Consider the following 72,089-nt stretch of genomic DNA (forward strand, 5'->3'; position numbering starts at 1 on the left):
GGTTTTGTTAGAGATTGGAGCATGTGCCAAAAAAACTTAAGGGAAACAAGGGAAACATGGTTAGGGTTTACCTATAAACCCTATTACAAAGGGTAGCCGTAACCATTGATACCCTGCATAACATAAAGAATTCAGAACTCGTTGAAGAATATATGTATAACACTAGAAAAGGTTACCCAACATTAGGGCATTTGAAAACATAGAAACTACATGTTAAATCTAGTTTGATGAAACCTGTAAATAATTTGGGGTCATTGTAGTGCATGGGGGATTCAATAAATTAGCCTCTGACATATCACATGCATCTGTGGCATACTAAAAAATATCCTTAGTTTGACTATTTATTGGAAAATACCTCTAAAAATCACTTTATTTAATCCCCTACCAATACGAACCCAATACACCTTCCCAATTTAAAAAACACTTGCTTTCACTAGATATTCTAGGTATCTATTTTTTCACTAACATTGTTTATACCCCTTTATATCTATATCCCTAGTATAGTAACTTGATGCCTCTCTTATGACCCCACATGCATTCTACAATGTACCTTTCTTATTTGATATACATTATAGATGCATATTAGTTCTCCCATAATGCAAAATTACTCAACCCACACTCAAGCACATCTCACTATGATTTGTGGAATTTAATGGTCTAAGGTACATAAAGATTAATCATGTTTTAGGAAGATTGATTATGTGCATGTATATAAAATGACATATAAATTGATCTATATGATGATTAAAATTCAATTGATGAATCTTTATGAATGTGTTTGCACCAAATAAGGTGTTCAAGCACACGTCTAGATGTTCCCTATGGATTCTGAAGGAAATTTGTCTAAGGCTCGTGTTCCTACTAGCATTTTAGGTTGAGAACAAAACCCATGAACTAGAATTATGAGATGGATGTAACAACCTTGGTAAAAACTCATGTAAAAAAAATATATAAGGCCATTGATGATGGGAAATTTATTTCAAGATGAAAGGTGGGTAAAACATCCTAGTGGGTGTTCATTTGGTTGTTTATGGCTAAGGAAATTGGCAAAGGCAATGACTAAGGCTTTGGAAAGGTAAAGTGACACTTTTGGCACAATTATTTATGAAAATAATGGAAATTAGGAGAAAAAGGAGGTGAAAGGTCACAAGTTGCATGTGAGGAGGAAAATGAAGAAAATAGAGGCCTCATTCATAAAAAGGCTTCTCAGGATCAATGGGCAAGACTTGATCAGTTCAGTATTGGATCTCTCTCATTATTCTCTCTCTCTCTTTCATACTCCTAGATACTTAGATTTTTCTTGGAGCACTCTGGGAGGGTGTGGCATACTTGGAGTTTTGGACCAAGAAGGCAAAGGAAGAGAAGGCAATTGCAAGAGGGAATTGGTATCAACATCTACAATGGGTTTTTCTAGCAGGTATCGAGTTGCATGTATGTTTTACTCACTAGTTTTGGCATGCATGGCACATGCATGTGGTTTCTTGGTCATGATCTATCATTGGCATGGAGGATTGCCTGTATTGAGAGTGGATTGCCTAGCCTTGCCATTTTTTGGATAGCCATGGTGTTGTGGGTTTATTTTCTAGTTGGTTATCATGTTTCCTTAACTTGGGTTGAGTTATTTTTTCCTGAAAGCGTTGGTTGGACAAATGATCTAGAGCCCTGTAACAGCTTGGGTTGAGTTACTAGTCTCGTAGGCTTAGTTGGAAAACCGCTCTAGAGCCCTGGAACATCTTGGGTTGAGTTACTAGTCTCGTAGTCTGGGTTGGACAAATGATTTGGAGCCCTTGGTGGGTTGAGTTACTTGTCCCGTAGCCTTGGTTGGAAAAATGCTCTGGAGTGCGATAAAAGTTGTGGGTTGAGTTACTAGTCCTGTAGCCTTGGTTGGACAAACGTTATTGAGCCTGATAAAAGTTATGGGTTGAGTCATTAGTCCTGGGAGTTGGGCTGGAACAAACACTCTAGAGCCCTGGAAGGCTGGTATAGAGACTGATCTGATGTTGGTTTTGTGATGTTCGACCATGAGGTGGATTCAATGTTTGATGGGTTGGGGTGGATGGCTTCTAGAAGCCCTGGATGTGTTTTGATTGATGTGTTCTATGATAATGACACATTCATGCTTGGAATATGGCCCGGGGGTGAATGGCTGAAGAGAGATTTGGCTAAGCTATTCTACGGCCGGGTGGAACATGGAAGTCCCATCTCGGGTTTGGATTTTGCATCATTAATGAATGGTTATTTCTCCTTGTATATCTATGAGCATTATGGTGGATTATATGTGGTTTATATGGATGTGATTTCCTTAGTACTTTTGTCCCTATTATGTTGGTTATGTATGTATTTTGTGATAACAGTTATGTATGGATCTCATCATGTTCTTAGTTGTTATTGAATGATTAATGGATCTATGACCTAATGGATGAAATGGCAGATAATGTGCTAAAGAGACAATGCTTCATAGAGAATCTCATATAAGTATGAGACCCCTGTGCTCAGACCTGTTGTTTACACATGTAGGTTGCATATTTAGTAATTGTTTGACAAAATGTTTGTCACAGTTAGGCTTGGTTAGGTCAAGCCCTTGATCAAGTTTTGTGTTAGAGGCTTTTCCTTGGTTTCATTTAATGTCTTGGAGAGTCTAATCAAGTTCTAGGCATTGGTTTGGAGGCTAGGCCTGAAAAAGTGGCGTAAATATCACAATCTCTAGCACAGAACTGGCTGAGAGAGACTACAGTCTTTTCCTTGTAGGCAATGTGGGAATGACTATAGGTTTACAGTCACATGCATTCCTTATTATGGGAGCGACTCTGGGTCTAATTCATTGAAATGATAGGTTAACTTAAGGGTTGGGAACCTGGAGTGGTGGATTAGCTCCTAGGGGTCCTAAAGCACCTAAGAGAGGTCTGTAAGGTCTTATTTAGTCGATTCCACTTCCTTAGGGTCACATAGAAGGTTGAATCCAATCATAGTAGCCTCTCATTGCATGTTTACCTCGACTGGCCGATTGCTTGGGTAGATGTGGAAGGAGGGTGTTACAGAGTGGTATCAGAGCGTGGTTGCGCTCTCCTTGGGTTGTGTGTTGGTCATGCATTCATGTTGGTTGCATATGTGTTCCTTATGCATGTAGTCCATGTGCTTGTTGCATTTGCATGGTGTTGATCATGGTTGTAGTGATGTCGCCATGTGAAGGTTGAAGGTGTTGTCATGGAGTATGTCTTCATGTGGGTATTGTTGATTATGTAGTTTTCATGCATGTATGGTCTTGGTTATAGTTATGCATGAATAGTAGGTCAAAATGCCTCGTGAAATCATGGTATGCAATTTAGGTCATCATTCTGCTATTAGTTGTTATAATGCTAATGTGTTGGCTGAGATAGAGTAGGAGATGAAGATCATCATAATGAGGTTGCAACATTAGCCTTTAGGGTAAGAGATGTTGAGATTGCAACAAGATGATGGAGCTTAGTGAAAAGAGTCGCCTTCACTAAGTGGGCCCGCAGGCAAATTATGGCGCAAGTTCTATTTTTTATCACAGTTTGGATGATCACAGTGTGGGTGATCACAGTGTGAGTGATCACAGTGTGGGTGACCACAGTGTGAGTGATCACAGTGTGGGTGATCAAAGTCTATTTTTAGACTGGCTGTCAAAAATAGAAAAGTCAAATATTATTGTCTCATAATAATATTTGGACTATAAACTTGATCTTATTCTATTGGAGCACTTCAGTTTGAGCTACAGATGTGGCCCATGCAGCTGTCAGAAGGAAGTACGCTTTTCTTATGAGTCAGTTGAGTTTTTGCATGCATGACTTCAGTTAGAACTCAATCAGTTGAGTTTGGTGGAGTTGATTGTGGAGTTGATGGAGTTGTGTTCAGTTTGACTTGGTTAAACTAGTTGTAGTTAGCCTAACTGCAAATAGACTAATGATGAGTTGTTAAACTAATTATTAACTCATAATACAACTATAGAATACATCAGTTAACTCAGTTGCATGTCAGTGCATGTTCAGTTCAGCAGGGACAAGAGTTAGAGAATCAGATTGTTATTAGTTGTGACTATAGTTGTGCACCAGATCTTGCACAATCAAGGGATTGAGTATGCCAATGAGTTTGCTCATGTATTTGCCCAGTTTGTAGCTTATGCTCATGTCTTACACACTGTGAGTGATTCTTTGGAGGTGAAATATGAGTTTGGTAGACCATTCTCATCAATTCTTGAGCAGGTATTGAGCAGTGGAGGCAGACAAGTAGTGGAATAGATTTGGAGATCAGATCTTAGCTGTATTGTGTGTAACAGGTGGCGCTGGTACTGGATTGCTTGTGATAAGCATTGTACTTTGTAATGTTACATGGTCTCAATCATTAATATACAGATAGTGTGGGGTTTTTAGCGAGATGTTTTCCCCGGGTTGCATACTGTGTTAATGTGTGAATGCTCTTGATGTTTTATTGTTATTGATGCTGCTATATTGATGATCAACGTAGAGGAGCTTATGTATTATGTATGTATTCCGCAATAGTACATGATCAGGATAATCTCTGTTGAATATGTGTTAAATTATTCAAAATTTCTACAAGAGAAGATCGTTATACATGTATTCTATGTTTGGCGTGCAGGTATGTAAGTTAAGGATTGTCATATGCAATAGGTTTATATACATTAGGTTTACGTGGATGTCTTTCGATGTTATGGTTACATTCATGACAGATGTTAGTTGATTAGTATAGTTATATGCACATGTGTTAGATAGTCAAGAATGATAGTAACCTGTAGTTGTATGCATTGCTTGTTTTATATTAGATAACTTGATGATTATGTTATATGTTGTTGATGAGTATGTTATAGGTTAACTTGTTGTTCTTATATGCCAGTTAGCTTAACAATTAGGTTATATGTTATCAATGAGCATGATATAAGGTTGTTATATGCTAGTAACTTGATGACTAGGGTTATTTCATTAAGATCTTGATGTCATATGTATCATTCTAAATTGGATTGTCCTATGTAGATGGTTAGGTTACGACATTAAGGTATGAGTCGACTTATTGTGTTGCATTGTGTGTTACTAATCTAGACCGATCGTACATATGTGATTGCTATGCATAAATGATAAATTCTTATGAGTTTATGATGTGAACATGTTAGTTAGTTAGTGTTATGGATATCATGATCTTATTTATGTTTGAGTTGACATGTTGTAAAGTTATATCTTGATGTTAGATTGGCAAGATTTGTAGATGCAGATTGGGCAGGAAATGTAGATGATTGCAGATCTATAACAGGTTATGCATTCAGTATTGGATCCGGGGTGATCACTTGGAGCAGCAAGAAGCAGAGCACAGTCTCCTTGTCCTCAGCAGAAGTAGAGTATCAAGCCATGTGTGCAACAACGTACGAGGCGATTTGGTTGCTGAGACTTCTCCAGGATGTTGGGGAAGAACAGACAGTCGCAACTACAATCAGATGCGACAATCAAAGTTCAATCAAGCTAGCCAACAATTCGGTGTTTCACAAAAACACTAAACATATTGATACTCAATTCCATTTTGTCAGGGAGAAAGTATAATCTAGAGAAATTCATCTGGAATATTGTAATACATGTGATAATGTTGCGGAAATTTTCACTAAGCCCCTGGGAAAAGTAAAATTTCAAATGTTTAGGGAGATGTTAGGCATATATGTGAACCCATTCTCCATTAAGGGGGAGTGTTGAAGATAATGGAGAATATCCTAGAATAGGTGGAGTTGGTTCACGTAACCTCAGGATAGGAATTAGTTTCTATTTGTTAGGATGTTGTTCTAACTTCCCTAAAACCATGTATTCTATTTAATGTGTAATGTTGATGAACAATGTAGAGTGTTCTGCAGAGCCAGACTCTCCTGGTTCAGACTCTCTTTCGTAGAGCTGACCAGTGGGTTTTATTTTAATACAAACATTGCCATTTTTATCACAAACATCCTGAGTCATTTCATGGTAAGGTTAAAATTTTAAGTAAAAGGATGAAAATGAAAGATAAAGGAGAATGTCACTTTTACTTTAAGAATTTAACATTACCATGAATTGCATAGCATTAGTAGGGAAATATGGTCAAATACTAGGTTTTCCCTGTCATAAATCATTGTTTAGAAGAAAATTTAAGGGGGGCCGCATAGCCCATTTTGATGGGGGACGCCAAGCGTCCCCACACTGGGGAAATGTCCCCCCCTGCGTCTCCCCGTGTCTCCCCAAAAGGGGGACGTGGGGAAACGTTTCCCCAGACGTCCCCCCGTCCTAGGTGAGTGGGGTGCGAGGGGTGCGCACACCCGACTCTGGGGGACGCGTCCCCGTGGAACACTGATGTTTTGTGATGTGTTTTTAGACGCAATTTAAGGCGGACGAGGATTTGTTGAATATTTTTTATTTTGGATGTTTTATGATGTGTTTTTAGACGCAATTTAAGGTGGATGAGGATTTGTTGATTTTTATTTTTATTTTTTAATTGATCGTTTAGATTGATTCTCAAGGGAATATGCTCAACAAATGCTTAGCCTTTATGTTTATCAATGGTTGTAGTGTGTTACAGAGTTTGTTACTTGCATTGACTTTTAATAAATTAAAAAAATTATATTTGTGCCATGTGGCTCTCTACCTACCAATTTCTTAGGGATTTGAGATTATTCCAATTCTAATATGTTCATATTTTAATTAGATGGAAAATTAATATATAAGCAAATTTTATTTAGCAAAATGATCCATTTTACAATAATATGTTTAATTTTTTTTCTCCAGTTAAATTAGGTTGGTGTCCTGTGGCTCCCTGCCCATCAATTTCCTAGGGATTTGAGATTATTTCAATTCTAATAAGTTCATATTCTATTTAGATGGGGAAATTAATATATAAACAAATTTTATTTAGCAAAATGGTCTATTTTACAATAAAATGTGTAATTCCTTTTTTTCCTTAAGTTAAAGTTGACCCATAATCTTTTTATACATATTTATTCAAGTAAATGTGTGTTTTTTATTATATTAATGAAGTCTTATGCTATACCTTGTCTCGAGGGTAGACTACATTAGTTGGTTCGAAAAGTCGACCAAATCTTAATAATGTGATTAATACTAAAGACTTGTATCTACATTATGGATCACAAAAATCTTAGATCTAACATTATAAAATTTTATATTATATCAACCATAATAATATTTTTAATGTAGTTGTATTAATCTATTATATTATATTATATTATATGTGAGGATAAGTTTGTGATAATAAATTTAAGGCAAAGAGAAGGTGGCGGTGGCCCCTCTAAAAAATTATAGCAAGCTTGCTATACTCTTGTAAATAGCTGAGTGGCTTGCGCGCCTTGCTGAGTGGCTTGCGCGCCTTGGGCGGTGGCTCCAGCTAAGTCAATATGATTGAAAATTTCAACCCAATATGTGGGAAAAGTCTAAGGAGAGCTGTCCATACCATTCAATACCCCACGGAAAGCAGGCTTTCATGGCGGAAAAGAGGCGATGGGGTTTGTGGTAGGCTTTGAAGGTATATCCAACGTTGAAAACAACGGCTGGACGTGTTGGCAATTATAGCACGGATCACGAGGAGGTTTAAGAAAAAAGATAGGAGGCCTCAGCCATTTTCGTTATAAGTGTTCTGTAAGGAAATCCATGCTGTGCGCATTTAATAAGGGATCTATCACTGGTCTCAGTACTGTTAAAGAAGGAACACAGCAAAAGAATTAACTGATACAGCCAAGGTTATGATTTAAGGTATTGAAACATTATTTTTTTTAAAGTAAATACCGCTCTTCCTGCTATTCATTTTTTTAAAAGTAAATATCGCTCTTCCTGCTATAGATGTACAGAGCACCTTTTTTTTAGAGGCTAGTTTATTGGCCAATCGCACTGCAATTATGGTGCTGGTAGTTACTATGGCCGAAGTCGAATTGTTATATATTAGGATTCTCTAGTGCATTTTTGTTGATTTTTTATAATTTATTATGAATTTGTTGGAATACTAACTGCAGTTTTAAAAAAATTTGAGATCAAAGTTTTCACCGAAAATTATTTTGCCAAGAAGAGCCTCCAAAATGAATAATAGTAGTTGGACAATGCCTTTTTTCCTGTAGCGCCCACCTATCTGTTACCTTTTGAAAGTTCAAGGGAATTACCCATTGGATTCGTTATCGATCGAAATCTTTCTGCCGAGTTGATTGCTGTTTCTTCTTACACAGTCTTGCAGATTATACCCTCTACAAATTTATTGTTATGTATGACCAAACAGTAATAATTTTCCAATAGTTTTAGGTAAATGGCCATACTTGATGTGGGCTATGTAGTCCATTCCTATTTCAAATGTTTTAGTACATGTGGTTTTCTAGTATTTTATCTCTAATTTGTTGATTCCTCCTCAATCCAATGTTTTCTGTTCATCTAAATACAGGTTTGTTTCCCAGGTGCTTGCGGATTGTTTGGCTTTCCAGCCGTTCAAATACTTGCCAAAGCAGCATATTGGTTGACTCTAATACCCATCCAATGAAGAAGGCTACTTGCAGCTTTTCCTGGGAAAGTCATATTCGTCCTAGCGATTCCAATTTTCTTCAGGAGAATTTTCAAGGTACACATTCTGATCTTATCTCAGGCAGTGCTGCTATTTGTGTATTCCTAATTGGCAGATTAGTATCTATGAAGTATTCTGGATAAAGATAAAATAAATTCAGGCATGGCTCTGTTTGGTCTAAATATAACATGAACTTAATTTCTAGATGTGGGGCTGTGCCTTTATGTGCTAAAAGTACTTGGCCTAAGCGTACAGTGCTCGTTTCTTATCAAGGTATGGATGGTCAACAGGCCAAAAAGAAAGGCCGAGCAGCTGAGTCTGACGATGGGCTTGAATCAAGCTCCATGGATATTTGTCACAATAGTTCAGATGATATTTATGGCACTGCAAATTCGGATACCCTGATAGAGAACCTACTGAAATTGCAGCCTGATCTCCAGAACTTAAAAAAGAGGGAAGAAAGGCGAATGATTGGATCTGCGAATAAGAAAGATGAGTATGGGGTTTTGGAGCAAAAATTCAGACAGTTGCATATGGAAACTCCCAGGCTGAAAGAAGATGATGACACCCCTCAAAGCGTGACAATTAGCGAATTGGGTAGGAGAATGAATTCACAGGAGCCTAGTGCCAGTTTCCAGACCATGGGAGACCCTGACTTAGAAGAGGAAACTGATTCAAAACTAACACAAAATGAATCTTCAGAAAGTACTGATGCTTTCCAGAAAAAAATCATCAAGATTGAAGCAGACTTACAGGATGAGATCACAAAAGGGCAGAAGTTTCAGAGGGCAATTGAAGATTTGCGGAAAAAGTTAGTCAGCTTAGAAGAAGAGAGCAAGGCTCTCAAAACGGAACTGCAAAGGCCCCTTGGGAATGATGATGGGGTGAAAAGGTTAACATCTGACATGGAAAATAATGGATGGGATGGTGCTTCCACACTGGAAGCCCATAAAATGACATGTATATCATCAGAGCAGCAGGAGCTGAATTCTGTGGTAAGTAGACAGAATAAGAAAAATATTGAGAAAGAATATATCAATGTGCAAGAACTATCATTGGAGGAAGACAAGAGCAGCCTTAGAGCTGAAGTAACCTGTGAGCAGCAGGGGATGAAGAGTTTTAGAGATGGCACCTCTAATTTATTAACGGAAATTGAGGATCTTATAAATGAAAAGTCAGGGCGGTCTGATTCAATGCAAGAGAAAATTACGATTTTGCAACAGGAACTGCAAGCTAAAACTGAGCTTGTTGAGATCCAACAGAAGCACATTATGGATCTCCTACAATCACTTGCAAAATCCAACTCTGAAAACGCCAGATTAACAAGTGAACAAAACAGAAGTATGGCAGAGCAAGGTGATGTCAATACTTTGCAAGCAGAGCTTTTAGGTACACAACAAGAAAATCAGAAGCTGCAAAAGGAGCTTTCAGCAAAGCTCACTGAGCTTAAGAACCTTCACATTCTGTTCTCTACCTTGGGAAGGGAGAAAGAAATCATGGCAGCAGAATTGGTACTGAAAGCCAGAATACTGAGTGAAATGCAAGAGGAATTGAATGACCTAAAAGAGCAAAACATGATATTGTCAAACAAGTTAGAAGCTTATGCCAGGGAGAACAAGACCAAAGACCGAGATACCAAAGTAACAATTGCTTCCCTTCATAACCGCAACAAACTATTGGCAGAACAAGTGCTCAAGATATCAGAAGGATACCGTGCCCTTAAGAGGAAATCAAAAGAGTTGCAAAAACAGAACAGTGAATTCAAGACGGAGATAGGAAACCTCAAAGCTTCCATACTGAAGCAGGAAAAGTTTACGCATGTTCTGGAGGCGGAAAGGGCTTCACTTGTGAATGAAATCACCTGGGGTAAGCAGCAATTGCGTTTTCTGCTAAAAAAATGTGAGTGCGTCCAACAAGAGACGGAATCACTCACAGAACAACAGTGAATGGAGCAGGATAGGGAGATAAGTCTCAAAGAGGAAATTGTTTTTCTTGAGCAACTCAAGGAAGAGATCGCAGGTATCAAGGCAGAATATGATAGAGCGATCAAAGGAGATGGAGAACACAAGGAGGAAATGGCAATCTTGCAGAATGAGCTGTTGAATCTGCGTACTGAAATTGGTCTGCTTACACAAGAGAAAAAAGTAGATGGAAACAGAGATGGTAGTATCAAAAGACTAGAAGATACAGCAGGTGTTCTATTTTGCAAAGGAGAAAGTCTTCCGGCGGAGGTGGCAGAGACCAACATGGAGAAAATCAAGCATGAACTTGATGATGTCGGAGATCGTATGATCCATATTCAAAACCATGCAGTGCCTCCACTGAAGATGATTCCTGCTTCTGAGACCAGAGACCCCATGAATCAAAACTAGGAGGTATCATGTAGCCGATGATTTACAGAGTTCAAAATTATATTCGTCGGAAACTCTCTTCATTGGTATTGAGGATGTGCAGCAATTGAACTCGATTCCTGACAATGGTAGGAGATTCGAGTATAAGTGAGAATCGTATTTAAGAAATTGTTGGTCAAAATATGTTTTCACTCTTAAGGTGATCGTAGGAGATTCGAGTATAAGTGAGAATCGTATTTAAGAAATTGTTGGTCAAAATATGTTTTCACTCTTAAGGTGATCGTTAAATTGTTGTAAAGCAGGTCTTGGGATATAACCGGATTGTGTAAGCAGGCAAATTGAGGGTGGTTGTTATTCATCAAATGTAGGGTGTGCCTACCCACAAGTGAAACCCTCCAAATGAACTTAAATTACCAGAATGTTAGCCTTGGCCTGGTTCCATAAAGTTTTGGAAAAAGTTTCGATATTGTGCATCCAAAAATTGAGCTTGTCATCATCGAGAACCCCACCAAATTTATGCTTCAACCATTAAATGTCCTTGAAATCTTGTGGTGGTTAGGGTTGATGTTGTTGTTGAGTAACCAAAATTTTCAGCTTATAAAATTGTTAAATATTATATTTATTTTATAAAGACTTGGGTAATGCTAAAGTCTTAGAATTCTCTTGAATTCTTTGGTGTTTTTACTGGGAATGATGTTATTTAAGTGTTTGAAACCTACAAGGTTTTTATAACCAAGAAAAGTTGCAACTATTAAGCCTTGTTTTAAGTTAAACAAATGCATCATATTTTTCAATTAATGTAATAGGTTTTGGTTTAGTTATATTAACATGAAAATGTTTCGAGTCATTACAAAAATGATGATTTGAATAAGTGTAAGAATTATTTGCATCAACAATGACCATCTATAAAATGAGTTTAATCAATGTAACAATGATATGAATAAGTGTGACAATGATTTGCATCAATAAAGTATCTATAAAATGAGTTTAATTAATATAATAGTGGTTTGAATCAACTTAACCTTTATTTGATATACCATTGCAATGATTTGAATTACAAAAACATTAAAAAATCAATGGAATAGATAATTGTGACAATGATTCATGATGAAGGATATTAATTATAGAAAGAGACTATGAAACAATAAAGATAAATGGCAATGGTAATTGTCATCATAGGTTTTTGGAAGTAAATTGTGTAATGGTTTTGAAACATCCACTATGTCCAAGGGACACTCCACCCATTATCAGGGACAAAATCAGTGGTGATGATCCAAACAAGTGTCGAGAGAGGAATAAATAGGCATGGGTTGAGAAATTAATCAATAGAGAAAGATAAGAGAGGTAAAAGATGTTGGAAAAAATAAAAATATTTAAAAATAAATAAAATGACTAAAGAAAAGAGAGGAAATTAATCATTAACCTAAATAGAAAATGATAAAAGGAATACTTTTGAATAAACAACTTAAAATAGGGAGGATACCATTAATAAGAAAAGGATTTTTGAAATAAAGTGGAGAAATAATATTAAATTTGTTGAAATTGTAATAACCATATTAAAAGAAGAGAAATATATGTATTAAGAGTAGGGAAAAAGAAGGAGAAGAATTATAAAAATATGAAAAAGGAAGATAGGTTTTAGAAGAGAAATTTTTTTAACCAGGGTAATCAAAAACTATATAAGAAAAGGGGGTAAAAAAGTGGGTTTTCAGAAGAGAAAAATGGAGCAAGGGGGTGTTGCAGGTGGGAAATATTGGAGAAAAAAATATAGTATTAGATTAAGACCATAAGGCAAGAAGGGACTAGTGGTTTAGTTCATGAATAATTGGTTTACAAGATTGTCTAAGTCTACAACCATTTCTTGATTGAAATTATCATGGTGTTTCTCAATTTCTACAACTTCCTAATGATGCATGAATTATAGTGGCTAGGTGAGGCTAATATTTTGGTTTTAACGCAGAAAATATGATCTTTGGATTTAATATGAGCTTTAGTTTGCTAAGGTTAGACAAGCTTGTGCTGGATTCTTGAATGCTAACTAGGTCAAAGCTCAAACTGGGAAAAGGAGAACTTGTTGAGGCCAATCCAGAAATTAGAAGAGTCTATCCTTGGAGGAAAATGCCAGAAGAAACTCCCTTGGGATCAAAATCTCAATTTATGGAAGGTTTTAAGGCACTTCAGGCCATGGTGGAAGAGATGTATCAGGAATTTAAGAAAGGCCGAGGTGAAAGCACTTCAGCATCTCAACCAGATAAAAAAGCATAGGAACCTCTTCTAGATGCCCATCCAAAAGGCAAAGGAAAAGAACAGAGGCCTTCTCCACCATCTACTCCATCATCACCTTCATCATCCTCATTGTCTTCTCCACATAAAACTAGCCCTGAAAAGAAAAAGAAGAAAACTTTTGTGATTAAATTAGATGTGAAATTTGATTTGCTAATTTATGACGGAGAATTAAATGCAGAAAAGCTAGATAACTGGATTGGACAGATTGATGTATATTGCAGGATGCAGAACATTACTTCAGAAAGGAGAAAGATTCAGATGGATAGCCTTCGCCTTGGAGGAACTTCACTAGTGTGGTGGGAAGGCAAGACACAAGTTGATCTGAAGAGACATGGTAAAATTCTTTCTACCTGGAATGAATTTGTTTCTACCATTAAAAAACAGTTCTATCCTCTAGCTTATATGCAGCAAGCAATGATGAGTTGGCAAACTCTTCGCCAATTCAAGGGCCAAAGTGTACAAAGCTATACCCATGAATTTAGAAAAAGAGCTTTAACTCTAGGCATATCTCTAGACTCACCTGAAACTTTGTTGAAGTATATAGGTGGTCTGCATAGCTATTTGAAGCACACCATTCTCATGTTTAATCCCACTAGCCTAGATGATGTATCAGTTTAGGCTACACATCTAGAAGCTAGAGGCAAGAATGTGAACCCAGAGATTGGGGGATCATCAAAACCCTCCGCAAGTAAGAACAAGGAAAAGAAGAAGCTGAAATGGAAGGAGAGGAAGGAAACGCTATACAGAAAGACAAACTTTCATGCACTTACTGCAAGAAGGATGGACACGATGATGAACACTGCTGGTCTTTGCATCCGGAGCTGAAACCTAAGAAGTTTGGTGGTAAGAAGAAGAAGACTGTTGCTGCTATTCATAAAGACTTGGGGTCAGACTCAGGTGATGAAACAATAGTCACAGCCATGGGTATAAAAGATAAAAATTATGAAGCATCTACAAGTAATTTTGCACAATCTATTGATAATGAAGATAATGAGAGGAAAAGACATGAGATTTTTCATAATAGAGTTATTTCCAAGCACCAAAAGATTGATACTTTATTTGATAGTGAATCAAAAGTAAACTTGATTTCTGAAACAATTGTAAAGAAGTTGGGCTTACTAACAACACCTCACAAGAAGCCATATCCATTAGGTTGGTTATGTGATAAAGCAAAGCTACAAGTGACTAGACAATGTAAACTTAGGTTTGCTATTGGGTCAACTTTTGTAGATGAGGTTGAGTTAGATATAGTTCCCTTGGATATATGTGGTATTGTTTTAGGAAGTCCTTACTTGTATGATAGAAAAGCCATTTTCTATAGAACTGAAAATAAGTATCAACTCACTAAAGATGGAATAGAATATATTGTAAGAGCTCATCAACTCAAAAATAACTATTCTCTCATAAACTCAGGGTAGATGAAAAGAATTGTAAATTCATGCAAGAAATTTTTACTAATGGTTGTAAAAGAAAAGAACCCTGATAAAACCAATGTATTTGAAGGTTGTGATACTAAACAGAAAGTTGATTTAGTTAAAGTTGTTTCAGAATATGATATCCTATTTCAAGAACCTAAAGGTCTACCACCCAAAAGAGAAATAGTGCATGATATTCATTTGCAGCAAGATGCTCCATTACCTAACATCAGAATGTGCAGGTTATCCACTTTAGAGAATGCAAAGATCAAGAAGCAGGTATAGGAGATGCTCGATAAAGGGTTCATAAGACCAAGCACATCACCATGTGGATCTCCAATCGTAATGGTGAGAAATAAAGATGATTCGTGGAGGATGCGCATTGATTATAGAGCATTGAATAAAATAATGATCAAGAATCGTTATCTTCTTCCTCGCATTGATGATCTATTAGATCAGTTGAAAGAAGCAGTTTGCTTTTCCAAGTTAGACTTGCGTAGTGGCTATCATTAGGTCAGAGTTGTAAAACAAGATGCATGTAAGACTACTTTCAATATAAAGATGCATTCTACTTTCAATAGAATGGCTAGTTATGCCTTTTGGCTTAACTAATGCTCCTGCCACTTTCATGAGAGTTATGAATGATGTAATCAAACCTTTTATTGATGATTTTGTAATTGTATATTTAGATGACATTCTTGTTTTCAGTAAAACATGGGAAGAACATTTGAAGCATGTAAAGCAGACTTTAGATGTTTTAAAAAGAGAAAATCTCTATGTGAAGTTATCAAAATGTGAATTTGGGAAAACATCTTTGAATTATTTGGGTCATATTGTAGGGGGTGGTAAATTGAAGATAGATCCCTCTAAGATCGAAGTCATTGTGAACTGGCCTAAACCCAAATCTGCTATAGAAGTTAGGAGTTTCCTAGGAGCAACACAATATTGGAGAAAGTTTATTGCTAACTTTTCCTTGATTGCAGCTCTCTTACTTGCTTTAACATGATTGAACAAGGTGTTTCAGTGGGGAGGCAAATAGTAGAAAGCCTTCGACAACTTAAAAGAAAAAATTAGTACATCACCAGTACTAGCATTTCCAGGCCTTCAACGACCATTTGAGATTGAAACAGATGCCAGTGACTATGCCATGGGAGCAGTGTTGATGCAACATGGTAAACCCATATGCTATCATTCTGAGACATTTAATTCTGCAGTAGTTAATTATCCCACATATGATAAAAATTGTATGCATTAATGCAGAGTTTGAAAAAGTGGAAACATTACCTAATGGGCAAAGAAACAATTATACATACAGATCATCAACCACTTCAATATTTTCACTCACAAACTAAATTGTAGCAATCAAGACATTATAGGTGGATGGGTTTCCTACAATAATTTCATCTTGTCATCCGATATAAGAAAGGCATACACAATAAGGTTGCAGATATGTTGTCTAGACCAATCATAAATGCATCTACTATACTTAAGCATAACTCAGTAATGCATGAAAGCTACATTGAACAATATGCTCAAGATTTAGATTTTAAATATGTATATGCAACCTTAGGTCATGGCAAGCAAGTAGAAGAATTGGATTATTATGTTAAGGACCAACTCTTGTATAATTTGGGAAAGTTATTCATTCCACAAACTGAAAGAGTTAACATAATCTGAGAAGCACATACTTCTCTTATATCAGATCATTTTGGTGTAAGTAAAACAGTTGCACAGCTGCAAAGGTTCCGTTATTGGCCAATAATGCATCAAACAGTTTCTAGATATGTTAAAGGGTGTACCAAGTGTGCTAAAAGCAAGCCCAACAATAGAAAAGTAGGCTTGTACACTCCACTTCTAGTTCTTTCTCGTCCTTGGGAAAGTGTTTCCATGGAATTTGTTGGGGGATTGCCAAAATCTAGAAAAGGTCATGATTATTTACATGTTATTGTGGATAGGTTCAACAAAATGTGTATTTTAATACCTTGTAACAAGCAGATTATAGCTGAACAAACAACGAAGTTGTTCTTTTAGCATGTATGGGTTCATTTTGGGTTACCCACTTCCATTGTATCTGATCGAGATTCCCAATTTGTTGGGAAGTTTTGGTCAAGTCTGTGGGAATTGATGGACACCAGATTGAAGAAGAGCACAACGTTTCATCCACAAACAAATGGCCAAACAGAGGTGGTCAACAGGACAATGATCTAGTTGCTCAGGGGTTATTGCAGCAAGCATCCCAAGCTTTGGGATGAACATTTGTGTTATGTGCAACATGCTTACAACCGTGCTAAGCACTCTTCTACTCAAAGATATCATTTTGAGACTTGTTTTGGTTTTACACCAAAGTCTCCCTTGGATTTTGTCTTTGGTAAAGACATAGCAGTTGATGGACACAGTGATGTGGATAAAGCAACCAAGTTCATTGAAAAAATCCAAGAAATTCACTAGGCAGTGCAGGAACAGCTGGAAAGAAGCGAGGCCAAGTACAAGGCAAGGCATGACAAGCATCGAATTGAGCATAGCTTCCAAATTGGTGGTCAAGTCTGGTTGTACATCAGCAAAGACAGAATGCAAGGTGAAGGTAAGAAGCTGAAGCCAATAAGGTATGGGCCTTTCAAGATACTTGAGAAAATTGGTGAAAACGCTTTTCGCCTTGATTTTCCAGCTTATATGCACATCTATTCAGTCGTTAATGTAGAGAACTTGAGACTATTTGAACCTTCATTGATTGAAGATCCCGAAGAGCAAAGTCAGTTACCTTCTATTGATGATATGTTGCCTGAATATCTGAATGAGTTGCAAGAAGACACAGTTCTGGATAGAAAAGTGAGAACTACGCGTAGAGGGGATGTTGAGTAAGCTGTATCCTCACTTAACCGATGCTTAAAAACCAAATTTTGGTGGTCCAAAAGATTTTTCAGTGGGAAGGCGTGATCCAAAATGGATCCTAAAACCCTCTAAGTCTTCATATACTTAAAAACTATCGCAAGGGGAAAACATTAGAAAATGGCAGAAAACACTATCGCAAAGGAAAAACAAGAAGAAATGGTGAAAACAGAGTTAAACGAAGGCTTAAACAACAATGCACAGGAGCCGTCGGATCTGGCCGATCAACGGTCCAGATCCGATCAGCATATCGCAATCAGAGGTGGCAAGCGGAGACTATCAGAGGCTACCATATGAAAGTTGCGACATCGATCAATGTGAGTCAACGAGGACCAACGATTAAGCGCACAGATCGATGACCTAGGTTAACTCGTAATATCACATTGGCAAAATACAAGGGAGCGCTTACCAAAGGCTCGGGGACTATGCAATATGCGATTGCGATATATCGCATCACAATATTGCATTGGATCGATACAAAGGAGCGGGGTCGATACATATGCAACTTGTGATAAAGCTAGACTCGACTGGGTCTTATGGGTACAAATATATATATTTTGAGTTTCGTAAAAAAGAGTTTTTCTATGTAAAGTCGCATTTTCGTTAAATAAACGAAAAACAAAGGAAATGCGAATGGAGCGATAAAACGGACCCGAAAGGGTTTATACATGTAGCGACATAAATTTTGAGTTCCGTAACGAGCGGGATTTCGGGCGGGCCTCTAGTGGTAAGTGGTATTGGACGGGCTCCGCCCGAGCCCATACACTGGCCGCCACATGGCTCAACGTCGAAGAGAGAAAACCACCTTTTCGGGCAGGTAATCTCCGTGTGCATAAGACACCCGAAATCAATAAGAACCGTTGGATCAACGATCACTTGCGATAGCGCACGAAGACAGATCCTAAAGGATTATAGGGCAGGATTGATAATATTTCAAGTATGATAAAAGGTGTTTGGGCGGATTTTTACAGTGTTTCTATGTATTTCTCTGTGTAAACAGAGAACGACTGTTTTGGGATTTCAACGTGCCGATGGTCCCTTCCGTTACAAAATAGGTGGCCACCATACCTGAAGACGTTACACCATGATTGGTTAATGCTCATAGGGGATTTGAACGGACAGAGACCGGAAGCTAGAAAGCCCGAAAGGGAAAATGAATAGACAAGCGTCGATTGGCTTAAAAGCCACTGAATGACAGAGACAGAGGTAGGCAGTGCTGAGACAGGGAGAAAATAGAGAAAGAGAGCGAGAGGGAGAGTCTGTGTACTTCAGAAAGACTTGGGGGATCCTAGTAAAGCCCTATTGTTTTATTCTTGTTGTGTTGAGACTCAATTTGAGCTTACATTTATAAAAACTCTGCTCTTGAAGACATAATAGAGAGGTCACCACTGAAAGCTAGACCAGGAGACGTAGCCCAAGAGTTTTGGGTGAACTCATTGATTATTTGTTGTGTTATGTGTGTATCTGTTATGTTTCTATAACTGCTTCATTGTCTATATTATTCGCAATCTTTTCGATCCGTTGCACTAAGTAATATAGGCAAATCCTACACATGAGTCTGTAATACCTTAATATTAATCTAAGATCTCATTATCAGATCAAGTACGGTCTTTCAAATCTTGTATCAAAGAACATATCACAAACACTTCCCACAACTACACCTCTAAATCAACTATATTTGAGCAGTCATTTAAATCTAAACATATTATTTGCTTTCATAAAACCAAATCCTTACCCTCAACTAGCCACTACAATTCACACATGATTTGGAAAACTCTAGAAATTGAGAAACATCATGATAAATTCAATCAAGAAGATGGATATAGACTTAGCCAATTCTAGAAACTAGTTATTCATCAATTTAACCACTAGCCCCTTCTTGCCTTATGGTCTTAATATGATCTTAACTTTTTCTCTCTAAGATTATCTCCCCTACTCCCCACCCTTGGTTTTTCATCTCAAACCCCCCCTTTTTATCCCTTCTTCTTATCTTGTTTTTATTTACCTGTGTTAAACGTTTCTCTTCTAAATTTTATCTTCATATCTCATCTTTTTGTAATAATTCCCCTCCACTATTTCCTACTCTTAGTAATTATCTTTTTCTTGTTTTATTTAATTTTTTATTTAATATGGTCATTACAATGTCAACAATTCCCTTTTCGGTTTTTTAAGGAAATCAACCTCTCTCTCATCCCAAGGGCAAGAGTTAGGGTCAATACAATTATATCCATAGGAACAAAGCCATTACAACAATATTTGTCATCATCATGTCACTCGCATGGATTTGGACCTAGGTGGGGAAGATAACAACCATTGTGCCCAACCACCCGAGATAACTCCAATGGACACATAATGTCAACAAATTTAATATTATTTCTTCACTTTATTTCAAATATCTTTTTCTTATTGATTTTATCATCGCTATTTTAAGTTGGCTATTCATTTTTTTTGGTCACTTTCTATTTACCTTAATGGTCAATTTCCACTCTTTTCTTTGATCATTTTATCTATTTCTTAAATATGTTAAATTTTTTCAACATCTTTGACCCCCCTTATCCTTCTCTAACAATTACTTTCTCAACCCTTGCTTATTTATTGCTCTCTCAACACTCAGTTGGATGATCATAAAACAGATTTTGTCCTTGAATGATTTGGATTGGATCATCATATTATTTTTCATCCATCTTGATGTTTTTGAAGTGGAAAAATAGGAGGAATCAACTCACAAGACCATTTTTACTAGTGGGTCTCAGCTTGGCGAATTGGGGTTTTAAACTGTTCGAAGGCATTTTTAGGAATTTCCTAAAAATTTTTGGGAACCAAAAACTCTCACTTGTGAGAGACACCATGGTATTGTTCTACACTCAATATTCCTTTCCAATGGCACAATAAATACCTCAAACAAAGTCCGCATGCAAAAGTTATACCACCTGAAAGTTGACCTTTTGATTTTTACCCCCACTTTTCAAGAGGATGCCACATTAGCCCATTACTCATGGAAAATGGGCTATCCACATGGCCATGATGAAGAAGACTCTAGAAGAGTTGCATTTTAACTCATATTGAGGGTTGAATGGGTTAAATTTGACCCTTAGTTGGTTATTGGGTTATGTTATAGCCAGGCCATTAGGAGGAAAAAGGGTTTGATTTTGTTATAGTGCATTTTATTCCATACTTGAGAAAAGTAGGTAGGAGTAGATAAGGAAAGGGAAGAACAAAGAGGGTATTATCCATCAATGCATCAACCATAGCTTCATCTCCGCATGGTGAAGTGCGCAGAGTCTTTGATGGTCCTTGGTTCGCTTGATGGAGCTTTAGCATGTTGTTCCTTGCTTTCATGCTGGAAGGCTTGACAGGCTCACTTGTTCACGAAGGTGCATATTTGTCACGTTCATCCGCTTTGCATGCTTCACTCGTTTGTCTGTTGGTGAACCTGTCCATCTACATGTGCTCCTTTCATTCATCTTGTTTGTTGTCTTGACATGTTTTTTGGTGTACCTGTACCTACAGTCACCCATGCCAAGATGACATCAAATCCAAAACCTGCTAGTCTACCACGACACATGATCATTTGAATGAAAGTGACCGGGAGAGGTAGCAGGGCTATGATGGGGATGATGGCTCCAAGAAACTACTGATGAAAATTGAGTAAGAGTTACTGAGAGATGTAGACAGGTGATCTGAGTCAACAGTGACTGACTGCAAGGTTTAGCTCGGCTGGGAGGAAAATTTGCGCAAATTTTGGGAGGAATAGTGTGGGCTGTTGGAAGGCAAGGTAGGCATGCTCTGCGCATTTTCTGGAATGAACAGTCAACAGGGGCTAGACAACCAAATTTGCACAATTTTCTAGAGAAAGGGCTGAGTTGCATGAGGGGTCAACAGGCAGGGATTGCACAATTTTTCTAGGGAACTTCCTGAGAGACTGGCAGCCAGATCTGCACAATTCCCAGAGGGAACTGCCTATTGGCTGCTGGGGTCACTGACGACTAGACTTGTGAAATTCCCAAAGGGAGCTACCAGTTGGCTGCTAGGGTCACTGGCAGCTAGACTTGCGTAATTCCCAGAGGGAACTACCAGTTGGCTGCTGGGGTCACTAGTGGCCAAACTTGCGCAATTCCCAGAGGGAATTGCCAGTTGGTTGCTCAGTCATTGGCAGCAGAAACTGCGCAATTCCTGCATGGAACAGGCAGTCTGCTACTGGGAGTTGCTGGTTGGGAAAAATTCCTTAAGGCCAGGAGGCTAGCCCGCTGATCATCTTTATGAAATTTCTGAGCTGATTTAACTGATGGGAGACCTTCTCATGAGCACTGCGCAATTTATGAGATGAACAATCGGTTGACTGTCTGGGTGGCCAACATGACTATTGAGTAGAATGCTTGCGGGCAGCACAGCTTGAAAGAACTAGCTTTGTGCTCTTGCGCTATTCTGGTTGATAGTCAATCGAGTCGAAAGCAGGGAGATGGTTCGGTTGTCAGTGAAGAGTCTAGTCGTTAGAACTTCAGCAAAAATGACTAAGTGTGTGAGGAGTCAAAAGATGCATAGGTGATCATACAGACACACTCGCATGACTTGATGATGAAACGACCAAAACATCCGATACACATGTTCAACATGACTGACCGACGGTGCAAGCGACAAGAGTGACACTCGTGATTGATCATTCATGATCGAGACGGCGCTTGTACAACAGTGAATGTGACTTAGTGTGTGAGTGCGAAAGATTCTTTCATGGCAAACACATCAAACACATATGGAGCAAAGACTTTGAGCATAATCGAAAAACGGTCGCAAGTATGACTTAGACATCAACATGTAGAAACTTGAGTGCAATCAACAAGCAAGGCGAATGTAAGGACTCACATGAGCTCACGGAGTGAGCCCAGGTTGTGTGTAGTCATAAAGTGAAACTCTCCAAGGGAGGCCCTGAAATTGGTGTAGGGCAAAATTTTGGAGGGTGGTTGTAGCCGCTACAACAGTTCATCATGGTTTCTCCTAATGCCAATACTTCACCAAGTATGGTTGTCATGAGTTCTTCTAGATTCACCTGTGTGGGAGCTACTTTCTGGACCTCTTCCTGGTCCAGTTAATAAGTACGAAATGTTGAAGTACTAAAACTCTGAAGATGTGATCCATTAAACCTCAATGAGGTTGGTTGATCTTTGAAGTAGAAATGTTGTAGAGGTAAAAGGGTGGAAAACATCGTCAACTTCTCCCATAAGGCTTCAAAGAAAATAGGTGTCGGTAAAGAACGAAGGAAAAGGCTTCAAACAGAAGCAACCCCATCAACCAACAAACAAACAATAAGGCCTGTAAATATGGAAAACTCAACTCAAATGTCATACAACAACACTACTAAAGTTGTGTGAACACCTTCACCATCACACAAGAAATAAATCAACAAAGTAATGACAACATTATCTGTCACCATCTAACTGTTCCCCTCCGCCCCAAAAACACACTTGTAGAAGGAGTGAGAATCAATAGTCTCCATTGTCAAAATGCCCCCACACCCCCCCCTCCCCCCTCTTGAAACACAAGGGACCAATGCCATAAACAATCTTTAAATATGGATAAAAGGTTGCAGGAGCTTAGTGAAAAGAAGGCAACAAATGAACTTCATAAAGAGGTCCTTCAATTGTAGTCATTCATAACTCTATTGCAAGCAGAAAATGCAACTCTTAAGAATAGGTGGCAAACTTCAACAACTGAGAAAATCAAGAAGGTTGACTATCTGGATTCAACCATAGGAAACCAAGTAAGAGTATTCTATTACTCACAATGTTGTTATGTTAAAGTACAATAGAAAATGAATAGGAGAAAAGCTCTCCTAGGGCTGCCCACTTTCCGTGGGTAATAAGTAGATCAAGTGACCATTTACAATTAGAAATTATAATTGCTCACATGCATGATGCAATGCCTTGTTTCTACTTACAACTAAAATTACAAGTCAATATGGTGAATGTTTTAATCAAAGACAATTGCCTATAGAATAAAAAATAAACCAATATTATGCATGTTTCAATAAATGTTAATTGTCTAAAGAATAGAAAATTTTGATGCCTTAATAATTTGACAACAATAATGACATAAAACACTAAATAATTTTATTAACAATTTTGATTTCTTATAAATATTAAATCACAAATATTGTTTATAATTATATAAAAAAAGATTAGCAAGTGGAAAACTTATCATAGTACAGTGGGGATAGCCATCTTTGGCTGCATGCAAATTGACTCATCACTATTATTCAAGGAAAATCTAATTACATAAAATTACCCAGTGTGGTCTGTAAGAGGTAGGCTTTCGCTCTTCCTAAGTGTCTCTAAATCTTAACATGTTAACATATTTCCTTACATAAAAAAGAAATTCTTAACTAAACAAAACCAATGTTAAAATATACTCTAAACTCATTTATAATTATATTAAAAATTTATAATTACGCCGCAAGGCGTTTTCCTTTGAAATCAACTTTCCTCTGGGGTTACGTGTAGAATTCTGAGCCTTTGATTTAATTGTTAGACGATTAAAATAATCTTAGCCATCCAATTTATTTAACTACAAATTATAAAAATGAGATGCGACCCAGCAGATCGACGGTGTGTCTTCGCTTCATAGCATTTGCATTATTGTGTACTGTGTAACTCCTGGATTGTTGTAAACTGACAGAGCGCTACCTATGGAAACCTCTGCTAAGTCAGGGAAAGGTGCAGGGGGCCGAAAGGGAGAATCCAAGAAAAAGCCCGTCACGAAATCAGTCAAAGCCGGCCTTCAATTTCCTGTTGGAAGGCTCGCCAGGTATCTGAAGAATGGCAGATATGCCAAGAGGGTTGGGATTGGAGCCCCCATTTTTCTTGTAGCTGTGCTTGAATACCTAGCAGCTAAGATAAATATTGATATGAATTCTATTTTTAACACATTGACTTGGTTCTATGATGTAGCGATTTGTTTGGTGGTTCCATTGTATCAGTGGCTTTTGTCAATTAGTGTGCTTTCTGAGTTAGGGTTTTGGGGATTTACATGAAATTCTTGGTTTTACTATTAGGAACTGTTACCAAAAGTCTTAGAATTTAGGTTTTTGCCAAAAATATCTAGCTTTCCCTTTGTTAGGCGGTTAAGAATTTGTCAAGCGCAATTTCAGATCAAATTTGTTTGTTTCCTTCTGTTTTTTAACCCATAAACTTATCTTAAGCTAATTAAACATTTTCTAATTGAGTTCTTAGGTCTGATGGGTCAATCCAGCTCTTCTTTAGCTCCTCCACCAATGGGCCTTTTTCTAGAGAAGAATAGGGTCGAACAGTTTGGTGTGTATCCAGAGCAGGATCTCATTGTATATTTACCAGATGAATGCTTGGCCTCGATTTTCCAGAAGCTCACAAATGAAGATCGAAATGCTTTTTCCCTAGTCTACATTAGATGGCACCGCATTGAATCGAAAAGCAGGCAACGCCTAGTTCTCCTTGCTCGAACTGAGCTTTCCTCCTTGCTTCCAGCCCTGATCACTAGATTTGAACATGTGACTGTTCTGGCTCTGAAATGCTCCAGAAAATTTCCCAGTATTGACAACAAGGCACTTTCTTTAATTGGAAAGAGTTTCACTCATCTCAATAAGATCAAACTGAAGGGATGCATCGAGATTACTGATGAGGGTCTAGAGTCCTTCTCACTTGTATGTGGTCCTATTAAGAAATTTTCATGCGGGTCATGTGGATTTGGAGCGAAGGGTTTGAATTCAATACTTAAGAATTGCAACGAACTGGAAGATCTTACAGCTAAAAGACTTAGAAGATTAGATGTTCAAACAGAAAGAATAGGGCCAGGGCAAGGTAAGCTACAACGATTGTGCCTTAATGATCTTTATAACGGGCAGCTATTTGCCCCACTATTATCGGGATCCAAGTGTCTAAGGACGCTCATTTTATCACGGAATTCAAGTCTTGGGATCAGTTGTTGGAAATCAGCACTAGAAACTTGCAACAGCTGACGGAATTGCAAATTGAAAACATGCATTTACACTAGAAACTTGCAACAGCTGACGGAATTGCAAATTGAAAACATGCATTTAGGTGATAGAGGTTTGATGGTTGTTTCAAGGTGCTCAAAGCTGGAAGTATTTTATATTAGCAGGGTGTCTGATTGTCCTGATCGAGGTATTTATGCAGTTGCAAATGGATGTAGGAAACTGAGAGAGGTGCACCTTGATAGTGGCAAGTCCAAAAGAATTGGCGAGGAAGAGTTACTGTCCATTGCAAACAAATGTCTTCAGATGCAAGAACTTGGCAATGTCTTGAGATGCAAGAACTTGTCTTGATGGGCATTGCTATTTTGGTTGAGAGTTTGAGTGCCTTGGCTTCCAATTTCCCTGTGCTAGAAAGAATAGCACTCTGCAACAGTGATAGTGTTGGGGACAAGGAGATGTCTTGTATTTCAGGTAAGTTCATAGCATTGAAGAAGCTATGCATTAAAAATTGCCCAATATCTGATGAAGGTCTTGTGACGATTGCCAGCGACTGCCCTAGCCTTATAAAATTAAAGGTGTAAAGCAGTAACATCCAAAAGTGTCTGTCAGGTTCAGAAAAAAAGAGCCTCTCTAATCGTTGTTGTTGATGGTGGTTCACAGACAGCAAGAGAGGATGATCAGAGTAGGTCTCTTCAGCTTGCGGATGACAGAGTCATTAGAGAATCAACTCATGTGCTATGCGGAAGCAGAGGTCACTTAATCAAGACAAAATTGGGCACAACAACTTCCAATTTGCTCAGAGGGTCTTTTTCTGGTGGCCAGTCTCGTGGTTAAGTTTCTGAGATAGATATATGAAAGGATGCTTATTGTATTTTATTGATTTCCTTTGACGATTCTCTCTTTGCAAGGAACTCTACGACGCATGACTGTTGTGAATATCCGGAAATTCTTGTAGCCATTCTTTGTAAACCTTTCTATTCTATTCTATTCCGAACTGGATTATTTCCTAACAGGTCTACATGATGTTGAAGTTAGAGCCTATTTTGTTTCTTGTTGTAGGTACATGTTTCTGTTTGATCAGATCTAAAATATGTAATTTGAAATCCAATACCTCATGTTTTATTTCCAGAACACTACTGTTTGTTTATGAAACTCAGTCATGTATCTTAGGGCTTCCTTGCAATGCCCGAAACAAAATTAAATTCCAGAATAGATCCATGCATCTCAGTGCATTTCACCATCTTTCAGTAAGCAGGCAATTCCTGTCTTTGAAGATTCTTCCTTATATAATCGGTCAGTCGACATTCAAAGTTTTGGCTACAGCATTTAGGTCCATTTCCATTGGGTTGGTGATTTTTAACAATCTTAATTACATTTTTGACTTGTTTCAATTGCATTATGCACTTGTCTCTGTACATGTAGAATTTTTTTGGCTATGCTTAATTTATCTAATTTCTATACTATCTCATGCTCTCTTTTTTCTTGGCCTCTGGTATTTCAATGCCTGCAAAGATGAATTCTGTCATACATGAAAAATTGCCCAATATCTGATGAAGGTCTTGTGATGGTTGCCAGCGGCTGCCCTAGCCTTATAAAATTAAAAGTGTAAAGCAGTAACATCCAAAAGTGTCTGTCAGGTTCAGAAAAAAAGAGCCTCTCTAATCGTTGCTATTGATGGTGGTTCACAGACAGCAGGAGAGGATGATCAGAGCAGGTCTCTTCAGCTTGGGGATGACAACATCATTAGAGAATCAACTCATGTGCTATGCGGAAGCAGAGGTCACTTAATCAAGACAAAATTGGGCACAACAGCTTCCAATTTGCTCAGAGGGTCTTTTTCTGGTGGCCAGTCTCGTGGTTAAGTTTATGAGATAGATATATGAAAGGATGCTTATTGTATTTTATTGATTTCCTTTGACAATTCCCTCTTTGCAAGGAACCTATAGGACGCATGACTGTTGTGAATATCCAGAAATTCTTGTAGCCATTCTTTGTAAACCTTTATATTCTATTCCGAACTGGATTATTTCTTAACAGGTCTACATGATGTTGAAGTTAGAGCCTATTTTGTTTCTTGTTGTATGTACATGTTTGTTTTATCAGATCTATAATATGTAATTTGAAATCCAGTAGGAGGAGTGGCAGCAGAAGCAACTCACAGGGTCAAGGCAAGGCCTAGACATTTGTCTAGGACTCAGTCGAAACTTATTCCATTGTTGTCCCTTGAAAAATTAGAAATTTGGAAACCATTGTGGATGATGAGAGGCAATCTTATTATGACTCTAAGATAATGGAGGAGATTTCTTGTTTGGCTCCCGATCATAGCCATATTAGTGGATGGAGAAACAGATACCTCAACTCAATTTCACTACACTTGAAGACAAAGACCCCAACCCAATTTCATTACACTAGAAGATAAAGACCCAGCTTGGTATGATGATGAATGATAAACAAGTGGAGAGATACAATGTTTTTGCTTAGTTGGAGAATATTAAAAGAATGTCGAGAAATCAACATATTTTCATGGATAGGATGGATACAAGGCTGACCCATGTAGAGAATGTGACTTTGATACTTCTGTGCCTACCCATTCTAGCCGATGTAGAAGGTCATCTTCAATGTGACTTTGATATTTTTCTCTCCCCATTTGAGTGAAAATTTCCTTTAACTCTTAATAGTCTACAAATCTACTGGCATATATGTTTTTGTACTTATTAATCAAAATGTGTAGTTTTTTTTACTTTCTACTCATCTAATTTCCCCGGAAGAAACCCAAATCCCCTAAATAATAAGAACATCATTGTACTCTAGATTTGAAGGCATTTTGATGCAATAATGTTTTTTAATATATATATATATATATATATATATATATGTCCGGTAACATGAATTTGCACATAAATGGAAAGGAGATTTCTGCCATTGTCAAAGTGCAAAGGAAATTTTATGGCATCAAATTTTTGTAACCCATATCCTTCTTTGATCGTGAACCAACCAAGAACTTCTGTGTCACTGAATTTTCTTATTCCATTTCATCCATTGTTGATGAACCAGCTATGTTTGTATAACCCGTTCTTTACCAACTGCCCCACAACGTTGACCTAAGGAGATGCCGCAAAACTGTATTCCAAACCAGTATATATCTCTGTTACGTCTTAGAAGATTATTATAAACGCAGTTTTTTCAGAACACCAGATATTGACTGAATTCCAGCGATGATTTATATCATTCTAGACATATACCAAATGATATCCAACATTAGCTAGTCTGCACAAATTGCTAATACAATAGAGAGTGGTTGATGACAGAGCCACTATATGTATTAGGTAACGATTTTTTTCGAGAGGATTGTGGAAAATTTTCCATCATGCGAAATTACCTGTTTAAATTTTTCGATCAGCTCCGTTGTGGACCCATTCACCAATCTCAAACTCAAAATGAAAAATTCGACAGCTAAAAGTTTTTCTTCCATGGAAAGAAACCATTGTTAGTGTTGAAAATAATGAAGAATATGTAAATTTGGAGAAATTTGGTTCACTAGAGTTTTATCTTATGAATTAGTTCTTATTTTTTAGAAAATTGCCTTAACTTTTCTAGATTCCTTTTATATAGATTGTTCTTGTTAGCATAATTTCGAAATAGGCTTCTCTCCTGGTGCATATAGGCCATGATGACAAGTGTGGGGCAGTTCCATTCATTGTATGTCACACTATCTTTCAGATTAGACACAGTAATATTTCCTTTTATACATATTGTTCTTGTTAGCATAATTTTGAAATAGGCTTCTCTCCTCGTGCATATACGCCATGATGACTCATCACACACAACATAAAGTATGCAATGTTGTTAAAACTAGAAAGCCTGCCATCCATTCAGAGAAGGTAAATCTTAAGGAGAATCCAATTAGGTATGGCCACACTCTTCAGCCTTGTATCACTTGTTTTGGGAATAATACATTTGATATTTCACTACTGCACAAGAAAAATGCAAATCAAGAATGATACATTATGAACCCAAAAGATAGTGACCACATACTAGGTTCACCCTCCCTACATAAGCAAGGAGAGTTAGCATGTCCATTTTGTATCTGATCTCAATGCATCTACATCATCCCTAAAAATTTCAATCATCTTAGAGATTTGCATAGCCAACTCCATTCTATTAATTGAAACTTCTCCAAAATGGACTAGATTAGAAGGTTGTTCTGCACCGTTGTTTCCACAAGGAGCTGTATGTTAGCCTGATTTGGTTTCCCATGGTTTTCATTACGGTTAGAGGAGCAGGAGGACGAGGGGGTGCAGTTTAGCAGCAACAACACCGACAGTTCAGTTGTTATATGTAGTTGATATTACATGATATGATTCAAAAGTTCATATGAGTTTAGGAGAAGAAACTAATCAAAAGGTTTTGATTGCTTCCTCAGAGTTCTATATCAAATTTAAAGTGTTGGCATAGTCATTTTGTTATGCACATAGACTAAAATTTTCCTTTTTGTTGGATACTCAAATAGAAACTGAAATTTTTTTGGCAAAATTAGTTGTGGAGTTAGGGAAGCAGAAGGTTTGATGTTCTCTCTTACCTTGTACAATACTTGCGAAAGTGGCATACTGTAATGATCTATGTGGGATGCCATTTATTGGTTAAGAGTTATAACAACATATGTTTGATGCACTCCAGTAGTCTAGGGATCTAAGCCTCCAATATTTTCAGGACCTTGAGCTTTTACCATGGTCTCGATTTTAGAGTTGTTTTTATTGAACTAAATAAGTTTGTATATAATCTAACAAATCTAGATTCTTGTATGATATTCTAGCAAAAGTATCGTAACATTAACGATTGTTCTGTTTTGCAGAAGGGACATACACAACTTAGAAATTAGACAGTGCGTGTCATTTTTTGGGTTATCAATATCATGACTCTTTACCATCTAATTTTGATTGCAACAATGCGTTTGTAAGTGCAAATACCATTATAATTACATGAACCGTTCAAATGTGTTGAAAGTATAATGAGCTAATAAACTGGGTACTTGGGAAGCTAATCAAGCATTTCAAAGTAATGTGTACCTTGAACAGGTTGATGCTCTTTTCTTACAGACTCTAGGTCAATTAGCATTATGTCTTGTCATACTACAGTTACATGACTACCGTCACAAACCTAATTCAACCAATATCCAAGTGGAGTTGTGGGGCAGTTCCATTCATTGTATGTCACACTATCTTTCAGATTAGACAAAGTAATATTTCCTTTTATATAGATTGTTCTTGTTAGCATAATTCTGAAATAGGTAATTAGACAAAGTATGCAATGTTGTTAAAACTGGAGAGCCTGCCATCCATTCAGAGAAGGTAAATCTTAAAGAGAATCCAATTAGGTATGGCCACACTCTTCAGCATTGTATCACTTGGTTAGGCGGTTAAGATGAGAGATAAATATAGCCATCTAGGTTAGTCTATTATCTGCCATCAAAATATGATCAATGTCTGCTTGTCTGAGGCAAACATGTCACAAATTCCATGTAAATACTCTCTCATTATTATGAATAAGTAATCCTCTTTGAAATGTTTAATAGATATATCTTGCATCTACACACTTGGGTATCGAGTTTTGCCCTTCTTCATTGTTCTGGTAGACATGGGAAATTTCAAAGTGCCAAGTCCACTATAAGACCAAACATATATATATTAAAAAACATTATTGCATCAAAATGCCTTCAAATCTAGAGTACAATGATGTTCTTATTATTTAGGGGATTTGGGTTTCTTCCGGGGAAATTAGAGGAGTAGAAAGTAAAAAAAACTACACATTTTGGTTAATCAGTACAAAACCATATATGCCAGTAGATTTGTAGACTATTAAGAGTTAAAGGAAATTTTCACTCAAATGGGGAGAGAAAAATATCAAAGTCACATTGAATATAATAGGAAGGCACAGAAGTATCAAAGTCACATTCTCTACATGGGTCAGCCTTGTATCCATCCAATGCATGAAAATATGTTGATTCCTCAACATTCTTTTAATATTCTCCAACTAAGCAAAAACATTGTATCTCTCCACTTGTTTATCATTCATCATCATACCAAGCTGGGTCTTTATCTTCTAGTGTGTAATGAAATTGAGTTGGGGTCTTTGTCTTCGAGTGTAGTGAAATTGAGTTCAGGTATTTGTTTCTCCATCCATTAATATGGCTATGATCGGGAGCCCAACAAGAAATCTCCTCCATTATCTTAGAGTCCGAATAAGATTTCCTCTCATCATCCATCATGGTTTCCAAATTTCTAATTTCTCAAGGGACAACAATGGAATAAGTTACGACTGAGTCCTGGACAAATGTCTAGGCCTTGCCTTGACCCTGTGAGTTGCTTCCGTTGCCACCCTTCCTATTGGATTTCAAATTAGATCTCTACTAGATTTCAAATTACATATTATAGATCTGATCAAACAGAACATGTACCTACAACAAGAAACAAAATAGGCTCTAACTTCAACATCATGTAGACCTGTTAGGAAATAATCCAGTTCGGAATAGAATATAAAGGTTTACAAAGAATGGCTACAAGAATTTCCGGATATTCACAATAGTGATGCGTCCCAGAGGTTCCTTGCAAAGAGAGAATCATTAAAGGAAATCAATAAAATACAATAAACATCCTTTCATATATCTATCTCAGAAACTTAACCACGAGACTAGCCACCAGAAAAAGACCCTCTAAGCAAATTGGAAGCTGCTGTGCCCAATTTTGTCTTGATTAAGTGACCTCTGCTTCCGCATAGCACATGAGTTGGTTCTCTAATGACTCTGTCATCCCCAAGCTGAAGAGACCTGCTCTGATCATCCTCTCCTGCTGTCTGTGAACCACCATCAACCACAACGATTAGAGAGGCTCTTTTTGTCTGAACCTGGACACTTTTGGATGTTACTGCTTTACACCTTTAATTTTATAAGGCTAGGGCAGTCGCTGGCAATCGTCACAAGACCTTCATCAGATATTGGGCAATTTTTCTTGTATGGCAGGATTCATCTTTGCAGGCATTGAAATACCAAAGGCCAAGAAAATTCCTGTCATCTCTGTAGGCATTGAAATACCAGAGGCCAAGAAAAAAGAGAGCATGAGATAGTATAGAAATTAGATAAATTAAGCATAGCCAAAAAAATTCTACATGTACAGAGACAGGTGCAGAATGCAACAAGTCAAAAATGTAATTAAGATTGTTAAAAATCACCAACCCAATGGAAACGGACCTAAACATTGTAGCTATAACTTTGAATGTCAGTTGACCGATTATACAAGGAAGAATCTTCAAAGACAGGAATTGCCTGCTTACTAAAAGATGGTGAAATGCACTGAGATGCATGGATCTATTCTGGAATTTAATTTTGTTTCGGGCATTGCAAGGAAGCCCTAAGATACATGACTGAGTTTCATAAACAAACAGTAGTGTTCTAGAAATACAATATGAGGCACTGGATTTCAAAGTACATATTATAGATCTGATCAAACAGAAACATGTACCTACAACAAGAAACAAAATAGGCTCTAACTTCAACATCATGTAGACCTGTTAGGAAATAATCCAGTTCGGAATAGAATATAAAGGTTTACAAAAAATGGCTACAAGAATTTCTGGATATTCACAACAGTCATGCGTCACAACAGTCATGCGTCGTAGAGGTTCCTTGCAAAGAGAGAATCATCAAAGGAAATCAATAAAATACAATAAGCATCCTTTCATATATTTATCTCAGAAACTTAACCACGAGACTGGCCACCAGAAAAAGACCCTCTGAGCAAATTGGAAGCTGTTGTGCCCAATTTTGTCTTGATTAAGTGACCTCTGCTTCCGCATAGCACATGAGTTGATTCTCTAATGACTCTGTCATCCCCAAGCTGAAGAGACCTGCTCTGATCATCCTCTCTTGCTGTCTGTGAACCACCATCAACAGCAACGATTAGAGAGGCTCTTTTTTTCTGAACCTAACAGACACTTTTGGATGTTACTGCTTTACACCTTTAATTTTATAAGGCTAGGTATCCACAAGGGCCTAATCTGCAATTAGTCTTAATGACTGGCTAATACTCCATTAATAAAGAACGTCCTTTTTCACAAAATTGCCAGGTTAAGGATCAACTAGTTCAACTAATAATCGACAATGGCAACATGACAAACTTGGTGTCACAAGATTTGGTTACAACAATAAATCTTCCCACGAGTGCATCCACAGCCCTACAGTTTGGGATGGTTCAAAAGTAACAGCCAACTCATCCACGAAGATTTTCATCACACTTGCAATTGAACATTTTTATTGACATTGGTTTGTGATGTCTCACCCGTCAAATACTGTGAAAATTTCTTGGGGTGACCTTGTTAGCATAATTGTAGAGCAACCTACAGTGGATTCAACTTTCAAGAACAAAGTTGCAGAAGGGTGGCAGAACATACAAATCCAAGACAGATAAGATATAAAGAACATACAAATAAAACACGAGCAAAATAAAAAGCTCTAAGCCTCCACTTAGGCATCAGATTCCTCACAATCTTTAGATGAACGATTAAGTCTAGCTTCATCTTGACAAGATATAGTTTAACAAACAACACCAACATTGCCCAAAACCATTCAATATTGAGGCATACACAATTTTGCAAATTGTGGGCCTGAATGCCTCTATTTAGCTCTTAATCGAGCACATCTTGCATTCAACGCAAAATGTTAATAACTTCAACCTCTCTGAACCCTCACAGTTGGAGGAGGTACACATATTACATCCATGATTCCACACAATGCGATGCTATAGATACAAGCCCACACTCAGAGAACATACTATTCAACCCCCAGACTGTATCAACAGCTTCAACAGAGAATAGGCAAACCAAATCATATTTAAAGGTACACAAGGGAACCTGCCATCTCAAGCCAAAGGGATATCCTGGGCTACATTTGAACAACACTTTCTAGAAATTAAGGACAACTTCTGCATAAGATGGGAGGAAACAACACATGTAACAATAATTGTATAATTTTGTAATTATTCAGGTATGGGTATCTAGTTTTTAATACCTCAAGCAACACAAATTAGCCCTCGAGTAAGTAGTTACAATTTTGTTATTATTTTAATACTTCTTAGACAACCTGAGGCAGCCCATTTTTGCAAAATATCTTCAAGTCCTATATGAGGGAGGAATGAAGTGTAACTGTAATATTCATTATGATAATTTTCTATTTGCCAGGTGTGTTCTTCACTGCTTGTTTTCCACATCATAAGGGTCCCCAGATCCTTATCATCAAAGGGTCCACATAAGGGTTCAAAGGAACGTTTACATTGTCTGAGGTCCTCAACCCCTGGGGTGGTTGAGCCTATTTGCAGGTGATTGATGAATCTGCTCCACCTTTGCACATTTGGTATTATAGTGGACTTGGCACTTTGAAATTTCCCATGTCTACCAGAACAATGAAGAAGGGCAAAACTCGATACCCAAGTGTGTAGATGCAAGATATATCTATTAAACATTTCAAAGAGGATTACTTATTCATAATAATGAGAGAGTATTTACATGGAATTTGTGACATGTTTGCCTTAGACAAGCAGACATTGATCATATTTTGGTGGCAGATAATAGACTAACCTAGATGGCTATATTTATCTCTCATCTTAACCGCCTAACCAAGTGATACAAGGCTGAAGAGTGTGGCCATACCTAATTGGATTCTCTTTAAGATTTACCTTCTCTGAATGGATGGCAGGCTCTCCAGTTTTAACAATATTGCATACTTTGTCTAATTACCTATTTCAGAATTATGCTAACAAGAACAATCTATATAAAAGGAAATACTACTTTGTCTAATCTGAAAGATAGTGTGACATACAATGAATGGAACTGCCCCACAACTCCACTTGGATATTGGTTGAATTAAGTTTGTGACGGTAGTCATGTAACTGTAGTATGACAAGACATAATGCTAATTGACCTAGAGTCTGTAAGAAAAGAGCATCAACCTGTTCAAGGTACACATTACTTTGAAATGCTTGATTAGCTTCCCAAGTACCCGGTTTATTAGCTCATTATACTTTCAACACATTTGAACGGTTTGTGTAATTATAATGGTATTTGCACTTACAAACGCATTGTTGCAATCAAAATTAGATGGTAAAGAGTCATGATATTGATAACCCAAAAAATGACACGCATTGTCTAATTTCTAAGCTGTGTATGTCCCTTCTGCAAAACAAAACAATCGTTAATGTTACGATACTTTTGCTAGAATATCATACAAGAATCTAGATTTGTTAGATTATATACAAACTTATTTAGTTCAATAAAAACAACTCTAAAATCGAGACCATGGTAAAAGCTCAAGGTCCTGAAAATATTGGAGGCTTAGATCCCTAGACTACTGGAGTGCATCAAACATATGTTGTTATAACTCTTAACCAATAAATGGCATCCCACATAGATCATTACAGTATGCCACTTTCACAAGTATTGTACAAGGTAAGAGAGAACATCAAACCTTCTGCTTCCCTAACTCCACAACTAATTTTGCCAGAAATTTTTTAGTTTCTATTTGAGTATCCAACAAAAAGGAAAATTTTAGTCTATGTGCATAACAAAATGACTATGCCAACACTTTAAATTTGATATAGAACTCTGAGGAAGCAATCAAAACCTTTTGATTAGTTTCTTCTCCTAAACTCATATGAACTTTTGAATCATATCATGTAATATCAACTACATATAACAACTGAACTGTCGGTGTTGTTGCTGCTAAACTGCACCCCCTCGTCCTCCTGCTCCTCTAACCGTAATGAAAACCATGGGAAACCAAATCAGGCTAACATACAGCTCCTTGTGGAAACAACGGTGCAGAACAACCTTCTAATCTAGTCCATTTTGGAGAAGTTTCAATTAATAGAATGGAGTTGGCTATGCAAATCTCTAAGATGATTGAAATTTTTAGGGATGATGTAGATGCATTGAGATCAGATACAAAATGGACATGCTAACTCTCCTTGCTTATGTTGGGAGGGTGAACCTAGTATGTGGTCACTATCTTTTGGGTTCATAATGTATCATTCTTGATTTGCATTTTTCTTGTGCAGTAGTGAAATATCAAATGTATTATTCCCAAAACAAGTGATACAAGGCTGAAGAGTGTGGCCATACCTAATTGGATTCTCCTTAAGATTTACCTTCTCTGAATGGATGGCAGGCTTTCTAGTTTTAACAACATTGCATACTTTATGTTGTGTGTGATGAGTCATCATGGCGTATATGCACGAGGAGAGAAGCCTATTTCAAAATTATGCTAACAAGAACAATCTGTATAAAAGGAAATATTACTGTGTCTAATCTGAAAGATAGTGTGACATACAATGAATGGAACTGCCCCACACCTATCATCATGGCCTATATGCACCAGGAGAGAAGCCTATTTCGAAATTATGCTAACAAGAACAATCTATATAAAAGGAATCTAGAAAAGTTAAGACAATTTTCTAAAAAATAAGAACTAATTCATAAGATAAAACTCTAGTGAACCAAATTTCTCCAAATTTACATATTCTTCATTATTTTCAACACTAACAATGGTTTCTTTCCATGGAAGAAAAACTTTTAGCTGTCGAATTTTTCATTTTGAGTTTGAGGTTGGTGAATGGGTCCACAACGGAGCTGATCGAAAAATTTAAACAGGTAATTTCACATGATGGAAAATTTTCCACAATCCTCTCGAAAAAAATCGTTACCTAATACATATAGTGGCTCTGACATCAGCTACTCTCTATTGTATCAGCAATTTGTGCAGACTAGCTAATGTTGGATATCATTTGGTATATGTCTAGAATGATATAAATCATCGCTGGAATTCAGTCAATATCTGGTGTTCTGAAAAAACTGCGTTTATAATAATCTTCTAAGACGTAACAGAGATTTATACTGGTTTGGAATACAGTTTTGCGGCATCTCCTTAGGTCAACGTTGTGGGGCAGTTGGTAAAGAACGGGTTATACAAACATAGCTAGTTCATCAACAATGGATGAAATGGAATAAGAAAATTTAGTGACACAGAAGTTCTTGGTTGGTTCACGATCAAAGAAGGATATGGGTTACAAAAATTTGATGCCATAAAATTTCCTTTGCACTTTGACAATGGCAGAAATCTCCTTTCCGTTTATGTGCAAATTCATGTTACCGGACATATATATATATATATATATATATATATATATATATACATATATATATATATATACATATATATATATATATATACATATATATATATATATATATATCTATATATATAGATATATATGTATATATATATATATATATATATGTATATATATATATATGTATATATATATATGTATATATATATATATATATATATATGTATATATATATATATATGTATATATATATATATATATATATATATATATATATTAAAAAACATTATTGCATCAAAATGCCTTCAAATCTAGAGTACAATGATGTTCTTATTATTTAGGGGATTTGGGTTTCTTCAGGGGAAATTAGATGAGTAGAAAGTAAAAAAAACTACACATTTTGATTAATAAGTACAAAAACATATATGCCAGTAGATTTGTAGACTATTAAGAGTTAAAGGAAATTTTCACTCAAATGGGGAGAGAAAAATATCAAAGTCACATTGAAGATGACCTTCTACATCGGCTAGAATGGGTAGGCACAGAAGTATCAAAGTCACATTCTCTACATGGGTCAGCCTTGTATCCATCCTATCCATGAAAATATGTTGATTTCTCGACATTCTTTTAATATTCTCCAACTAAGCAAAAACATTGTATCTCTCCACTTGTTTATCATTCATCATCATACCAAGCTGGGTCTTTATCTTCTAGTGTAATGAAATTGGGTTGGGGTCTTTGTCTTCAAGTGTAGTGAAATTGAGTTGAGGTATTTGTTTCTCCATCCACTAATATGGCTATGATCGGGAGCCAAACAAGAAATCTCCTCCATTATCTTAGAGTCAGAATAAGATTGCCTCTCATCATCCACAATGGTTTCCAAATTTCTAATTTTTCAAGGGACAACAATGGAATAAGTTTCGACTGAGTCCTAGACAAATGTCTAGGCCTTGCCTTGACCCTGTGAGTTGCTTCTGCTGCCACTCCTCCTACTGGATTTCAAATTACATATTATAGATCTGATAAAACAGAACATGTACATACAACAAGAAACAAAATAGGCTCTAACTTCAACATCATGTAGACCTGTTAAGAAATAATCCAGTTCGGAATAGAATATAAAGGTTTACAAAGAATGGCTACAAGAATTTCCGGATATTCACAACAGTCATGCGTCCTAGAGGTTCCTTGCAAAGAGGGAATTGTCAAAGGAAATCAATAAAATACAATAAGCATCCTTTCATATATCTATCTCAAAAACTTAACCACGAGACTGGCCACCAGAAAAAGACCCTCTGAGCAAATTGGAAGCTGTTGTGCCCAATTTTGTCTTGATTAAGTGACCTCTGCTTCCGCATAGCACATGAGTTGATTCTCTAATGACGTTGTCATCCCCAAGCTGAAGAGACCTGCTCTGATCATCCTCTCCTGCTGTCTGTGAACCACCATCAATAGCAACGATTAGAGAGGCTCTTTTTTTCTGAACCTGACAGACACTTTTGGATGTTACTGCTTTAAACTTTTAATTTTATAAGGCTAGGGTAGCCGCTGGCAACCATCACAAGACCTTCATCAGATATTGGGCAATTTTTCATGTATGACAGAATTCATCTTTGCAGGCATTGAAATACCAGAGGCCAAGAAAAAAGAGAGCATGAGATAGTATAGAAATTAGATAAATTAAGCATAGCCAAAACAATTCTACATGTACAGAGACAAGTGCAGAATGCAATTGAAACAAGTCAAAAATGTAATTAAGATTGTTAAAAATCACCAACCCAATGGAAATGGACCTAAATGCTGTAGCCAAAACTTTGAATGCCGGCTGACCGATTATATAAGGAAGAATCTTCAAAGACAAGAATTGCCTGCTTACTGAAAGATGGTGAAATGCACTGAGATGCATGGATCTATTCTGGAATTTAATTTTGTTTCGGGCATTGCAAGGAAGCCCTAAGATACATGACTGAGTTTCATAAACAAACAGTAGTGTTTTGGTCACTTTCCTTAAAGACACTTATAAAAAGTGTGAACAACATCTTTTAATTTTCTTATAGTCACTTTCCTTAAAGTTGAATTTAAATTATGATATAAAACTTGCCATTCATATGGTGAGGTTAAGCCATATTAAAATTAATTATGATATATATACTTTGTCTGTCTATATATATAAAATAAAAAGTGTGAACAACATCCTTTAATTTTCTTATAGTCACTTTCATTAAAGTTGAATTTAAGTTATGATATAAAATTTGCCATTCATATGGTGAGGTTAAGCCATATTAAAATTAATTATGGTATACATACTTTGTGTCATATCTATATATTAAAAGAGACATTAATAATAAAAGAAAGTTGAGAATTATATGTTTTTTTAAAGAATATGCTACTAAATTTCCTCATGCATACTTTTGCATTTAGGGTCTAGATATGTTAACGAAAGAAAAATTATAATTTTATGTATATGTACTAATAATATTAATTAAGAAATTATTAATTTTGGAAATTTAATTGAAAAATAAAAAGAAGAGGCGATGAAGGGCAAGTGAGAGAGGAAAGGTGAAAGGTGGACGAGAGAGAGAGAGTTAGAAGGGGGAAGAGGGAGAGAGAGGAAGGGAGTGGGGGAGGAGGAAGAGGGCAAGAGGAGACAGGGAAGTGAGGGAGAGGGGGGGAGGTGGAGGAGGAGTGGGAGAGGTGAAAGGGGTGTGTGTGAGAGTGAGAGAGAGTGAGAGAGTAGGGGGAGAGGGATGCAGGTTGGGACAAGGGAACAGAGGGGAGGGGAGGAGGAGAGAGAGATACAAAAAGAGAGAGTGAAAGGGAGAGGTGGGATGGAGAGAGAGGGAGAGGGTGGTTGAGGAAGAGAGGGCATGGGGGGTAGGAGGAGGAGGAGGAGGAGTGGGAGAAGTGAAAGTGGGGCAGGGTGAGGGAGAGGGAGAGGGAGAGAGGTAGAGTGAGATTGGGAGAGGGAGAGACAAAGAGTGAGAAAGAAAATGATTGGGAATTTTTAAGAGATAGAAGGGGAGTGTGAGGGGGAGATAGAGAGAGAGAGAAGGGGAGGGGGAAAGGCACACAAAGAGGGAGAATGATAGTGAAGGAGTGAGGGATAGGAAGAAACATGTAGAGGGAAGGGGATGGGGATAGTGAAAGAGAGAGGTAGGGATAGAGGGAGTGAGAGAGATAAGGGGAGGGGGGAGTGTGAGAGACGGAACATGGGAGTAGGCGAGAGGGAGAGTTAGAGGTGGAGCGAGGGAGGGAGATAAAGAGGGTGGGAGAGAGAGATGGAGAGGGGAGGGAGAGATGAAGGGGAAAATAGAGAGAAAGAGAGGCAAAGTTTAATGTGTGGGGTTAATTATAGAGAGAGGGTGTGTGAGAGAGAAGGAGACGAAGGGAGGGATAGAGGGTGTGACAAGGAGAGAGAATGAAGGAGGGGGGAAGAGAGGGTGCTAAAGAGAGGAAGGGATGCAAGGAGAGATAGAGAGGGTGATAAAGAGAGGAAGGGATGTAAGGAGAGATAGAGAGATAGAGAGGTATGGAGGGTGATAGAGAGTTGGAGATAAAGGTGGGGAGAAGGGTGGGGATATAGAGGGGGGAGAGAGGGGGAGGCTGGAAGACAGAGGTATAGGGAGGGAGAGGGGAGGAGAGAGAGGCAGGAAGAGAGAGGTACCCTAAATCAGGCACCCTAAATCAATTTCAGTTTATACAGCTTTCGAATTTCATTTCTGCTACATCTTTGCATCTTATTTAGATTTTCCCATTCCCATGTTTCGATTGTTCCTCAATTTATGCCTTACGGCATTTCCTTTGCAACATCTGGTGCAAATGCTAGTTATATAATTATATTAAAATATGTATTTTATTACTGTTATGTGTTTTCCATAACCATAATAAAGATCCAAAAATGAGCCGACCCCATTTCCCATGAACGTTCACCCTACCCCCTACTTTGAGAGATACGGCAGATAAAAAGATGTCTATGAAAGTGAGTTTTCCGTGTTTGTATAAAATAAATTTGGATATAGATGGTCGAGTATAAAACTTGCAAATTTATAACAATAATGGATAAGGAATATAGAGATAATTTTTTTCAATGGTATAAATATATTATTAAAAGATGTTATAATTTAATTATTTTGTGTTTTTGAGTTTTTTTTTTTCATATATATTTTTTATTAAATTTAAATTAATTCAAAATTTGATAGAGATTTGTTAAAATCATAAGTTTTAATTATAAACCTCATATATTGAGAGTATATATGATTTATTTATGCATTCAAAAATGCATTTTAAACAATAAAAAATTACAATTTGATAAAAAAATATATATTAACTTTGATAAAAAAAACTCTAAAACCTAAAATAGTTAGACAACTCCTTAAAAGAAAATATCACTACTAATTGTATTTTCATCATTCCATCTTGTTTCTTCATTGTTTAGTGTTCATAAATGTAGATCAAGTTTTCATAAAGTCAATGTGTAAGAATTACAAAGAAAAAGATATTTTTAAATAAAAAGAAAATGTAAGTGTAAGATAGTGTGCAAGTAGTAAGTATAAATGAACCAAGATGTATTAGAGACCTGTTTTATAGGAAAAGTTTTAGCATAAAAATTTAGGCACATGTTAAAATGATGTACAAAAAATGTAATGTAGAAGTGTGTTTGCAAAATGATGAAGTGAATGTATGTCAATAAAGGAGTTTAAAAAAATTGTGATATTGAAGAAGATAGTGTTTATCAACATTGATTCAGATGGTGCAAGTTAGTTGGCTATAATTATAAATTTATATAATTAACTATGGTGGAGGAGCATCCTTATGTTGATTGCATATTCCCATAATGTCTTGGAAGACAATTAGGAGAGAGGTCAATTATTTGACTAATTAGCCTCCCTTGTGATTGTGTGATTTTGAAGCTAATCCTGGAATCCACAATCAACACAAGTTAGGAATTATGGAGAACTTAGTTGATCATAATTGTAAACCGATAAAGTTAACTAAGGAGAAGTTTAGTCAAAAAGAAATATGAAGGATGATTAGTTAGTCATAATTGTAAATTCACATATTTAACTATTATGAACAAGTTAAGTGGTGTTTGTCAGTTGGTCATAATTGTAGACTGGCATAGTTAACTATCATAAAGAAGTTAATTGGTGTTTGTAAGTGACTTGGTCATAATTGTAAATTCATTTAATTGTTATTGGTACTTATAAGTTAGTCATAATTGTAAACTTATATAATTAAGTATTAGAGATTTTGTCTTAATTATAAATTTACATAGTCAACTATCACAAAGAAGTTATGTCAAAAGAGAGAAAGATTAGTGCTTGTAAATTAGTTGGTCATAATTGTAAACTCACATGAATAGTTATCATGGAGAAATTGTAAACTCAAATGGTTAATTATAAGAGAGAAATTAACTAGTTATTGTAAATTAATTGGTCATACACTTTGAGTTATGACAAACAAAAAACCATGTTAAATATTAGATGAAAAAGCTTTACAAATTAACCAAGAGAATAATTAGAAAAATGGAAATTAAAAAAAAGTCAATTGTAAATCGAGTAGAGAGCTCTTAGATGATTTTTTGTAATGTGCTTTTACAAGCTTATTGCTTAAAGTTTTTTATTTCAATTTAGAGTGCATGATGCTATGTTGATTTTTTTAATTAACAGCCTAAATTGATTCTCAAAGGAATATACTCAACATATGTTTAATTTTTATATTTATCAACTGTTATAGTGTGTTACAGAGTTTGTTACTTGCATTGAATTTTAATAAATTAAAAAAATTATTTCCTAGGAATTTGAAATTATTCCAATTCTAATACGTTCATATTTTAATTAGATGGGAAATTAATATATAAGTAAATTTTATTCAGTAAAATGGTCCATTTTACAATAAGATGTGTATTTTTTTTCTCAAGTTAAAATAGGTTCTTGCCATGTGGCTCTTGCCCACCAATCAATGTTCTTGCCATGTGGCTCTTGCCCACCAATCAATTTCCTAGAGATTTGAGATTATTCCAATTCTAATAAGTTCATATTCTAATTAGATGGGGAAATTAATATATAGACAAATTTTATTTAGCAAAATGGTCTCTTTTACAATAAAATGTGTAATTCTTTTTTTTCTTAAGTTAAAGTTGATCCATAATTTTTTTATACATAGTTATTCAAGTAAATGTGTGTTTTTTGTTATATTAATGAAGTCTTATGATATACCTTGTCTTGAGGATATACCACATTAGTTGGTTCGAAAAGTCGACCAAATCCTAATAATGTGATTAATCCTAAAAACTTGTATCACATTATGGATCTCAAAAATCTTAGATTTAACATTATAAAATTTTATACTATATCAACTACAATAATATTTTTAACTTAGTTGTACGCTTGCGCGCCTTGGGCGGTGGCTCCAGCTAACAGCTAAGTCAATATGATTGAAAATTTCTAAGGAGAGCTGTCCATACTTTTCAATACCCCACGGAAAGCAGGCTTTCATGGCGGAAAAGAAGCGATGGGGTTTTTGTGGTAGGCTTTGAATGTATATCAAACGTTGAAAACAGCGGGTGGACGTGTTTGGCAATTATAGCACGGATCACGAGGAGGTTTAAGAAAAAAAGATACGGAGGGCCTCAGCCATTTTCGTTATAAATGTTCTGTAAGGAAATCCATGCTGTGCGCATTTAATAAGGGATCTATCACTGGCCTTAGTACTGTTAAAGAAGGAACACAGCAAAGGAAGTAACTGATACAGCCATGGTTATGATTTAAGGTATTGAACCATTTTATTTTTTAAGAGTAAATACCGCTGTTCCTGCTATGCATTTTCTTAAAGTAAATATCGCTCTTCCTGCTATAGATGTACAGAGCACCTTTATTTAGAGGCTAGTTTATTGGCCAACGACACTGCAATTATGGTGCAGTTATATGTTCTGATTTTCGATTTTCTAGCGTATAGTGTGTTTTTGGAGTATGGTGTGTTTTTGGAGTTATTTCAATTATATGTTATGGATTTGTTGGAATCACAAATTTGAATTTTAAATTCTATTTAATCTCATTGATTTTTCAGATAAAAACCATGGAATTTTTCACCAAAAATTATTTTGCCCAGAAAAGAAAACTCCAAAATAAATAATAGTAGTTAGACAATGCCTTTTTCCTGTAGCGCCCACCTATCCGTTACTTATTGAAAGTTCAAGGGAATTACCCAATGGATTCGTTATCGATCGAAATCCTTCTGCCGAGTTGATTGCTGCTTCTTCTTCTTGCACTGTCTCGCTGATTATAGCCTCTACAAATCCATTGTTATGTATGACCAAACAGTAATAATTTTTCTATAGTTTTAGGTAAATGGCCATACTTACTTGATGTGAGCTATGTAGTCCATTCCTATTTCAAATGTTTTAGTACATATGTTTTTCTAGTATTTTATCTCTAATTTGTTGATTCCTCCTCAATCAATGTTTTCTGTTCATCTAAATACAGGTTTGTTTCCCAGGTGCTTGCGGATTGTTTAGCTTTCCAGCCGTTCAAATACTTGCCAAAGCAGCATATTGGTCAGCAGAAGGCTACTTGCAGCTATTCCTGGGAAAATCATATTAGTCCTAGTGATTCCAATTTGCTTCATGAGAATTTTCAAGGTACACATTCTGGTCTTTTCTCAGGCAGTGCTGCTATTTGTGTATTCCTAACTGGCAGATTAGTATCTATGAAGTATAAAGGTCAAATAAATTCAGGCATGGCTCTGTTTGGTCTAAATATAACATGAACTTGATTTCTAGATGTGGGGCTGTGCCTTTATGTGCTAAAAGTACTTGGCCTAAGTGTACAGTGCTCGTTTCTTATCGAGGTATGGATGGTCAACAGGGCAAAAAGAAATGCCGAGCAGCTGGGTCTGATGACGGGCTTGAATCAAGCTCCATGGATATTTGTCACAGTAGTTCAAATGATATTTATGGCACTGCAAATTCGGATACCCTGATAGAGAACCTACTGAAATTGCAGCCTGATCTCCGGAATTTAAAAAAGAGGCTAGGTTCCCTACTTTTTTTCTTCATTCCTTAAAGATATGAGACTAGGGTTCGTTGTTGCACGCATTCACGCAAGTTCGTGTTCCAGAAGATAATTTTGTGGCGCAAGTTTCTCCCAAGTATGCATCGAAATCGAAGAGATTGCTTCAGTCATTATCCAAGCTGCCATGCCATTCATTTCCAATCACAAGTTTCTCTTGAGTTACCACGAAAGAGAGTGGCAGTGATTGCTTCAGTTCTAGAGATGGACAGTTCAACTTCAGTTATAGATATATTGTGGCACAATAAGTTTCTCATAAGTGACTGACAGACAGTACGCATTGATATCGAAGTGATTGCTTCAGTGAAGTGATTCCAGAATGTTCTAGAAGACTCCATTCAATTTAAATATGCTTTAGGAATCAGCGCGCCATTAAGCTCATATGCGGAGGAAGGAAACCTAAAGCTAAGATTTAACAAGATTTAGAAGAGAGAGCAGAAAGAGGAAGGAAAAGGCCGGATGCATTTTGTGGCAAACTGAATGGATGTTATGGAGTAATTAATTAAGATGTTTGTGACAAACTGAATGGATGTTATGGAGTAATTAATTAAATAATTCAGATCCTGATCTTTTACTGAGTTTGTTGCAGGGATTCATCCCGCCTTATTCCTCCTTCTTTATGCTCTGTACTCTGAATCTCGTTGAATTTTAGCCATGAATCATCTCTACTTCTCTGCAAAATGTGAAGTGGAGCAACCGATTGAGCACCATTGAAGCAGCCGTTGGGATTAATGCGTTATGTTGAACTGGTATATAACCAAGAGAACTTGGATATAACCGCATGATGTAATGAGTATCTTTATGCCCCTTTTATATATGTTGTTTTTTTGTTTTTACGGGCAAACTTCTCCACCTCAAACTTGGCATTAGTGATTTTGTCCACTTTTCTTCCTACACGAGCTCTTTCAAAATTTCTTTTAAACTTTAAAAATTTGAGTGGGTTCTTTCAAAGGTTCCAAAAATAATCTTTCACCTAGGGTTTTTCCTCCCTTTTAAAATTTCCGCTTTTAGCTAAGGTTTTCCCTTATTAAATTTTTTTACCTCCTTGTTTGAAATTTAATTTTCTGATATTTTTTTCATTTGGGTTTTCCACTAGGGTTTTAAAAAAAATTCTAACTAAAAAAAATGTTTCCCTTTTCCAAAATACCAAAAAAAAAAATATTTTTTTCTCCTCTTCTTCAAACAAAATCCCTACAACAAATTTCCACCAAAAAATTGCCCCACTTAAAAAATCTAAGAAATACCATATTAATATTAAACCAAATAGTGAATTTCAGCGAATTCTTCTTCCACTTAAAAATTCTGAGAGATAGCGGATTAATATTAAAACTATGCTTTGTTATTTAAAAACTTACCGAACATTCACTGTGGGCTACTTTCGGCTCCAAGGCTCCTCTGTGGTCTTGCTCGATAGTTCTTTTGAGGCTTTGTCTAGAGGCCCCTCTTTGTGTGTGATCCACGAGTTTATTATGACGACTCTCTTTATGTGTGGCTTCCCCAAATTGGTCAATTGCCCATCTTTGTTTAGCGGCCCTCTTTATGTATGGCTTCTACAAATTTATTTGGTGGCCCAACGTAGAAACGACACTTATGCTCCTCTTTGTATGCAGTTGGACTGCCTTTGGCATTTGACAGTATTAACAAATCCTTTCAAATGTTCCTTCTGATTCATTTCTTTTGAGTGATTGTCTTTACACAACATACATATTTTATAAAAGACGTTGAGCTCTTTGGTTTCTTACAGTAAGAGGAAATGACTTTTCCTTAGCATTGGTGGCTTCACTTTCATGCCTCTTCCTTTGGCAGTGATCAAAACTTTTATCTCACGACCTTTCACAACCACAAAGCTCTAATACCACTTGTTGGTATTTAGAACCTGTAAATTTTATCTCATGACCTTTCACAACCACAAAGCTCTAATACCACTTGTTGGTATTTAGAACCTGTAAATTTCATAAACAAGAAAGAAAATGCACATAAGAAATAGAAACTAAATTGACACAAGTAGTCATGGAATTTTACGTGGTAAAACCCTAACAGTGTGTCAAGGAAACCTCCATGGGAAAAGGGATCGGAATTCTTGTTATTCAAGGTCAAAAAATAACTCTCCAACAACACATCAAGCCTCTCGGGCAACCTCATTTAAAAAGAAAGACATCATTACATAACTTCCTATCCTTACTCAATTATGTGAACAGTAAAGCCAAATTTACTGAGATAATTACATTTGTAACAATCTTTTAATTGTTATCATTCTTAACATATTTCCATGCTACGAGAGTAATATGAACTTCCATTCAATTTTCATATATGCAAGAAATTGAGTAAAAAAATACCTAAGAACTAGCTCAAAGGAATGTTGTATGTCCTAAAAAGGAGTTAAAACTTATATTCGTTGGCACACTGGCTAATAGATATTAACTACTAGTTTATATGGAGGAATTTATTTATTTTTTTAAACGAACTTTGCGTTGCATGCCTCTTAACAATGATTATTTTTTGTTGGAGACATAAAATAAGACAATGACGATGTGAAAATTATCAACAACAATTTTACTGTGAATGATAAGTCAATGAACCTACGCGGTGTGGTGGTAATGATAAATATTAAGGGAAAAAGGTGCAGATATAAAAACTGAGTGTCCTCTTTGTGTGTATAAAATAAATTTGGAAAATGTGTTTGTATACATAAAAGTTGGGTAAAATAATTTTGGATTTCGATTGTTTAGCATAAAATTAATATATATTATAATAATACATAATGGATAGTAAACGTTGATTGGAGAATCATTTATATAATTTTGCACATGAATTTTTTAATATAAAATTAGCTAGTAAATTTGATAATAATCATCACTCCTAAAGTGTATAAATATATTTTATTTATCAATGATATAAATATTTTTAATTTGGGAATTTATTAATTCAGTTTTTAATTATATTTCTATCATATTTAGTTCATAATGGAAATAAAAATGGAAATTAATAACTTCCTTCTATTCCTTGATGTTCTTGTATCTAATCTTACTAATGGCTTCTTCTCCTATTAGGGCTATTGAAAAAAGATTCATACTAATAGATACCTCGATGCACATTCTCATCACCAACTTGCTCAGAAAGCTATTGTTTTTAAGACTTTGGTGACTCATACCATTCACATCTCTGATACCAAACACTTTGATTAGGAACATCTCCACTTGACCAAGTCCCTTTGAAGCAATGACTACTCGTCTTCCCAAATCAAAAAATCCTTTCACTTAGCCCTCCATCCTAAATCCAAAACCAATCATTCATCTCTCCCCTTATCCAAAATAACCCTCCCTTACATTCAAAGTGTTACTGACCATATTACCAAGATTGTGTGGAAAAAAAAGAACATTAAAATTTCCTTCAAACCCTAAACCACCCATAGATAGCTCTTTAGGTCTGCTAAAGACAAATTTGAACCCCTACTTGGCCCAGACATCTATGAAATCCCTTTCTCCTATGGGAAATCCCACATTGGCCAAACAATTAGATCCTTTGAAACATTTTTTAAAGAGCACATGGCTAAAAATATCCAATATCCATTACCAAGTATCCAAATCAATCATTGTCGAACACTCTCACAACACCAAACACCTCATATGCTTTAACAAGGCTAAGATTCTTGCATCTGTTTCTTACCACACTACTCTCCTTATTAGGGAAGCCATTGAAATTGACAAGAACCCCAACAATTTCAACTAAGAAGACAGATTAAAACTTAGTCAGTCATGGAAACTCATTATCCATTGTCTCTCTCATAAACCTTCCTCTCACTCTTCTGCCCCATAACCATTTTTTTGCTTCCTTTCCTTCTCCCTTTTCTTTCCCTTTTTTCCTTACCCTAAATAGCAATTTATTTATTTGTTTATTTAATTGATTAATAACAATATTTCCTCTATAATAATAATTATACTAATAACTTCATTATAATAATTTAGCCCTAAACAATTAACATAATTTAATAATTAACAGAAGTTAAGCACCTTCAATATTAATCATAATATGTATTATTATTATAGGGGAGGCAGGAGAGAGAGGGGTTCTCATAATCTCCAATGAAAAAATTGTGTCAAAATTTGCTTCGGGATTAAGAACTGCAACCATTAGGCACTGCAACCAATAATGTGGTTGAATTTCTCGCTCTTTGGAAAGGAATCGAGCTTGCAATACCGAACAATATCCATAATCTCGTAGTCTATGGAGACTCTATGATTGTTATTAGGAAAACGGTCCAAGTTAGTGATTGGGTTAGCTCCTCACCTCTCCATATGGCTCAAAGAGCAATTAGTGCTTCTTCACAATTTGAAAATATAGAATTTTGTCACATCCTTAGACATTTAAATGAATAAGCATATGAATTTGCTAAAAAAGGCTCTGATCTTGGACAAGGAAAGCTTGTATTGGAGAATTGCGAGTGGTTCTCTCCTATACTTTAATATGAACATTGACAACAATTTTTTCACAAGGTGGGATTCAACTTTTTTAAAGGGATATGAAGCTGAACTTTGGATAATTTTCAAGAAAAGGAAAAGGGTTGTGTGGTTCTCTACCCCCTCTCCATGGATGAGCATGTGAAATATTATAATTCCTCTTCCCACAAAGTGGTCGAAATTTGGTGTTGGGATTCTCAGGAAAAAATTAGGCTCATGCATATTAATTCCTTATCATGTGATATTAATTTGAAGTGTAAGTTGATGGGCCTCCTAAGCCTTTTGAGGTAGTTGAGTCTAATCCATTTATTCCTCTCACGTTTGAAGTTTTCCCGGTTCTTCTTGGTTGTGATGAGGATTAATATGGAATTAATATTGATTTTAAGCATGTCATTTAAGGCTCTGTCTTTTCTCTATCCAACCAATATTTGAAGTATGGATTCAGAAATTCGTTGGATGTTTGGCTCGTGTGCTCGCAAATATTCCCCCTATATTACGCCCTTCCATATCAGGAAAATTGCAAAGGTGTTTCAAGTTGTTATTGGTATTTTCTGTGTCAATCAGGGTAATTGTATGTCCTCTCCTCATCCGGCCATGGCTAATTCTCCCTCTTTTATTCTTATTGATATTTTTGATGTTGATATGGTCTTGTATAAGTTATTGGATGTCTCCCATGCTCTACTCGTCTCCATTTCAAAATTAGAGGATATGGTTGTTGAAAATAGCAACAAGAAATGCTAAAAATAGAATTGCTAAAAATAGCATTGCTATAAATAGTAGTTCAACCGGTGTTGATCTTAGCACCAATGGATAGAAAAATGGAAGTGCTAAAAATAGCATTCTATAAATAGCATTTCGAGATACCTTCCTATTTTAGTCAGTCCCTAAACTAAAATAGTGAAGTAAAATTCAAATTTGATCTTAGCAGTTGTTTGTAAATTAATTAATTAATTCATCTTGAGTTAATTAGTTAAGGAAAATCAAACATGAAGTCTATGTGGTGACATGCAACAATTTCTCCATTAATTGAAGAATTTATCCTTCAGTTAAAGAGATAAGGATGATTTGTAATATTGAGTTGTAATTAGTTGACTTAGTTAACTGAGTCAAGTACAGTTAGATTAATTCAAACAGTTTGTTGAATTAATGTAAGTTCAGCTAGTTAATGCTTGCATGCATGTAACTACTGCACTTCAGATAACTGAGTATTCTTTCATAAATAACTCATGCATGTCAGTTCAGACAGAGACCCAGTTGAGATCAGATGGAGGGGCAGTGTACTATCAATCGCTAGAATATTCCATTGTGAATATTCCTTGCATGCAGAAGGAATTCTTTCCTTGAGGATTGCGCAGTTAATTCTTTAGGTTTAGTGAGTGTGATGAGGCCAATTCACACATGTGACATCATTGGACCCCAAGAAAAACTGTGCAAGGAAATAGGAGGCTTGGAGGGCTTGAGGAGGACATATACAGTGTCTATTCAGTCTGGAAGCTATATTGTTTGATTGCAGATAGAGCAAGATAGCTTGAGAGCTGATTCTTTTTGTAACTTGAACAAGATTTCCACTTGTATGATAATACAGAGTTGGGGTTTTAGGCTGAGGTTTTCCCCAGGTTATTTCTTCTGTGTTATGTGTGATTGATTTCTCATTCTCCGTTATATGTGTTCTCTTAATCTTGCTTAATTCGATTAAGATTCCGCAAAGTGTTGTAGAAGTAGATCTTGTATTGTGTTTTAGTATATTGCATAATCTGTTGATCTACAGTGGGAATTTCTACATGGTATCAGAGCAAAGGTGATCATGGCGAAGAATAGTATACAAGAAGGAGGAGTTCGAAGGTTATGGTTCCTAAATATAGAAATCGAGTTCTTATCACATCTCAATTTCACCTATGGCGTTCAGTGGTTTAAGACTCGAGTATGCCCTTGATGGAAGCTCGAATTATATAGCCTGGAAAGATCGCATGGAGGCAGTATTAGATGATAACGGTTTAAAGGACTTCATTGATCAAGAAGTCCCCACGCCGATTGATGCTACTGAACTGGCAGAATGGAAGAAATGTGTGGCTAGAGCAAGGAGAATCCTCCTGGAGGGAGTTTGAGACCACATTGTCTCGAGCCTCCATGGGAAGGAGACACCGTTTTCGATGTGGAAAACATTGAAAGATTTATATCAAAACAACAATGATCAAAGGAAGTTGGCGCTGCAAGACAAGCTTCGTAAGATCAAGTGTGAAAAGGGCGACACGATCTCTACATGTCTGAACAAGCTCACCACCTACAAGGATGAGCTTGGAAGTATAGGGATCATGATTGCTGATGATGACATGGTGATTCTTACACTCCTTGGTCTTCCTAAGAGCTGGCATAGCTACCAAGACTCGGTTAATGGAAGAGAAAAACTGCCAGTTTGGGAATGAATTTGGTCAGATCTGATGCAGGAGGAAATAAGAAGAAGCACCAGAGATGGATCCTCATCGAAGCAAGATGATGAGGAAAATCTAGCCTTAGTGAGTAAGGCGAGGAAAGGGAAAGGGAGGGCATCTCATCCCAAAGTTGGTTCTTCCCATGGTGGGAAGAAGATTGACAAATCGAAAGAGCGATGCTTTCGTTGTCCTACAGTGGGCCATTATGCTACGAATTGTCCACAGAAGAAATCCAAGAAGGGTTCCTCGAAGGGATCTAATGGTGAGGCACTGGCCTCACAGTTTGAGCTGGATTTCTCACTTATCGCATGCATGGTTTCATCCATGGTGGGATGTGTGTGGTACCTGGACAGTGGAGCTTCATTCCACACATTAGGTGACATGAATCTTTTCAGTACCTTGGAGGAGAAGGATCTCCAGATGCAGATCGAGATGGGCGATGATGGAAAGTACCATGTTTCAGGTGAAGGTACGATTGTGTTTTAGAAGAAGCATGGAGCTCCCCTCACCCTGACTGATCTAAAGTATGTACTAGGTCTGAAGAAGAATCTTGTGTCTATCACTATGCTAGAAGATAAAGGCTATGATGTAGTCTTTGGTAAAGGAATGGTATTCCTAAGGAATATCAGTACTGGACAGGCAAAGCGAATAGGGATTCGAGTTAAGAATCTCTACAAGTTGAGATGGTGCAGAGTTAATATGTTAGCGAGCTATGGCATAAAAGACTGGGCCACTTGCACCATGGAGCCCTGAAGATCATGCAACAGATTTCTACCGGATTACCCAAGGGAAAACTTGAGCAGACGAGTACATGCAAAGGTTGTACCTTGGGTAAGTATGTGAAATCTTCCTTTTCGGATCGAGACAGTAGAGCTGGAGCAATCTTGGAGCGAGTTCACTCAGATGTTTGTGGACCTTTCTCTATAGCCTTCACCGCTAAACAAAGGTACTATGTTATTTTTATTAATGATTTTTCTCGTAGATCCTGGATCTACTTTATGCAAAAGAAGGATCAAACCTTCTTGAGGTTTTTTGAGTTTAAAACCTTGGCAGAGAAATAATCTGGAAAGAAAATAAAAGCCTTGCGTAACGACAATGGTGGAGAGTATGTTGGAATTAAATAGGAACTGACGGCACCCCATAACCCAAGTAGAATGGGGTGGCCGAAAGGAAGAACAGATTGATTGTGGGAGCAGCTCGAGCGATGTTGCATGACCAAAGCCTACCACTGCATTTGTGGGTTGAGGCATGCAATACAACAGTATACTTGCAGAACAGAAGCCCACATCGTATACTGGGGATGAAGACATATATGGGGGCCTTTTCCGGTATGCGACCTGATGTAAGTCACTTCCGAATCTTTGGATCATCAATTTACTGTCATGTGACCAAAGATGCCAGGAAGAAGCTAGACCCAACAGCTGAGTTGGGAATACTTGTGGGGTACACAGATACACCCCACAACTATCGGGCGTACCTGCCTTCCACTCAGAGGGTAGTGGTACGCAGGGATCTGAAGTTCAATGAGCAGAAAGCCATGCGATTATCACTTGAGAGGGAGCTCAAGTTGCATGCAGAGGAGGAACTTTCAGCTCCTAAGGAGGAGGAGCCTCAGATTGATGTGGAGCAGCCGCATGCAGAGGATCCGAGAGTGGAGACATCCACTCATGTTGATACTTCCAAAGATGGGCGGAAACACTCAAGGAAAGGTAACAGGTTGATGCTGGATGCGCGGGAGAATGAGGGGCATCCATCTTCTAAGTGTAGACAGAGGAGGTCGCCCGAGCGGTGCACTAGGTACATGGCCCTGGTTGGGGAGTGTGTAGATACCGAACCTTCTTCATTCAAGGAGGTAGTGCAGCAACCAATCTGGGTTGATGCAATGGTAGAGGAGTACGACTCTATCATTCGAAACAGTGTGTGGGATGTTGTCCCAAGACCTCAGGGTAAGTCAGTGGTGAGTTCCAGATGGATTTACAAGGTAAAGCAGACAACTGATGGTAGTGTTGAGAAACATAAGGCAAGGTTTGTTGCCTGTGGTTTCTCACAGGTTGAGGGGATAGACTATGATGAGGCTTTTGCTCCCGTAGTAAGGTACTCATCGATTAGATTGATATTGGCACTATCAGCTTAGATGGGGTGGAAGATCCAACAAATGGATGTGAAGACAACATTCCTCAATGGGAAGATTGAGGAGGAGGTGTACATTGAGTAGCCAGAGGGTTTTGAGACCTTTGATCGTGAGTCGCATGTGTGCAAACTCAAGAGGGCTTTGTATGGGCTGAAGCAAGCACCCCATGCTTGGTACACTAGGATTGACAACTATTTCACTGGTTTGGGCTTCACCAAGAGTGAAGCAGATGCGAACCTTTACCACATCATGGTAGAAGGTAAACCATTGATCATTGTTCTTTATGTCGATGATCTGATTTTGACAGGTGATGATCAGCTGATACAGTCTTGCAAGGAGGACCTTGCAAGAGAGTTCGAGATGAAGGACATGGGCCTTATGCACTACTTTCTAGGCATGGAGGTGTGGCAGAAAGATGGGGAAGTATTTGTGTCTCAAGGAAAGTATGCCAATGAGATACTTAGGCATTTTCACATGGAGAAGTGCAAGCCCATGCAGACTCCTCTAGCTGGGAACTAGAGGAAGGAGGATGCTACTTCAGGTGAGGTAGTAGCTACTACTGTTTATCGGCAGCTGGTGGGTTCACTTATGTATCTGGTGAACACATGACCTGACTTATGATTTGTAGTGAACCAGCTGAGTCAAGCTATGGTTTAGCCTACCAAGATGTTTTGGAAGGCAACAAAGCATGTGTTGAGATACCTCAGAGGCACATCTCAGTTCGGATTGTGGTACAAACAGACAGAGGGAGTGAAGCTTCAGGGCTTGACAGATGCAGATTGGGCAGGGAGTCCCTTAGACCAGAAGAGCACTTCTGGAGGAATCTTCAACCTTGGTTCAACTGCAGTTTCCTGGTATAGCAGGAAACAAAGATCAGTTGCACTTAGCTCAACAAAGGTTGAATACATGGCAGCTAGTCAGGTTGCATGCGAGGCCATTTGGATGTAGAAGATTCTAGTGGGATTGTTTAGTCAAATGATGGATCCTACAGTGATCTACTGTGATAACCAGAGTTGTATCAAACTCTCGGAGAATCCAGTTTTTCATGATAGGTCCAAGCACATTGATATCTAGCATCACCATCTTCGATACTGTGTGGTCAAGAGGATCATGTTGTTGTTGTATGTTTCGACCGAGGAACATGATGCAGATATTTTGACGAAGGCATTGTCAAAATGCAAGTTCGAGTTCCACAGAGATAGGTTTGGGGTTACTAATAATCCCTTTCTTGTTGAGAGGGAGTGTTGAAAATAGCAACAAGAAATGCTAAAAATAGAATTGCTAAAAATAGCATTGCTATAAATAGTAGTTCAACCAGTGTTGATCTTAGCAACAATGGATGGAAAAATGGAAGTGCTTAAAATAACATTCTATAAATAGCATTTTGGGATACCTTCCTATTTTAGTCAGTCCCTAAACTAAAATAGTGAAGTAAAATTCGAATTTGATCTTAGTAGTTGTTTGTAAATTAATTAATTAATTCATCTTGAGTTAATTAGTTAAGGAAAATCAAACATGAAGTCTATGTGGGGACATGCAACAATTTCTCCATTAATTGAGGAACTTATCCTTCAGTTAAAGAGATAAGGATGAGTTGTAATATTGAGTTGTAATTAGTTGACTTATTTAACAGAGTCAAGTCTAGTTAGATTAATTCAAATAGTTTGTTGAATTAATGTAAGTTCAGTTAGTTATTGCTTGCATGCATGTAACTACTGCGCTTCAGATAACTGAGTATTCTCTTATAAATAACTCATGCATGTCAGTTCAGATAGAGACCCAGTTGAGATCAGATGGAGGGGCAGTGTACTATCAGTTGCTAGAATATTCCATTATGAATATTCCTTGCATGCAGAAGGAATTCTTTCCTTGAGGATTGCACAGTTACTTCTTTAGGTTTAGTGAGTGTGATGAGTCCAATTCACACATGTGACATCATTGGACCCCAAGAAAAATTGTGCAAGGAAATAGGAGGCTTGGAGGGTTTGAGGAGGACATATACAGTGTCTATTCAGTCTGTAAGCTGTATTATTTGATTGCAGAGAGAGCAGGATAGCTTGAGAGCTGATTCTTTTTGTAACTTGAACAAGATTTCTACTTGTATGATAATACAGATTTGGGGTTTTAGGCTGAGGCTTTCCTCGGGTTATTTCTTCTGTGTTATGTGTGATTGATTTCTCATTCTCAGTTATTTGTGTTCTCTTGATCTTGCTCAATTCGATTAAGCTTCCGCAAAGTGTTGTAGAAGTAGATCTTGTATTGTGTTTTAGTATATTGCATAATCTGTTGATCTACAGTGGGAATTTCTACAATGGTGGAGTGCCAACGCATGTCATTTCAACTATTTCTTGAAGCAAAACTCCTTTATCATCAAGCCAACATGGAACTGTTAGTGGATGATATTAAGAAGGATATTCATTCCATCAACGAGTGGCTTGAAGCTTTGGAGGTTTCAGGGAATATTGTTGTAGTTTCTGGTGCGGTGTCGAAGACTATCGGGGCTGATGTTTTCATTGTCCTCATTGGAGGAAAGAAGGTTTGTTGTTCTTAGGATGATGGATCTAAGGAGTCTAACTAATTCGGTTCAGATGTTTGGTTTTGTTATCTCAAACATGTCTTTTTGTTATGTTTCCATGTAAATATTGGGCATATAGTGTCAATATCTTTGGGTTAATCTGAAAATCTAATCCAAGAATCTGTAGAATTTTGATTTATCTCATGAACTGTAGAAATTTTGTAATGGAAAGCTTTGAACATGCTTTTTTAATGTATCTTCATTTTTTATCAATGTGGGTCCTCTCAAAAGTATGCATAATGGGTGCTCATTAGATGTGGAATTTATTGGGATGATTTAGGTTCTTTATGGATGTTCAAGATCTCTTAATTAATTATAGAAGCTATTATATATGTAGCATCACTCTTGAAGAATTGATCAATCAATTGGCTTGGCATCTCGAGCAATGTTCGCCTTCACTCTCCAAATCAATTTGCATATTTTTTGGTCCCTTCAACGCCTGATGTGGGGTCTCATTTTCTCGCCTCAGCATCTTATATGATGGATGGATCAATTAATCTCTTTCTGCCCCCTATGATGGTTGAATCACTCAATTAATCAAAAAAATAATTATCCGAACATCATCCTTCACTCTAAAAGGGAAACACCTACTAATCTTGTTCACCTCGAATGATTTAGACTTTTAATAATATTATAACCCCTTTCAATAATACTCCAATATTAATTAATATTATATTCTAATTATTATATTATTTTAATGTTAATATTATTGTTATTATTATTGACATTACCTTTTTTAATAATAATAATTATTATTATTAAGATACTATATTATTAATAGTAATATCAATAATTATACTCTATTATTATTATTATTATTATGATTAAAACAATATTCTTTAAATTAATATATTCTACGATTGAATTATTCTTAGTAATATTAATAAATTTCTAATAGTAATGATAATATCAATAATAACAATATTAATAATATTATTATTTCTGGCTTATTTTAATATATATTTTTTTGTCTCCTTTTTAATATTCTACTTATAAATTGGTTGTGTATCTCTTCTACTTAAAATTTTTTTTTGCTAAGTAAGGTATTCCTTGCAATCTCATCTTGTTTAGAAAATAGTAAAACCCATCCATATAACAAAAATCTATAATTATTTAGTTTTCATGAATAGTAGACAATTTTTCATAAAGGCAAAGTGTAGGGTAATATTACACAGGTGAAAATAATTTTAAGTGAAAGTGAAATGTAAGTGTTAAATAGTGGGCAAATATTAAGTATATATGAACCAAGATGTAAGAATGTTGAGCATGCAAGGCGATGATTTAGAGATAGAAAAAGATTTAGCATAAAAAATCTATACACTTGTTAAAATGATGATAAAAAAATAGAAAAGTATGTATGCAAAATCATGAAGTGATGTTTGAGAAAGTAAACCAACTTTACAAGGTTATTACATTTACCTTAAATACATATGAATTGTATGTTAATAAAAGAGTTTATAAAGTTAATGATATGAATAAAATTATATTTTTTTACATTAAAATATAATTTTTCACTTTAATAGGAAAGAAATATGGTAATGATAAATATTTTGAATCATTCAAATTATATGAGAATAATAATTTAATTTAATTTAAAAAAAAAAAAAAAAATCATATGAAAAAACCTCTATTAAAAATAAAAAAGATAATGTGATGTCATGTAAACATGAGCACTTCACCCAACAAATCACATGTCATCTACTCAGCAACAAGTGTTTGGAGGCACAATGTTGTACTGGTCCTAAGCCATGACTTGCCCACAATTCTTCTTTGAGGGAAATAAACTACAAACCATTATTACCATTCGCTAACTTTTTGGATCGCACCCTCCCCCCTCCGCGATCTCCATGGTGTTACCAGCTCGTGCGAGTAACTAATAGCCGGGAATGTAGCCGGGATGTTGTTCTCGGAGCAGTTTTTATCTCAAAGTCTCTGCACATTGTAAGTATCCTAGTGGGAAAGAAAGGAGGGGAAGATGTCTAGCTCGCAATGATTAATTTTATGCAATTATTAATTTTAAGTATTTAGTTGTTGGAATGGAAGGAGAGTAATTAATGTTAATTTTCAATTGGTTAAATCATATATTTATAATTGAATTTTTTAATTAAATAAAAAAAATTATTTAGATTAAAAATTAATTATGAGAATTTATATAATTTAAATAATCTATATATATATTTTTATAGATTCATGTTCCGGATTATCCACAGTTTCCAGTTCAGTCTGTCGACGTTTCAAACCCCAACGGGGGTCCATCATCAGGACAATTCTGAAAGAAAGAAATGAATGAAAGATGATGAGAGAAGGAGCTAGGCACCTGGATATAAATACACAACGGAACCCTAAAATGATAGCCGACACATGATTTTACATTTTTATTATTATTTCTTGTTATTTATTTATAATTGTTATTATTATAATTAATTATTAATTTTTATATTTAATTTATTTAATTATTTTTTAGCCCTAATTTATATTTATTTTTAATGTTAAATTGTTTTTAAAGTGTTCTAAATTAATTTTTTTAATTATTTTTTAGCCCTAATTTTTATATTTAATTTTTAATTTATTTAATTATTTTTAGCCCTAATAAATCAACCATAAATTAACATTTAGATTAATTAATTAATAAATCAATTAATTAATATAATTAATATAATTAATTAATATAATTAATATAATTAATTAATATAATTAATTATAATATTAATTAAAATGATATAATTAATTAAAATTCAATTTAATGAATAGATTAATAAAATTAATCAAGTTAATTATTTTATTTCTACTTTTATTTCAGAATAAACTACCCTTCTTTTTTTTTTATTACCTTATTCCCCTATTCTTATTAATCCTATTTTATTTAAATTAATATTTTTAATTAAGCCTTATTATATTATATTAATTAATTACATTAATTATATATTAATTAATTTTATACCTTATTCCCCTATTTTATTTTCCTTTTATTAATCATATTTTATTAATATTTTTATATAATTTAATTAAGCCCCTAATTTAATTTAATTTAATTAATATAGTTGATTAAATTAAATTAATATAATTAATTAAATTAAATTAAATTAAATGATTAGCGATGATTAATTAATTAATTAATAAATAAACCTTCTGACTGGGAGGTCTATTGATCTTGAGCTTCCACGGGCTTCGAGGGGTTTATTCGTCTGATCAGGGGAAACCAGTTTCCACTGATTTCACTTCCATTGTCCCTGTTGAGGTTCTGCGGGAATTTTATAATTTCAATAGCCTCTCTGATTTTTCTTTTATGATAATTGTCCTCCCTTGCAATTACCTTGGCGTCTTCCAAACACATATGATGTTTGGTCTTGGAGGAGTGTTCTGCAAGGGCCGACGTACGAGATCTACCATTCTTTATGTCAGCTGCGTGTTCTTTAAGCCTTGTTTTCAGAGATCGACCTGTTTCCCCAATATAACTCTTACCACATGAGCAATCGATCTTATATACTCCTTTGAGTTGTTGACGATCGATGTTATCCTTAACTGACCTCATCATCTGCCTTATCGTTCCACATGTTGTAAATTGAGTATCAATGTTTTTTCTTTTTTAATATTTTAGCAATCCTGTCGGTAACCCCTTGGATGTATGGAAGGTAAACCCTCCCCTGATTTTCTTTGTCCTCAGGGGTATGCTTAGAGAGGGCCCTGTCTTGAGCCCTTTTTATAGCCTTCTTGATACTCCATTCCTTGTACCCAATGTTTCTGAAGATAGAGGTTAAGTGTTCAATCTCCTCCTTTAGGTGATCAGGGTCAGAAATCCTGAAAGCTCTGACAGCAAGGGTGTTTAAAACGCCAAATTTTTGGGATGGATGATGGTAAGAGTCAGCATGAAGATAGCTATCCGTGTGAGTTTTCTTCCTATAGACCTGGTGTCCCAAGGTTCCATCCTCCCTTCTACTGATCAGGACATCTAGAAAGGGGATCTTACCATTCTCTTCAAGCTCCATAGTAAATTTGATTTCAGAGGATAAGGAGTTGAGATGATTGAAGAATTTCTCAAGCTCTGCCTTACCATGAGTCCAATTCAGGTTGGTGTCATCGACGAATTTTTTCCACCATGCTGGTTTTAAGTGGAATGAGTCAAGGGCTTTTCTCTCAAAGTACTCCATGTATAGGTTAGCGACAATAGGTGAGAGCGGGGAACCCATGGCAACTCCTGAAATTTGTTCATAATAGTGATCTTGAAAACTGAAAAAAGTGGACCGTAAACAGATTTCCGCAAGTTTTGCTGTTTGAGGATCGGTGGCCATCTTTATAACATGCACAGCTTCATCAAGGGGAATCTTTGTAAACAATGATACGACATCAAAGCTTACTAGAATATCATCTTTATCCACCTTTTTATCCTTAATAAGTTTAACAAAATCTGTTGAGTCTTTTATGAAGGAGTCTGTGTTACCAACCAGAGGTTTTAGGATCTTGGCTACATACTTAGCTAATTCATATGTAGGGGAACCAATAGTGTTAACAATTGGTCTAAGAGGGACCCCTTCTTTATGGATTTTTGGTAATCCATAGATTCTAGGAATAACCTCACAGGTGGGAATCAACCTCTTTTTTATTTTGTCATCCAGGTTGGTTTCCATGATGGCTTTCTTGACCTGCCTCATTACCTTGGGAATCGGGTTAGAATTGACCTTTCTATAACTTCCACAACTCAAATGCTCATTCATTTTGTGAATGTAGTCTTCCTTGTTTAACACAACGGTTGCTCCACCTTTATCAGCTTTTAGAACCACTATTTTATCATTATTACGGAGAGACTTCAGAGCCTCTCGTCCTTCTTTATTAAGGTTACTCTTTGGGCGTTTAGATTTCAACAAGGCTAAGGAACATTCCTGTCTTAATATTTCCCTGCTGTTTGATGAAAGACCTTGTGTCCCATTTTAAATATGATAATGATAATGATTAATTTTTACTAAGACTAATGTAGTTTATTGGGAAAGTTGGGATACCGACGGCCCCGCGCTCGCTGCTGCCCTAACCCTGCTGCGCGCTCTCTTGATCTTCCTCGGCTCCCATGGCCCCTCCGGACTGCTCACCGGAGGGGGGCGATCCCCAACATGCATTCTCTGCTCTCGTCAAATCTCTCCCGCCACAACGGCCTCGCCCAGCAATATTGAAGTTTGTTAAAAAGCTGGACATTCTGCAAGAAGTCAATCTACCTCCAGCCATTCCTCGCATGGCAGCCCTCTCTCTTGCAGAAAAAGGTCTCATCGGCTAGTTCACGGGCCTCTGGCCATCTCCTAGAACTGTGCAACATTGGGATGAAAGAAACTGGTCGGAAAAAATACAAGGTAAAATCTCCATCAGATTCTATGGAAAGGGGTTCTTTACCTTCCACTTTGAATCTAAAGAAGACAAGGATTTAATCTTCAGGAATGGGCCTTACTTCATGGACTCCAGAGGGCTATACTTAAACAAATGGACCCTAGATTTTGATCCGGAACTGGATGTCCCCAATGATGTCCCTATCTGGGTCAGACTCCCTAATCTCCCTCTTCACTGCTGGGGAGATGACTCGGTTCGTGCAATTGGAAATGTTGTAGGCAAGTACATAGATCGCAGCGAGTCAAAGGACATTTGTGTGGAAGTGGATCTCAGCAAAGGCCTACCGGAAGCCATCAAACTCAAAGTGGATGATTGGAGCCATATTCAGTAGCTTGATTACGAGCAAATACCATTCAAATGTAAGGTATGTCACGAATACGGCCACTTTTCCAATCGTTGTCCCTCTCTTGCTAATGTTGAAAATGACCCACAAGAAGAACAGTGGGAAATAGTAAAAAAAAAGAAGTCGGCTCCCTCAGCTAAAGCACCGCCAGAATCTGAACCCCCTGCCTCTAAGATTTCCCGCCCCTCCTCATCCTCCCCTCCCTCATCCTCCCTTCCTTCTCTCTCCCCTCCCTTGCCCCCTTCTACCTCCAATCCCTTCTTGGTTTTATTTGATGCTCCACCCTTGGAACCCTCGCATCTTCCCCTCCTCTGGTTATCCCTTCCCAATCTTCCCTTGAAACCCCCCCCCTCCAGACTCACCAGGAGCTCATCCAAAGACCATGGAGCCTCTAGCGACTCTCTTAAGAAACCTGGCCCAGGCAGAAAATATGCAAAACAACACCGAGATGAGAATGCCCAAAAGGACATAGCAATGGGCACTCAAAGCCCTATTGAATCTTACATCTTAGGACAACATGATAAGGAGAAAACTCACAAGGATCAAGGGGGGCGAGCACCTCTTCACACACCACTCTCCCAATGATGAAAATCCTATCTTGGAATTGTAGGGGTATAGGGCACCCCTCCAAAGTTACACCCCTGAAAGATCTTATTTATTGTGAGAAACCAGTGATCTTTTTGTTACAGGAAATAAAGAAAAGCCTATAGGATATGACTAAAATCATTGAACAAAACAAGCAGTACAATGGAAGCATCAGTGAATCCAGGGGAGCTTCCGAAGGAATCGCTACAATCTGGAATCAAAACATTTGGAATTATAAGTCAGAAATTATTAACCAGCATTGGATCCAAACAGTGTTAGAAAACAAAGAAGATCAACAGATTCTAGTTATATACAACATTTATGCGCCTAACCACTTCAGGGATAAGGAGTGCTATTGGGAGGAAATCAAAGTCAGCATGAACACAAAGGAGAATACCAATGTCATACTAGGAGGAGATCTAAATCTTGTTCTCCATGCTAATGAGAAAAGAGGAGGTATTTTCTCCCCGGATCCTTTCAGAACTCAGTTAGAAGACATTATGCATGACCACGATCTAGTCAATATCATTCCAAAAAATAGGAGATACACTTGGAGCAACCGCAGGCTAGGTACAGGCAACATAATGGAGAGACTAAACAGAATTCTCATTAATGTCATGCTTCTCTCTTCCTTCACTGTTGGGTACACTAATATTATTCCCTGTTCAGCTTCTGACCATTATCCAATTTCTCTTAATCTGGAAAAGCATTGCCCTCTCGGACCCATCTCGTTTAAGTACAGCCCGCTTTGGAATGGTACTATAGCAGTTAAAGATATTGTGAAGAAATCGTGGAGGCGGCATGTAAATGGATCTCCCGGATTCATTTGGGAATCCAAGCTTAGAAACACCAAACAGGCGATAAAAGAATGGGCGAAAATCAGTTATATGGAGCCTGAAAGGATAAAAAAGAAGATCAAAAATACACTAAACAGCATCCAAAAGGAAATAGAGGAGCAGGGCCTCACCCAAGAGAGCAAAGTGCTAGAAAGTGAACTATATTCTCAGCTTTTCCGTGTAAACATAGAGGAGGAATCTAAATGGAGGATCAAATCAAGGCAACTTTGGCTTCAAGGAGGGGACCAGAATATAGCTTTCTTTCACAAATAGACTACTGTGCGGAGAGTAAGCAATACCATTAGCTCAATCTTGGACGCTGAAGGTAACCTTCAAACTGCCCAAGAAGCCATCAGATAGGATGCTACCAACCACTATCGGGACCTTCTAACTGAAACAACAGATGAAGAGGATTATGATGACCTGCTACAATTCCTTCCCAAAAGCAACAGCAGGGAAATGAATGATACCTTGAATAAGGAAATTGATGAGGAGGAAGTTAGAAAAACCATATGGGCTCTTCAGCCGGATAAAGCACCAGGACCTGATGGCTTCCCCATTTGCTTTTATCGAGCTTTCTAGGGAATTATAAAAAGAGATCTGATTAAAATGCTCAAATGGGTCCAGCGGAAAGCCAAAATCTGTGGTTACACCAATGCCACACATTTAGCCCTCATTCCCAAAGAAAACCGACCTTCTTCTTTTAGTCGATTCTGTCCCATCTCCCTTTGCAACTCATCCTACAAGATTCTAACAAAAATTCTTGCTTCTCGCCTCAAATCCTTTCTCCCTTCTCTCATTTTTGAAAACCAAGGGGGTTTTTTGGCCAATAGACAAATTACAGACTCTATCCTCCTCGTCCAAGAAGTTGTTCATTCAAGCCAAATTAGGAATGAGAAAGGATTTGTCCTTAAACTTGATTTAGCCAATGCCTTTGATAGAGTAAGGCACACCTATCTTTTAGCTGTTTTAAAAAAGATGGGATTTGATGCAGCCTTTTTAAATCTCATCAAAGCTTGCATCTCCGAGCCCTAGATCTCTCCTCTTGTTAATGGACGACCTGGAACTGCTTTTCAATCTTCGTGGGGTCTTAGGCAAGGTTGCCCTCTTTCACCTTACCTCTTCATTCTGATGGCTGAATCCTTCAGCAAAGCGCTGGACTTCAAGCGGAGAGTTGGTCTCATCACTAGAATAAAATTTGGGAATGGTGTAAAGAACATTAACCACTCTCAATTCACCGATGACACCCTTTTACTTGGAGGAGCATCCACGATAATAGCCCGGCGGTTTAAGTTTCAACTGGACAAATACATGAGGTATTCGAGTGGTCAAGTCAATCAGTGGAAAAGTTGTATTTATGGATGGAACACTTCAGCATAGGTTCTGCACAGCATAGCCACTATCCTTGGGGTCTCCTACAATTATGAATGATCACATTTCACTTACCTGGGCCTGCCAATAAGTATAGGTCCCTTGAAGTCTGAAGTTTGGGACACAGTTATTGACAAGATGAAGAGAAAGGTGTAGCGTTGGGGTTCCATTTGGCTCAACGCAGCTGGACGCCTCATCCTTCTCAAACCAGGTATCTCCTCCCTAACTCTATATCAATTTTCTCTTCTTCAAGCTCTAGCCTCTTTCCACTACAAAATGGAAGTCATCCTCTGCCAATTTCTCTGGAAAGGAGGGAAAAATGACAAAAAGAAATTCAATTTAGTTAGCTGGAAGCAAGTCATCCAATCTCAAGACAGAGGTGGTCTTGGGATTAGATCCCCCAAATTTCTTAACCTTGCCTTTGGAGGCAAGATTGTCTGGAGGCTTATCACTGGTCTCTCAGCTTGGTGGAAATGAGTGTTGGAGGTCAAACACCTAAATTTCCCAAGGCAGCGGCTCCTTGATCAGGATATCCCTATCGGAGACTCTTTCAAAATTTGGCGTCTATGTAAAAAATCAATTCCTCTCATGATCCAGAATATCTCCAAAGTTCCCAAAGGAGGTGCTAATATCAATATTGGATCAGACGAAATTATGGGCAGGCAGCCATTAAACAGCCATGCTGGAGTCATTCCCATTCTCACCTATTTTAGTAGTATAGGAATTCACCACTTAGACCAGATCTCTCTGTGGGACAACCACTCTAATTTATGGTCAAGATGGACATTCCCAACCATTCTTGTTCATCTCATGGCCAGTCTTCAAGCTCTTCAACACTAAAAAGAATGAACCTGATGGCTTTCGCTGGGACCTGTCAGGCTCAAAGCATACTATTTAATTTGCTCACCAGTACATTTGCAACAGCCATTACCCCATGTCTACTTGGAACCGTTGGAAAATGCTTTGGAAATCTGAAGCTCTGCCCAAAATTAAATTCTTTCTGTGGACCCTTCTGAAAGGGAAAATACTCACTGCTGATAACCTTCAGAAGCGGGGTATTATTGGTCCTTCACATTGTCCTAACTGTCAATCTGACGAAGAATCTATACAACATCTTTTTATTGCCTGCCCTTTTGCTAAAGTCTGCTGGAGAAGTATATCCCATAACAATCACATCCCTTGGAGTGATCAGGACTCTGTAGGAGAGGTTATTCAACAATGGAGGAAAAATTACCCTTGGAAACAAAGAAAACACAACACAGTAAAAAGGGTCTGGGACGCCCTATCCCTCACTATTTTATGGTCTATCTGGCTCGCCAGAAACCGTAAAGATTTTAAGGACAAAGACACAATCACTGGGAATCTATGCAACAAAGCAAGGAGTCTTGCTTTGGAAACTATTTCAGTCAAAAACTACAGAAGCATAGACATCACCGATCTTAATGTGGAAGAGCGAATTTTCATTGGCTATATACTGAACAGAAATAATAGTAATCAAGTTGAGGCCACCACCAGCAGCAAGCAAAGTAAAATGTATTATAGTTGGAAATTCCGTCTTAAGGAGGAAGAATTTGCTACATGGCTTAAAAACTGCAACACTTATTATCTTTTTTTCGACGGTGCCTCGAAATCGAATCCTGGGATTGTTGGAGCAGGTGGAGTGATTTGCAATGCCAATGGAGATTGTATGGTCTCATATGAATGGGGGCTCGGGCACCTTTCCAACAATAGGGTTGAGGCTTTAGCCCTGTATCAAGGCCTCATTCAGCTTAGCAAGCTCGGTATAGACACACCTCACATATTTGGAGATTCAGCAGTTGTTATTGGCCTCATGAACCAAAACAAAGATTCGCCCAACATCCTTCTCCATCAGTCCATTAGCAGGTGCAAATATTTGAGCCAGTCCTTCATCACTCTGACCTTCCGTCACATCCTTCGTACATTCAACAAGGATGCCGACCTTCTTGCCAACAGGGCATGCAATAGAGCACTGGGCAGCCTACGTTGCAATAATGAGGAATCTCATCAATATCTGCCATGACACCGAACCTCCTCTGTTCTTTCCAAGTCCTCAAATCAGAAATCCCTGACACTTGGAACTGGTTCAAGATCCTCATGATCCATGTCCAAGACTCTATCTGCTCAATGATCCGCCTTCTCTCAGAAAATACATTCCCCTCTTTTGCAAACATGAAACCCGCCAGCTTATCTCATTTCATGACTCCTGTTCCGCACTCGCTGTCTCCCTCCCATGACTCCTCCTCCCCGCTTAATCCTCTGTGCCTCCCATCTTATTTATTCGCACTCCTCTCTTCCCCTTCTCATTCTGTCCTCAGGTCTTCCAGAGCTTTCCTCCCGTTGGTTTATTTTTTCTTTTCTTTTTTGTCGATCTAAAGGAACAACACCTATGGTTTCTACTGTTCCCTTTTCCCGAAGGAACAGCAGAAAAAACGGAACAGCAGAAAAGGAACAACAGAAAAAACGGAACAACAGAAAATACAATAGAAAAAACAGAACAGCAGAAAAACAGCGGAAAAGGAACAACAGAAAAGAAAAACGCAGCTTCAACAAGTTCGTCAAGCTTGAAGCAAGTCGGCCCTGACGACAAACCTGAAGAGTCCACTGCTCGGCACATCAGCCACAGTAATATAGATTGAAATGCTTTGTAAATGTTGTTATTTATTACTGCAGTTTGTTAGGATTTACCTTTGGTCTTTGGTTTTTAGAAGCCCAAAAGGCAGGATTAAGGAGGAATTTTGTTTAAGTTGTAACTCCTTCTTCCCTAGCTCTTTTTGGCACCTCAGCATGTATTTCAGGAGCTCAGTCTCCCTCTCTTTTTCAGATTTATAATAGCAACCGAATTTGTCAAAAAAAAATGTAGTTTATTGTATCTTAAGAAATTAAACGATTAATTGTGATTTTTTAATTATTTATCTTTATAATCAAAAAGAAAGGAAAGAAACTTTTTTAGATCATTATAGTTTTGTTGACTTACCAAGTGAAGAAAGTTAAGAATGGATGTGAGGCAATCCAAGCAAAAGTTTTTTTCATCTTCAACCCTCTTAGTATCACAAAGATTACAGATTTTTTAATAATTTTTTGATTTCTCAAATCAAATTTAAATATTTATATTTATTAAATAAATAATAAAAATAAATTTAACTAATTAAATATATTATATTATGTTGAGAATAAAAATGAATTATGCAATGATCTTGTAACATTAATTTTATCTCTTAAAAATTTAAGGAGATATTTAGAATCAAATTAAAATATAAAATAAAATGTTGTTTGAATTATAATTGAAGAAATGAACCAATAACAACTAAATGAATAAATATGTATGAAGTAAATGAATATTATATAAACCAATTTAGATTCATCTTAATTTTGGATCTATCAAGCACCCAGAGGGATCAAATCTCTTTTCACTCTAAAAGATATTTGCACCTCAAAGGATTTGATCCCTCTTGATGCTTAGTAGATATAGAGTTGTGAAGGATCTAAACTGATTAGCATTGAGTCAATGGTGCTTATATATTAGTTGATCATAATGTAAATTTACATAATTAATTAAAAAGGAAAAATTAATTTATATTTGTAAATTAGTTAGTCATAATTACAAGTTTACATAGTTAATTATCAGGTAGGTAGTAGGGAGAAGACAAGTCAAAAAGAAAAAAAATATTAAGAAAGAATGATTAGTTGGTCATAATTGTAAGTTCACATAGTTAAATACTATGAAGAAGTTAATGGGTGCTTCTGAGTTTTTTGGGCATAATTGTAAACTTACATAATTAATTATTAGAAACAAAGTTATGTCAAAGAGCAATATTAAAGATGGATGATTAGTTGGTCAGAATTGTTATAGTTAACTATTATAATAAAATTAATTGGTGCTTGTAAGTTAGGAGGTCCTCATTATAAACTTAGATAATTAATTATCATGGAGAAGTTAATTGGTGAGTTTGTGAGTTTATTAATTCACATACTTAAGAATTTAAGTTTAAAAAAAAAAGTACGAGAGGATCATTAATTGGTTATAATTGTAAATTAATATAGTTAATTATCATGGGAAAATTAATTCGTGCTTGTAAATTAGGTGATTGTAAACCGACATTTTATCTATCTCACTCTTGGTAGATCTACATTTAAGATAGTTGTAGGTTGGTTTAATTCCCCCTTTAAATAGACTACATTCTACATGAATACCATAAGTCAATACCATAGGTTCTCAATACCATACGTCAATAACATGAGTAATTTTTATTTTTATTATTATTATTTTATTTTTATAAAATTATTTTTATTTCATTATTTTTATTTTGACTGAGATAAATGTTCACATTGACTTTTTTATTTAATTTTATTTTTAATTTTATGAATTTTATTTTGTCAAAATATTAAATATTATATTATATTATTTTATTTTATTTTTTAAATTTTATTTTTTTAGTTTTATGAATTTTATTTTCTCAAAATGTTAAATATTATATTACATGTGTTGAGTATTTTCTAGCCATAGAAAAAATGTTAAATATTATATTACATATGTTGAGTATCTTCTGGCAATGGAAAAATATCTTTTAGCAATGGATAAAAAAAAGCCAAATGGCTTATGGGCCTTGGTAGGTGGCTCGACTATTTACTATAATTGGGAATTTCAGCCCAATATTTGGAAAAAGTCTGAGAGTTGTCCATACCTTTCAATACCCCACAGAAAGCGACAGGGTTTGTGGTGGGTTTTGGATGAACAACGGGTGGACGTGTTAGCAAGGATACCACGGATCACGTGAATGTGGAAAAAGGATATGGAAGGCATCAGCCATTTTCGTTATTAATGTTCTGAAAGTATGGGCATCTATCATTGGTCTCGCTATGGATATCAAGGACAGCCAAGGGGCCTTGAGAGGATAATAAACACCAATAGTTTATCATAAAAGATAAACTAATAGTTTATGTTAAATCAAAAACATATAAAAGATAAATAATTAGTTTATCATAATTATAAATTTACATAATTAATTATCATAATAAAGATGAGATTAATTATTAATTATAAGTTAGTCATTATTATAAATTAGTATAGTTAATTACTATAAAGAAGTGAAATAGAAAAGGAAAAAATGAAAGGAGAATGACTAAAATGACTAGAAATAATTAAGAGAATGAAAATTAAAAAGTTAATTCTAAACCAAGTAGAAGAGTTGATAACTCACGATGATGCTTTGTGATTTTCTCTTAGAGGCGCCTCTATTATATGTGATAATATGCTTAGGGAAAAGTTCAAGAGGTGGTGGTGGGAGATGGGATGGTTCGTCTGAAGAATTACAACAATTTTTCCCTACCTGTGTAGATAACTGAGTGGCTTGTGTTATCTGGTTTAATGTAGTGTGGTGGTTAGGTTTCCACAAGTTTTGTGGTGCATTTTCATGTGTGATTCTCTTGCATGTCTCAAAGCATCTGCACGATTTCCAAGCCAATCTGTTGACAGTGCTGGATACCGCCAACATACAGGGGGTCTCCTCGATGTAAAGTCTCAATTAGACCACACACTATTTGGGATAGGAACCCCATCCAGAATACATCCCAGTTTTCGTTTACTTATAGATTTACCTTGGCTTTAATTGTCAGCAAAAGAGAGAGAATCACATATGTGCCTTCGAAAAGCAAGCTAGTTTCCCTAGTGAATGTTTAGTTGCAAGTGCATCAAGGTTCTTCTATTGCAGAGAGGAGAGAAAGTGAGTCTCTAAGAGAGAAGTAATAATACCACCCTAATAAAGACACACATGAACAAGAATGTCTCATCTAACATCTAGAGGAATAGTCCACAAAGACACGACAATTGTTACAAGCATCACAACACATTCTCAATTAGATAAGCACTAAAATAATTGAAATAGTTCAACTATCTTAGTACTAGTAAAAGCAAACATGTATCATAAACATTTATAGAATAGTCATACAAACATTCATAATCCATATGCGAAATAGTGTTGGTCGTTGGGCTTCAATTATTAAGTAAAAGCCCCAAGATGCATGAATACAACGAACATCACTTGCTCCAATAGTGGAACATTGGAGCCACTAATTGCTCTCCAAAAGTACTAACTTATCTCTCTTATGCCTTATCGCAGAAGCCAAGGTTAAAATCCTTTTACATTAGAAATGAAGATTTATTTATAACTTGAGGAGTGACCTTTCATATCCTTATGACTCTTAAGTTTATAACTTCTAATGACCTTTGGACTTCTACAACCTTTGAAGTTCCAAATGGATTTTCAAATTACATATGACTTTTTGGTATTACATGTCCT

General features: G+C 36.6%; 2 protein-coding genes, 1 long non-coding RNA gene and 1 pseudogene across 3 annotated transcripts; all 4 read left to right on the plus strand.

Moving 5' to 3' along the window:
- Positions 1-7,768: 7,768 nt before the first annotated feature.
- On the plus strand, positions 7,769-11,480 carry LOC149253530 (uncharacterized). The gene is made up of 4 exons (XM_089459948.1): positions 7,769-7,810; positions 8,422-8,595; positions 8,812-11,088; positions 11,166-11,480. Exons 2-3 carry the CDS (start codon positions 8,514-8,516, stop codon positions 10,482-10,484), a joined length of 1,755 nt encoding a protein of 584 aa, XP_089316074.1. The 5' UTR covers positions 7,769-7,810; positions 8,422-8,513; the 3' UTR covers positions 10,485-11,088; positions 11,166-11,480.
- A 13,224-nt stretch (positions 11,481-24,704) lies between these two features.
- On the plus strand, positions 24,705-27,298 carry LOC149253531 (putative F-box/LRR-repeat protein 8 pseudogene; annotated as a pseudogene).
- Positions 27,299-44,015: 16,717 nt separating this feature from the next.
- Positions 44,016-46,476, plus strand: LOC149253532 (uncharacterized). Its single transcript, XR_016267101.1, has 3 exons — positions 44,016-44,377; positions 45,091-45,245; positions 45,472-46,476. It is a non-coding gene; the product is annotated as an uncharacterized LOC149253532 (long non-coding RNA).
- Positions 46,477-64,149: 17,673 nt separating this feature from the next.
- Positions 64,150-64,674, plus strand: PTAC13 (plastid transcriptionally active 13). The gene has a single exon (XM_089454524.1). The coding sequence runs from the start codon at positions 64,150-64,152 to the stop codon at positions 64,672-64,674; it is 525 nt and encodes a 174-aa protein (XP_089310650.1).
- Positions 64,675-72,089: the final 7,415 nt, after the last annotated feature.

Source organism: Pinus tabuliformis, chromosome 7 (genome assembly GCF_031772625.1).
Source record: "Pinus tabuliformis cultivar Carrire ecotype Pingquan chromosome 7, CPIR1, whole genome shotgun sequence".
Lineage (NCBI taxonomy): Eukaryota > Viridiplantae > Streptophyta > Pinopsida > Pinales > Pinaceae > Pinus > Pinus tabuliformis.

Excerpts from the sequence above, each read along its gene's own strand:
- LOC149253530 (XM_089459948.1), top strand. The coding sequence starts at position 8,514 with ATGAAGAAGGCTACTTGCAGCTTTTCCTGGGAAAGTCATATTCGTCCT. Across the intron at positions 8,596-8,811 it reads TCTTCAGGAGAATTTTCAAG|GTATGGATGGTCAACAGGCC; the intron begins GTACACATTCTG and ends TTTCTTATCAAG.
- PTAC13 (XM_089454524.1), top strand. The coding sequence starts at position 64,150 with ATGGAGAGACTAAACAGAATTCTCATTAATGTCATGCTTCTCTCTTCC.